The 55,063-nt window shown below is 45.4% G+C and overlaps 1 protein-coding gene across 7 annotated transcripts; it reads left to right on the top strand.

The window, feature by feature from the left end:
- The first annotated feature begins 11,241 nt into the window (after nt 1-11,241).
- TJAP1 (tight junction associated protein 1) lies at nt 11,242-54,816 on the top strand. 7 transcript variants are annotated; one of them, XM_081905372.1, is made up of 13 exons: nt 15,076-15,482; nt 16,624-16,792; nt 16,851-16,889; nt 31,956-32,050; nt 35,000-35,051; nt 38,081-38,238; nt 41,263-41,291; nt 43,800-43,961; nt 45,245-45,311; nt 45,765-45,794; nt 48,398-48,505; nt 49,663-49,746; nt 50,815-54,816. In XM_081905372.1, exons 6-13 carry the CDS (start codon nt 38,113-38,115, stop codon nt 52,132-52,134), a joined length of 1,926 nt encoding a protein of 641 aa, XP_081761498.1. In that variant the 5' UTR covers nt 15,076-15,482; nt 16,624-16,792; nt 16,851-16,889; nt 31,956-32,050; nt 35,000-35,051; nt 38,081-38,112; the 3' UTR covers nt 52,135-54,816. The 7 variants fall into 7 exon arrangements, with proteins under 7 accessions (XP_081761497.1, XP_081761496.1, XP_081761494.1 ...); XM_081905369.1 differs by having other exon boundaries at nt 15,425-15,482; nt 31,956-32,046; XM_081905371.1 differs by lacking the exons at nt 15,076-15,482; nt 16,624-16,792; nt 16,851-16,889 and adding exons at nt 11,242-11,420; nt 11,849-11,964 and having other exon boundaries at nt 31,956-32,046.
- Nucleotides 54,817-55,063: the final 247 nt, after the last annotated feature.

The following is a 55,063-nucleotide window of genomic DNA, read 5'->3' as shown; positions in this document are numbered from 1 at the left end:
GATTTAAAAATAATAATTCTCACATTTGTATATTACACTTTCTCCCAGGGCCCAGAGTGGTGTATGTGATTTCTCCCATTTTATCTACAGAAGAATCCCATGAGGTAGGCTAAGGTGATAGATAATGGCTGACCCATGGTCCCCTAGGAACCATAAATGAAAATTAATTTGAAAGCAGATCTCCACATAGTTTGATACTATCCACTACGCAATACTGGCCCTCAGTGTTGTTGTTGTTGTTGTTTTGAAAATCAGTCTTATTGTTTAATTTATCCTTTTGCTTTGTGTTATTCTGAAACTCTGGCCAGATAATGAGTCATGCAGCAGTAGTATGAGTCATACTACTACTTGATTCTGAGTTACTGAATAAATATTCCTTAGGGGAATGGAGAGGCTGATGTTATTCAGACTACCAGCTTGGATATAAATATGTAGTAATAAAGCTGGTGGCAGCTATTCTGGATGAACATGAAACCACGTTAGCTTAAGTGTTGAGAGCCAGCTCACAAATTCGTCTGATGTGGACTCACATTGACTCAATCAGACCAAGTGAAATCATGCCCCTGCAATCTGCCCATTAAATCAACTCTGTTGATAATAATAAACCTTGATTGCAGCCAATAGCCAAGCCTTTGCATTCTTCTCAGTTGTAGAAACAAGACTGCAGAACAAGGTTAAATTGCCATGATCCCTTCCGGGACCTAATAAGCATAAAAGTGGCATAAGATTGAAGCCTTTTGTACAGCAGAAAATGTAACAGGATATGTGTATGTCACATATCAACCTCATTCCCACCCTACACACATCTGAGGTCCCCTTGACATAGGAACCCATGCATACAGGAGACTCCGGTTCTACAGTCTATACTTTGCCAAAAAAAAATGTCAGCAAAATGGTAGTGTTGCATGCCATGAAGTTTCCTGACAGGGTAGTATACCATTTCTCCCACACATGTAGGATAAGCCTCATGATCCATTACAAGGTTCCTGTGACCCACAGACAGGTCCTGAACTACTATCTGAGAATGCCTTACAAGAGGCAAGGATAAACAACTTATACACCCTGATAAGTTGTTTTTCCTTGCATTTGGTAGGGCATTCTCAGGTAATAGACCAGGACTTGTCTGTGTGTATGGCTGGATGACCCCTTAGGAGACAGGGGAAATGAAAGAATGTGCAATTAAGTTGCATATTAATTCATTCATTCATTCATCCATCCTCATCCTAACTTGATCCTTCCTGAATGAATAAAGTGGACTGTAAACTGGAAAATAAAAAAGGATGCTATTTAGTGATATCCAGACTGAAGATGGGCATTTTGCAAATCCAGTGGGTGTTCATGAGTTTGTGATAGGGGGCAGATTCTGCAAAAGTATAATATATAGTGTGGGTCTAACCCCTGAGAAGGACCCATCACCTATGCCCATCACCCATCACCAGATAGCTTCTGACTTGTGAACAGTCTTGGTTGTCTAAAAAATGACTTTTATAATGTGACCTTTAGTGTTTTGTCCTGTCACTTTAAAATGGATTCAGTGTGCTATAGAGACACTAATGTACTGAGAAGGCAAAAGGTTTTCTGTTTTTTGGGGGTGTTGTATGTATGTCAGAATCTCCAATTTTTGTAACAAGATGACCCAAAACAGTACATTCTACTTATTGTCTTTTAATTCCCCCCATCACCCTGCCCAGCCCTGCCAGTGGACCATAAGGCAACAGTGTGGGCTACTTTAATATTTGCGCTTCTAGCAGGCTAGGTACTAAAAAGATCGATGAACTACTGACTCTTTTGCTACAACCTGAATCATAATGGGTTACACCAAAATGTCAGGATTCCTGGCCCAGACTGCATCTTCCTTTTAGCAGCAGAACTCAGAACAATAATGTCTGAATATAATCTCCCCCAGCCAGAGGTTCATTTCAGACTACATGACTCCTTGGCCACAGAGTTTTCTTGTGAGCAGGCAGTAATGAAGTCAGCTAAGCGCCAGCCATGTCCTAGGGTAAGGTAATTCTTCCTTCACCTGCCTGGACCTGTCCCTATAAACAACAGGCTCCACAGGGGAAAGCAGTGTTATGGATTTCACAAGACTTCTCCTTGATGCTGCAGGGATATGTTCAGCAGAAACAGCAACATTCCAACGGTCCTGTCACCCCATGCTGCATAGCTGTGCATCAGACCAGGCAGGGACTCAGCGTGATCAGGAGTGTGGGGTCAAATACAGTCACAGTCTGCGGTGAATTACCAACATAAAAGTGTTGCTGAAACACACAGGATGAGAATTCCCCTCCCCCCTTCATGTGTGGAAGAAGCTCCTCTTGCGATGCCACACACATCCAGAGAGAGAGAGAGAGAGCACTGTGAAACTGCACACACAACTTGCCTCATGCTCACCCCAAAGCCCACAGGCAGGGGTGAAACTAAGCTTCATTTCACCTGGGTCAAAGACCCAGATTGGCAAACAACAACAGCAACCACAACAACAACAACAACATGCATTTGCACACACACACACACACACACACACACACACACACACACACAGGCTGGGAGCCTCAATGGCACCCCTCAGGAGGCTTCACCTGGTGTAGAAAACCAGGTTAGCCCCCACATAGCTACAGCACTGCTCACAGGTGGCAATCTATGCAACTGCATACCCATATTGCAAGCCTTATAACTCTTCACCCATTCCATCTTAAAATCTGACACCCCTATCCACTAAGCATTTTAGTCAGCTTCTTGAGGAGAGGGGAAATGAGTATACTTTGTTTTCGCACAAGAACCAATATCCATCATCCACATATACCCCTGAATCCATTTCATACTTTTCTAATTTTCCTTAGTTCCCACATTCTTGGCCATGGAGATCATAAGTCCTTAACAGGTTGGACAGGTTGCATGGCAGGTGTTGCCACAGGGACCCTGAGGATCATCTAGTCCAACCCCCTGCAATGCAGGAATATGCAGCTATCCCATACGGGGATCAAACCTGTAACCTTGCTGCTGTTAGCACCATGCTGTAACCAACCCAGCTATCCAGGCTCTACATGTATTGAGATTTACAGCATTGCATCTCTCCCTGAAATGCAAGGCATGGTTCAATCCTCATGTGATCCTCACGGTCCAATCAATCATGTACATTTGACTGTAACAACAACAACAACATAATAATAATAATTGTCAGTTTCCTGCATTTTAATTGTACCTCTGTTGCTTCTGCCTCTGGAACAGGTTGCCTTGTTCTGTCCTGCACTGCTGAATGGGATGGATATCCCAGTTTCTTGGTGGGAACATGCAGAACCTGGTCAGTTCCCCATGAAGAATCTGCACAGTCCCCCATTATGACATGGCATGACTATGAAGCTAAGAAGACAGAGGTTCTGTTAAATCTCTTTGTAGATGATGCATTATGCTCCAAGTTCCAGGCATCCGCTCTGTCAATTCTCAGACTTGTGCTTTACTAAACAGAGAGATTCATCTTTCTGCAGAGGGACACATGACCCTCCAATGGTCTCTTCTGTGGACTTATGCCAGTCTATATAAAGTGCTGACTCTTGGAAAGTATGTTGAAGAGATTACTTTCTGCTTTTCACCAAGGGCCATAAATTCAGCTGGTATTTAATAGAATCTAAAATGTATTTCCAAGGCTCTTTGGTGGTAACTTCAGCATCAGCCGGAGCCCCCTTGAAATAAAGGGATTATTGGGAGCCAAGCGTTAAATTACCTGATGCTTGTTAATTGAACTTCAGAGGATTTACTGAGCAACTGGTTCCAGCAAGGAACAGCACTGTGGTATTAATGGTGTTTATAATAGTAAATATAATATTGCATAGTCAAGTTCCTCTCGTAGCATCCATTGCGCAAAGAGCTTTCTGGTCTGCTTAATGAAACCCGAGGAAAGGGAAAATGATGGACACTCAACAGTGAGTCTTGGGTTTGGCATTTAAATTGGGAGGGGGGGAATAGGGTTTTCTGTTGTGATTAGAGTTAGAGGCTGAGAACTGGAATTTTTTAATTCTGCTGCCAACACTTTCCTGCATATTTATCATGAAATTATTTGAAGGAACATAAAAATCCAACTAGTTGATCTATACCTAACCTGGTGTCATCCTGATGTTTTATGCTGCAACTCCTACGAACCCTGACCATTGGTCACTGGCTGGGGTTGATGTAGTCCAAAACATGTGGAAGGCACCAGATTGCAGATGGTTGATGTAACCTAAACCTGCAAACATGGCCCTCTACAGTCAAACCACCTTGAAAGTACTAGTCCATTCTATAGCCTAGAAGTTGCCTATGCTCCAACAGTTTATAATAACCATCCATCTTGTAGAATGTTGCAGAAAAGAACCAAAGTGTGCAAGATTCTTTACCACTCTTCACCAAAGACAGGGCTGTTTACCAAAATACAAATTGCCTTGAAGGAACAGGAGTTTCTGCTTGATTTTGAGCACATTAGTTAGGATGTATTTATTTTATGTATTTATTTAGAGATTTCTGTCCTCCCTCCCTTCTAGTGTCCATCCATGCACCACTTGGAGCGGTTTATAAACATTTAAAACAGTAATAAAAAATACATTCAATAAATTAATATAATATAAAGACAGAGTCAAACGTGAAGGAAGAGAATACAGATAAAACCTAGCGTTCAATAAAAGTTCAGCATTTGGTAGACAAAAGCTGGCTATAATAAGAATGTCTTGACCAGCCAAGGAATGGACAATGCAAAAAGGATCTACCATGGGGCAAAGTGTTCTGCAATATTGGGATAGTCACTGAGAAGGTCCTGTCTTTTGTCACTACCAGTCTACTCTTAACAGGGACACAGAGAAGGGCCTCTACTGATCTTAGGAAGCAGACAGGTTGGTAAGGGAGGAGGCAATCCTTCAGTATCCTGAACTCAAGCCATTTAAGGCTTTAATCACCAACACTTTTAATTGTTCCCAGAAGCATAGAGGCAGCCAATGCAGACATTGCAGGGTAGGCATCATGTGTTCCCAAGGACATGTGCCTGCTAACATTCTTCCTGCTGCATTTTGGACCAACTGCAGCTTCCAAAGGCTCTTCAACCATAGTCACATGTGAAGTGCATTGCTGCGATCCAGTCCTGATAGATCTTAGTCCTGTGCATTAGCTTAGTCAGGACTAACTTCCTCAGGTTCAGCCGCAGGTGGCACATCAGGATAATCTACGCAAAAGCACTCCTGGCCACCACCTGGTCATCCAGATGCAGGGCTGAATCCAAGAGCATACCAAAATTGTATACCTGTTTTTTGAAGGGGAATACCATCCAAAATGGATCACTTGCATCTTGTCTGGATTGAGCTTGACCTCCAGTTTTGAACTCCAACAAATTTCATGGCATTAGGTACAGAAAGGGAAAGAAGAGTTGGGTGTCCTTCACATACTGATGACAATGTATTCCAAAGCCTCAGACAACCTCTTCTAGTAGTTCCATGTGGACATTGAATAATATGGAGGATAACATGTATTCCTACGAAGGGCACCAAATTGTCAAAAATTGATCCTTACAACATCACCTTCTTGAACTTTAAGGGAGGACTGGAGACACCACTGAAGGGCACTTTCCAAACCCTCCCCTGCTAGGCAATGTAGAAAAATATTATGCTCAATGGTATTGAATTCCATGGTGAGGTCCTTTTCAGGTCCTGGAAAAGGTCATCTACTCAGCTGACCAAAGTTGCTTCCATCCTTAAACCAGGCCTGAAGCCATTTCGAAATGGGCCAAAAATTTATGCCGAGAATTTCTGGATCTGAGATGCCACTACATGCTCAAGCATTAATTGCCCCTACCTGGAGCAGAATTCAAAAAGCCTGTAAAACAACCTCTTACAATATTTTAATGTGTTACTTTCTTTTAAATCCCCTGCTTTTAAGAGCACTGTAAAAGAGCAAATGGCTCTTATAATTGTCACCTACAGCAGACACCCTCAGAAACCTGAACAGGGCACAACTGTGAAGGCTTCAAGACAGAAGGGCCCATCGGAAATGGGAAACCTCATTGTGGCTATGAAAATTTCATCAGCTGGCGCTAGGGAGGCAAGAATCTGGAAGTGTAGAGCAGATGGGCAGCCTGGATTCTTGGAGTCATTGTCTTTCTGCCTGTTATCTGACTCCAGTGCCGAGAGAGGATTTGGAGAATTTATGGAGGGCCAAGTACTAAGCGCTTTCTTGAAATATCCCTGACTGATGTATGAACTGATGTACTGCTAACTCCCCAGAAGTCATACAAATGAAGTAATCTCTTCCTTTGCACAATATGTTCCCAAGGTCATGCAAGGGGGACTCTGCCAAGTGCCTCTTCTTCCCACTGTACATGCTTCCCATGTACGATTAACTGTACAGTGGTACCTCGGGTTACAGACGCTTCAGGTTACAGACGCTTCATGTTACAGACTCCGCTAACCCAGAAATAGTACCTCGGGTTAAGAAATTTGCTTCAGGATGAGAACAGAAATCATGCTCCGGCGGTGCAGTGGCGGGAGGCCCCATTAGCTAAAGTGCTACCTCAGGTTAAGAAGGGTTTCAGGTTAAGAACAGACATCCAGAACGAATCAAGTTTTTAACTAGAGATACCACTGTATCAGTATTTGTTACTGGGCTGTGAGCCTTGTGGGGGGAGGGGGACCATGATTTTAAGGCAAATGTACGGTATTTTAGATACTATCCAGATAGTTCCATTTCTATAAATAAAGGAGTTTTAAGCATCATTAAATAAGCAGCCAGTTATCTTCATAGACACCTACCGTACCTCCATTTTGTACAATTAATTTAATAAAGAAGTTGTACACTGATTATAGGAATGCAGAAGAGTCCAGCAGGGTCCGAATATGATCTCATCCTGGTCTTTTGTCTCGCAATTGGCCAAGCAGAGATCTATCTATTTGAAGTCCAAAAGCAAAACCTGTGTTTAACATTACTCTCCTGCTTCTTGAACCCTAGCAACTGGCATTCAGAAGCATAGTGCTTCTGATGCTGGAGACTCTAATTCACAGAGAGTCAGCTGGATACAGTAGCTAAGGCTGGGATTGGACTGTAGGGAGCTGGGTTCAAATCCCTGATGACCATCAAGCCAGTTGACTTTAAGCCAGTGAAATCTCAGCCTGACCTGCTTCATGCAAGAGTTTTAAGGGTGTGGAAATGGGAGAAAATAACCCTTTGTATTTTGTCCAGAGGATTTTGGAAGAAAGATGGAACACAAATATAATGAGTAATAATAAACAGCAAACAGGATACGGTCCGCATTGTGGTATAGGACTCAAATAATCATGAGTACTGTACTGTATTGAGAACAATCCACAGAGTTGCTCAGAGATACCTTCAATAGACCTTGATACCAAAGGTATACTAGCCACCATCCTATCTTATTTTTCAGAAACACCCATCCTCTTGTCTTTTTCTAATATGGTTTATTCCATTCTCCACCCACACCTTTTCCTTTCTGCCTAGTCCCACAGCCAGTTTAGAAGAATCCTTTGTTTGTGGTGCTGTACCTGTTACCATAGTAACTAGTTATGCTTTGTCCTCAGATATTGCCCGCAGAGCCCCATCCTATGTAAAGTCAGGAGTGCCTTTGAAATTAATGGGCTTGGATGTACTTAGGACTAGGCTGGTACAGAGTCAGAAGAGGGTTATTGGAAACTAGTTACATAACAAGGGAGAAGAGGTCCAGTTCCATTCTTACAATAACTACCTTGTATTCTCCTGTCTGTACAAGTCCCCATCCACATAACTCTCTCCTTTCAGTACATTTGTACAGCTAAATGTTTGCCTGATCATTTTAGTGAGACAAATGGACAGGCAGCAAACCACTATGGGGTTGGAGAAAATTCATTTTTTTCTCTTGCATTCTCTTGCAGCTTAGTGAAATTTTCAAAGATTCATTCCTAGAGTCACTGGGCCATCTTCCTTTCTTCCTCTCCCAACTCTGTTAAAGAAGTCTGGGGTTTATAGCAGCCAGCCAACAATGTATACATACCCATAGCCAACAATGTATACATACAAGTACACATGAACACTGGAGGAGCTGAAACCAGCTGCTAGATTCACAAGCATCCTCATTATAGAATATACTTTCCCCCTTTTGTTTTCCCTTTCTTAATGATTTATTACCTTCCACCATTGCTTGCAAGGTCCTGCCATATACTGTACTTCAATTTGTCTCCACCTCCCACCTCTCAATGCTAATAATAGACATATATATATATATAAATTCTCATAACATCTATTCAATATTATTACTTAACATTCATTTTCCAGTTTTCCCCCTCCCTGTTGACTTCCCCCAACTTCCATTTCTGGTTTATTACAGCAAATGTTACATTCTGCTGTTTGTACATTATATTATGTTGTCACCTGCTATATTTCTTGTTCTCTGTAAATAAAGTTGTAAATGTTTATTTAAATCCTGCCAATGAGTCCATTTTTTTGTTGTTTCTGCAAATAAGTTGTAAAAGGTTCCCATTCCTTTTCAAAGTCACTATTGTCCTTTTCACACAGTTTATCTGTTAACTTTGCTAACTTTGCATAGTTCATCAGCTTTTCTTGCCACTGTTCTTTTGATGGTACTTCTCTAGTCTTCCAGTTTTGTGCTATTAAAATTCTTGCTGCTGTTGTAGCATACATAAATAATGTCTGATTTTCCTTCGGCAATTCTTGTCCTAAAAAACCTAACAGAAAAGCTTCCGATTTTTAAACAAAAGTTGTTTTAAACCTCTTTTTCAATTCATTGTATATCATTTCCCATTTTTTAAAATGATCTTGCAATCCCACCACATGTGGTAAAATGTACAATTCTTTGTCCAATGCAGACACCCTTCACAGTAAGAACAGTTGAACAGTAAGATGAGTATTAGCAAAATGTATGCTTAGAGGTCACTTCAGGATTTTTTGGAGAAAGCAGGGAGGTTCCAGGAGTTTATGGCAGAAGCCCTAGAAAATTAATATTCTGATGAGGAGCCTCTGCTTGGAATTTCAGATTTTGTTGCAAGAGGTTCATAGACCTCAAGAGGCTAATTTGCTGAATGGGTGTTGTACTTGCATGACTCTGTTGGCAATCTTATACATACTTACCTATGAGTCTGTCCTATTGAACTCAATTATACTTATGTCTGAAGTATATGCATAGGACTGAATAGGCACACATAATTTCCAAGTCAGATTACAGTATCGCTCAGTTTGTTATTGCAGGTGATTTTAGTGTCATTTGAAACAACCCCCTGAACTACTTTATTCTGTCAGAATTACATTCATGTGGGTTCTCCTGAAGGATGCTGTCAGGGGTTCAGGAGCAGAGGCACAGGAGAGGGAGGAAATGGAGAGCGAGGGGGAGGAATCCGAAGGGAGCGTAAGCGATGACAGTGGTCCGAGGTCCCTGAGTCTTTCCAGCGAATCGGAAGATTCACAGAAGGGGGCGCCCATGGTCAGAGCAAGGGGGGTGCCTAGGGGGACACCCCAGGAAGAAGGGGCCAGAGGGGACTCAGAGAGCAGCAGTTGGAAATCAGGACCAGCTTCCCCGCCAGAGCGCAGTGGGGGGAGGAGTCCCAGGTATCGGGATCAGGCTGCTCACCACCAGCGGGAGGAGATGAGTCAGGATTGACCACGCCTCCATCGGAGAGCACGGAAACGGTCAAGAGGAAAGTTGGAGGCTGGGCGCGCGCGCCAAGTTCAAATGTACAGGCGAGTGGCACAGCAGGGAGCCCGGATAGGGAGCCAGGTCCTAAAGCCCGCCGAAAGGAGGGACAAGAGTCAGGGGGGTCAGCGTCAGAAGAGTCCAGAAAGGAGGAGACCCTGGGGGGGGGCAGAAGGACCCAGAGGAGGAAAGAGCAACGGAAGAGGTGGAGTAAGGCTAGAGTCTTAAACTGGTGTACAGGGGGTGGAGACTCAGACGGAGCTTCGCCGATCTAGGTTCTAAGACGTAGAGCTGCACGCTGCGGCTTGGAAATGGAAACTGAACTTCAATAAAGACTTTTATACATTATTACTGACTAGCGTTGGTCCTCTGTGAGCTGGGACCTAGAGGCAGCTCTGACAGATGCCCTGACATGTGATTATGAAATATCAGGCCTGGTTTGGCAATCTTCCCCCAGGGCAATTGGCAGTGCTCTGTAGATCCTTTTGGTTACGTTGTTCAGAGACCCTTCTTCAGAAAACTTTTCAGGCTGTAGACAAAAATTACCTGATGGGAAACAATGCAGGCAGAAGTTTATTATTGCATTTCAAAAGACTAACCTGTGTATTGTGGCAGGATATATTGTGGACTACAGTCTTCTTGATCAATAGCATGAAATGTTATCCCCAGTTTGCAGGAAAGGAAGAAATAGGCTAGCTAGCCAGTATTGATACTTCATTGGTTTACTCTGGTCTTTTGACATTCCCTGATATTTTAATACCAGATGTTATTGATCCTTAGATTGAGTAGTTATCAAATATTTATATTATTGTTGGGTTTAGTGTGTTTAAAATTATAATTATAATTATATTAAATTATAATTATATAATTATAAATTATACTTAAATTACAGTTATAATGTTGTATACTGCCTTGACCATGTTTTGTTTAAGGGCAGCATATAACTGTTTAAATAAATGAAGGACTAAATTAAAGCACGCTGCAAATTCAACAAAGTGATCCAGCTGTCACTTCCAAGTAAGCACACTTCAGTATTATTCCCAAGCGTGCAGAGAATTGCAGCCTGACGCTGTAGCCTTACAATGCAATCCTACGCCTCCTAATACGAAGCAAGCACCATTGATTTCAATAGGACTTAACACGAGGTAAGCAGGCTTGCGCCCTTAAGCACTCTCACCGAAGGAGCACCGAATTCATTTAGACTTAACTAGCTTATTAAATATTGCGCTGCAGAAGTAATGCGTGACATGTAGAGCCGCCATAAATAAAAAAAGCATTTATTATTGACTATATCACCACCTCAACTAAAACACAAAACAATCATTTAAATGTGTTGACAAACCTATAGTTTGCCTCAAGCCCCCCCCTGCCCGATTCCACCCATAGCAAAACTTGTTTTTCTTCTTCTTCTTCGTGTTTTATTTCCTAAGGTCGCCGCCTACCTTTCCCCATCCTCCACTTTCCCCGCTGTCATGGTAACCCTCCCGACGCCCGGCGCGCTCTCTCTCTCCCTCTCAATATCATCCCACCCGCTCCTTCGCTCTCGGTTTGGTGATGATGCAAGCGCGCCGGTACGTGGGGATTCCGCCGGATTACCCGGCATGCCCCGCGGCAAAATGGCGGCCTGAGCCGAGCGCGCGGGTCCCGGCTGAGAGGGGCGGGGGGCAAAGTTTTGCGGCGGGCAAAGGGCGCTTTCCAACCGGCTCGGAACCGGCCTCAAAGTTACGGGGGTTCCCCCGGGGAGGCCGGAGCGCGGGGTTGGGCCCCGGTAGGTGGAGGCGCGGATCTGAAGCGGGGAGCCTGTTGCTGAGATCCGGAGCCCCTCGGCGGGACCACGGGGCGCCCGTGGTTGGGGCCGGGTCGCCAGCCGCCTCTTGGCCCTGGGCTGATGCGGGGTCGTCCGTAGGCAACAGCAGCAGGTAGCGGCGGGCGGGGCTGACCTGCGTCCTCCGTCGGGATCGCGGCTGAGTTGCAGGGAGTAGGCAAGCCGGCTAGGTCTGGGGGTGAAGCGGAGCGGTGGGCTCTCTTGGGGCTGAAAGTTTGATATAAGTGAGCCACGGGGGAGCTGGCTTTTGGGGGACAATTGGAGCAGGAGTTGGGGGGATTGAGAATGGATATTAATAGGTGCGGATTTAAGAATTGATTTAGATCTATTCTTGGGGCAGTGATTTCTTACCCGCACTGTGTGCACAACAGAGGGGGAAATAAGTAAGACTGAAACTTACTGCTGGAGGAGAAATCGCCTGCCTGAGGGACAAAGGATGGAAACAGTGGAGATTAGTACATAGTACTAAAAGGAGCTGCTGGAGCAGGTGAGAGTGAAATTCACGTAGTGTGATTTAACTTCATCTTTATTCCCATTATTTGTGATGATAAAACTTGTTTCTGCCGTACTTCTAGGAACTGGAAATCTTCAGTGAATACAGCTCCAGACTGAGAGTTATTCTAGGTTATTTATTGTTATTTATGGTTATTTGTTTTGAAGATTTATATCCAGCCTTTAAATCTAATGAGTCTCAAGACGGGTTACAAGAAACAGCTGACAGTGTGTAGTCTCATGGATGCTGGCATAAGTGATTGATTGTGAACAAGAAGTCTAGCTAAGGAAGGTAGTAAGATACAGTATGTGAAATAAAAGGGAAAGATGGTATTATTTGACATTTCAGTGATAGGCAAGAGTTAATGGACAAAGTATTGAATGGCCATGACCTGAGAGAAGCTGGAGCAAGTGAGAGGATTCTCCATAGTTGTTTGTGACTCTCAGCACTGCACATCTGTCTTGCAGAATTGCATTTGTTGTGGATACAGATTTAAGTGAAGTAACGAAAGAGGAAATTTGTGGCTTTAGACTGTGTCATCTGCGCTGACACATCTTTGTCTGCCAGTTGGACCAGCAGGGCTCATAAATAACAGTTTGTGGTTTTTCTTGGCATATAAACAGGATTAAATTAAATATGCACAATTTGTGGATACAGTAGAAATGGATTTGGTTTCTGAAATGGATTAGTGTTGTCCACGTACACACAAATTTAGCTGAAATCTCTTTGTTTTCCAAAAAATAAATTGATTGCAGTATAACAGAACCACAAGGCTGTCAAGCAAAATGAACACAGTCTACCAAGATCTGCAAGAGGAGTTAAAATGATCACTTGTATAAGTAATGTAATTTGCTTGTTTTCACCAAAAGGATGGGAAACTACTCAACTAATCTGTATCAAGAAGCTGTTATAACCCTGGTATCCAGGTAACGTTGGTGAGCACCAATGGCTCACATAATCCTTGGTCATTGTAGCTGTGTCTAATGGGAGATGGAGGCCAACAAAATCTAGAGGACCATAGGTTAGTATATACTGTTCTAAATGCTAGAATGGAAAGATCTCTGCCAACTACTTCATTTTGAAGAGGAAAAAAGTTACACTTCCGCTTACAATTCAGCTATGAGAAAATATCCCAAACAAACCAAATTCAAGAATAATGTGAGGGAAAGTATGTTAGAGGGGATTAGTATTAGTATCCATTCCTTATCACTATACAGGAGATACAGGTAAACTAGGATGGAGTTGTACCAGAGAAGGCTTGACCTAGAAGCCTTCCTTGCCTTGAGAAGAATAGGAAGTTGAATGTAAGCACTGAATTGCCTTTCCTTGAGGAAAGGAGACATTCTAGCACTGGGATATAAAAGGCAGTACACTCCAAGGTTAGCGTTCTTCCTCTTTCTCCCTCCCCTGCCAGCAACCCTGCTAATTTCAGAACCTCTATAATCCATCACCCAAATACACCCTCAGTGGAGACAAACAAGTCTGTCTTACAATGCCTCATGAAAGTATACCCAGAGACCTAAGTGACCATGGTGTGGAAGTCACAGGTCCCTTTTACCGAATGATACAGAAAGTCACTCAGCACTTGGAGGACACTGGATTTCTAGGTCAAAGAAATGATTTCCCTAAGCCAGGGATACTATGAAGACCACCTTGCTTGGAACAGATTTCTTGAATGAAACAAAAGGGGTTATGTGTTGCATTAGGGGCTGCCTATGCATTTCTTGAGTGTCCTACATAAGCCTAACATGTGCTTCTCTTCCAGGGAGTAGAAGATGTGGGATGAAAGGAATATGGGAGGCTGCTTTATGCAGAGTCCGATAATTGGTCTGCCTAGCTCATTATTGACTACAGTGAGTGGCATTGCCTCTCCAGGGTTACACAGGGTGTTTTCCAGCCATACCTTTAAATGTCAGGGATTGAACTCAAGACTGCCTGCCTGCAATTTGCAAAGCATGTTCTCTATCAATGATCAGCCTTAAAAAAATCATAAAACGTAGCAAAATCTGTTATATTTGTCCCACTTAGGGGAGAGTATAAAGTGATCGAGATGGATAATGTGGCAGTCAAAGGCTATGCAAATAGGCAAGGAAGAGAGAAACTGGTCCCTCTCCTGCAAATAGCCCTCTTGATTTTCTCTGGCAAGAACGTCTGAAAGGTATATTTGTGGCCATGATGTCTAACTTATTAGCTTGCAGAGCACCTGGCTAGTTACTATAGATTGCTAGATTAGGCTGATGTTGGTTTGCTTCAGCAAGGAAATTCTTATGAAAGAAGTCTAAGGTAATCCATATGGATAATTCCTAGATAGCTTCAGCCAGTGCTTTTCTTCTGGGGGTACGCATACCCCTAAACATTTTGTGAATCTAAGTATGGCCTCATTGAGGGACAGTATTTCAATATGAGTAGGAAAGTGAGAGTACCCCTAAACATTTTTTAGGGGGGGGGGGAGCACTGGCTTCAGCTGATACTTTGCAAATCAGGAGTGGGGAACCTCCAGCCCCTGGACCAAACTTAGTCTGACGGGTTCAAATTTGGTCTGCAAGACTATTTTCCCCCAAATCTTGTCCAACTAACATAATATGTGCCATCAGGTGTGGGGCAGGTAGTGATGTGGCAGCCTGTGCACAATTGAGAGCCTTAAAGTATGCTCCTAATTGTGCACTGGCAAGGGAAAGCAGCCATTGGCTCAGCAGTACAGTTGAAACTTGATGGATTGACTGTATATGATTCTTTGATGTCTGACTTTGGGACTTCAAAGCACCCAGTCACCTGATAGTGTGGTTGACAGGCGGGGAGCCCTCCCAAATTTGGCCTGGTAGGCTTGATCCAGGATCTGGCCACAGAGCTCATTCCTGCTTTAAGTAATCACTGTAAGGAAGACTTTCTCAAAATACCTTATTAAAAATAGTTCTTGAGAGCTATGAGGAAGTGACAAAGTTGAATACATAGCAACCTTTATTTTCAAGTCCATTCTTTTATTTAAATTTTTTGTATGCCATATCCATTTTATGTGAATTTTGGCTAATTGCCTATTTAGTGCTCAAAGTAAACTGCATTTAAACACAATGGCAATCAATGTGTCACAAATCTGGATATTTTAGAGGCGCAAGTTGCACAACTAAGGGTATACCTGTTGCCTAGCCCTAAGTGTTGTATTTGCACTAAAGACTCCTGCCAGGCTTGGATATAGTTGCATCTGATCTTCAAGAACACTGAACACACTTTTTCTTAGTCACGGTTCGGAGGATAAAAGTATGTGGAATTTGGTCCCTCCACGTCGCAGGCCCATAGTGAACTTTAGTCAGAATGATACGGGAAACTGCTGCCTTGTGGGAAGGAGATTGTAAGACTATTCTAGCTTGATCTCATGCCTCCTTCATCTTATTCATACTGATGTCTTTGACCTATTATGCACCGAAGACCTGCTCATAATTCAGGATTGGCTCTTGTGCTATCCCTGGTTGGAAGAGCTGCTGATTGATTAAGAAGCTAATAAAGGAGGAATTCCGGTAAGCAGGACTGTCTGACGTTCTTAATATGGGTTCTCTAAAGCCTGCTGGAGAAAGCATATTAAGTGTTGAACCTTCTGATTTCCATTTAATGTGAGAAAGATCAGCCCCATCTCAGTTCAAAGGGTCTCTTGGAGGGATTCATAGTGGGCTCCTTTCTTCCCCACTCTAGCCATTTCTCTGCTTTACCTCTGTACAAGACTTGTTGGAAAAACATCACATTGTTTCCTGCCTGTTCAGGAAAGCCATTGGTGTCTTTCTCAGGGAAGGGGTTGGCCTGCATCCACTACAGTTCCTTGAACTATGAAGTAGGCAAGTGAAGTCCACGTGAGAGAGCCAGTGTGGTGTAGTGGTTAAGAGCGGTAGACTCGTAATCTGGTGAACCGGGTTCACTTCCCCGCTCCTCCACATGCAGCTGCTGGGTGACCTTGGGCTACCTTTAAAGCCCTATACGGCCTAGGACCCTCGTACCTACGGGACCGCCTCTCCTGGTATGCCCCACAGAGAGACCTACGGTCTGCAAATAATAACATCCTCAAGGTCCCAGGCCTCAGAGAGGTTAGGCTGGCCTCAACTAGAGCCAGGGCCTTCTCGGCTGCGGCTCCAATCTGGTGGAACGCTCTATCACAAGAGACTAGGGCCCTGCGGGACCTGACATCTTTCCGCAGGGCCTGCAAGACAGAGTTCCACCAGGCCTTTGGTCAGGGCGCAGCCTGACTCCCTCCTCTGGCAACCTGCACAGAATTTTGCTTAATCGGTTGCCATCAATTTGATTTTAATTAATTTTTATAATGAAATATTTTTAGAATGTGTGATTATTTGATTGTTTGATTATTTGATTGCTGTTAGCCGCCCTGAGCCCGGCTTCGGCTGGGGAGGGCGGGATATAAATAAAATTTATTATTATTATTATTATTATTATTATTATTATTATTATTATTAGTCACACTTCTCTGAAGCCTCTCAGCCTCACAGAGTGTTTGTTGTGGGGGAGGAAGGGAAACCTCACAGAGTGTTTGTTGTGGGGGAGGAAGGGAAAGGAGAATGTTAGCCGCTTTGAGACTCCTTTGGGTAGTGATCAAATCCAAACTACTCCTCCTCCTCCTCCTCCTCCTCCTCCTCCTTCTTCTTCTTGAGACAGGCATCCTTTCCCTCCCACATGTAGACTTCTGGTCAAAGGTGGAACTGGTCTGTTGGCTGATTCTCTTCAATTGAAGCCACCTGGTAACTGAGGGCCCTCCATTGCCAGGTCTCCATTGTCGTACGAGGGAAGCATGTGTTAAACAGTCAGCCTTTGGTCTTCAGGAAGTGTTAGCAACAACAACAACAATAATATTTTTTATTTATACCCTGCCCTCCCCAGCCAAGGCCAGGCTCAGTTTGCCTTTGTATCCCAAGTTTCCCCAGGTATGGAGTAATCACCTACCCTTACCTAAGTCCTGTTGGGGCACCCTCCCAATTCTCACACAGTATACCTACTTGAATATTATATGGAATGATACGCTAGACTGTGCATCTCACTTTGCACACTGTTTCCGGCAAGTTCCCTGAAGTCTGTAGTGTGTGCCTGCCTTGCTTCCTGTACTGCCTTTTCAAATTGTTTGCTTAAAATGGTTCTTGCATGGAAGTAGAGTCATGAACATATCCCGAAATGCAGGGAAAATGAAATCTTTGGTAAAATTGGCCAGAAAGAGTAAACAAAGTGATTATGCTTATGATACTGTTGCAAATTTTAAGTATTGGGGAGAGTCTATAATTGTATACTGTGTATGTTGTTGCCACAATTCATTTTCAGTGGCTTGAGTTTGGGGGTATATAGCTCTTGTAAAATAGAGTTTACCTCAGATCCCCTTTTCCCACACTGCTTTTAATTTAGGCCTGGGAAATAGTGGATAAATATTAGTAATTTTTTTTCAGGGTTGAGGACTTAGTGGTTCAAGTTAAATCAGAACTGCGGTATAGCCAAAAGAAGAGGGATTTTGGAGCTGGAAAAGGATTTTAGATTATTTGAAGCTTCCATGCATAGTTCTTGCGAAACTTCGTTAGGAATTATGTGCATGCAAGAGCAGAGTTAAGCCTTTAGTCTATATAGTATATAAATCTGTCTGGGGATCAAAAAATAAACATCTCGGTTTAGCTAGTTTGAAGAGGTTGAAGAGAGAAGCAGCCATTTTCCTTGGGACATGACCTGTGACTGGTTCACTTCAGCACCAGGTTGGATCTTTGATTTGACTAACTGGGATGGTAACTTAATGCAGTGTTAATGATCATTTCAATGCCCTGGGATCAACAGAATCAGACTTTTGCTTCCAGCAAGGTCAACATCTTATGCCTGAGGCTGCTTTATCATAGCCAAGCTATAAAGTTGGATTCACAGACACCTGCTGCAGGAATTGCCATTGGGAGTTCTGTCTTGCATGTTTTAATGTTTCAGTTCTAAGCGTTCTTTAATGTGCTTTTGTTTCTCAAAAGGATTAGATCAAACATACATTTTCACTGGGCTTCTTTTAAATGTTCAAGTGAGCACAGCCCTGTAGAAGAAACTACTCCCCCCACCCCATGTCCTTTAATTTAACCAATACAGTGGTACCTCAGGTTACATACACTTCAGGTTACATACGCTTCAGGTTACAGACTCTGCTAACCCAGAAATAGTGCTTCAGGTTAAGAACTTTGCTTCAGGATTAGAACAGAAATCGTGCTCCGGCGACGTGGCGGCAGCAGGAGGCCCCATTAGCTAAAGTGGTGCTTCAGGTTAAGAACAGTTTCAGGTTAAGTACAGACCTCCGGAACGAATGAAGTACTTAACCCAAGATACCACTGTATATATGTTTGATATCCCTAGTTCACACAGTAGTTGTGCCTTAATTTTGTCTGTTCCTGAACCTGAATTATGTTTTTTTTTAATTATTATTATTTTGTGATATAGTTCCTTCCCCTGAATCTTAATTTTCACTGTTCTTTATAAATAAATGCTATCAACTTGAAATCAAATTATTTCACGGAAAAGGCAGGGAGTACTTGGTGGCACTTGGTAATTTGAGAGGGCTTCTTTTGAGCACTGGTTTAAAATTGCATTCATATCACACTATTGTTTTTGTCTCTATTTCCTTCTTTTCACCTTTAAGTAGACATGGTTAGGCTTGCAGCCTTCATCCTTCTAATGATAGCATGTAATACTTGTTCATTAATATGCCTTCAAACGTGGTGATCGCAGTGATTTCCAGGACATGGATTTTTAAGTTGTTGCAACTTAAAGGGCACATAATTTTAAACCGGTCTGTTCATGATTATTCAAAATAGCAGCCTGTTTCTTAAAAGGTCAAAAGAGTTTGCACACACATTTACATATTTACCTGCTGCTTTGCAGGACACCTTGGGGAGGAAAAAAGGCTAAGGAGTAAACCCTATACAAATTCAGAGTGGAGTTCCTAAGTGTTGCATGGCACATTGTTCTCCTCCTTTTGGCAACTCCTGCAGCCAAACTGGTGCTAAACGTATTGCTCTGCTTTCCTTTGGATCACGTCAGTGAGGCTGTGAGGGGGTTCTTTTCATCTGGGCAACCCAGGACCTCTATACACTCTGCCAAGGCTTGTGCCTCAAAGAGAGGTCACTTTGGTGCTGCTAATTCAATAAAACCAACATGGGAGGCAGCGGTTACAAGTTACCAGTCTCTGTAACCACAGCAGCTGCTGTGATTCTACAGTGATTTGACTTTACCTCTGCAGGCATAGTCCATCGTCTCAAGACAGATGGATGCCAACAACAACAAAATTTGGATTTATTTGTAATTATATATTTGTTTGTAAAGAGTTGGTAACTATAATCTTTAGAAATAGTAAGTTGTTGAAATACTCAAGTACCTTGATCCGGAAACGCATCATTTAAAAATACCCACTATAAAACCAGAACACACTTTGTACTGTTAAGACATTTAGCATTTGCTTTAAAATAGGTATACAGTATTTTTACTTTTGGCTAGTTTATGGTGGCAGCTGTAGAATTTCTACACACCTTGTATTGATATTGAACAATTTTCAGTCTTGTGTTGGAATGCATATCTATTGCTATATAAATTCCAGCCCTGAGAAATTTAGACTCTTCTGCTTAGATGTGTCTCTGGGGTGGGAGAAGGTTGATTTAAAGTTGTGGGATCTTACCATCATTTCCTTGTTATGGTCAGATCCCCGTTCTAAGAGACCCTTCACCTCTGTGGAGGGGCCTAATTCACTGAGAATCCTAACAGGAAAGGATCCAATACCCCTTGCCTTTCACTGTAGAAGAAGACTATATTCTTCGAGAAGAGTGTATTTTTGGTGGCAAATGGGGGTCATTTCCCAGTTACCTATATATAAAGTATATGAAGAGGGAATTTAGTAAACTCCTCTCCTTTCTGCTCTTTTGTGGGAAGCTGAAAGGAAACTCCCTTTTCTCTCGCCTGAGGAGAGGAGGATTGTGTACCAATGTAAAATCCTGCATTATTCTCCATTCCAAACCCAGCATTTCCCACCCTGTGTGGAAGGCTGGGAATAAGCACTACAAGCAACATTACACATCATTGCTTAGTTCTTCAGAGCCTAAATAAGTAAATAAATGTAGTCTGATCATCTTTGTTGTTGAGACAAAGTCTGTCTGGGTCCTTAGGAAATTTTAATCTGAAAATCATCCACAACAGCAGTAACTGGTGGAACTACAGCCTTTTTTTTTAGCTTTGCTATGCTCACTTAATACTTGAAGTGTAGAGAAACCATTGTGTTTGAGGCCTTTAGGAAATAGTATTAAACTTACTGATAAATTTTAATTGAGAAACTCCCCATTGGAATTTTCATTTCATTGAAGAGTAGTGATTTTAAGGAGAGCAGCATGGTGTCCTCAGATACTGAAACACAGTTCCAAAGAAACAAAAGGTGTTTTTCTGTGTTTGTAGAAAGTCTTCAAGGGAAGAGTTACGTACTTCTGTGTTCTCTCTTGATCAGCTGAATAATTTGACTATTAAGATTGGGGTGGGCATTTAATGATGTGTGTGCATCATGAGGCTACCTATGAATAAGCAATGGTCTCATGCCAACTGGGAATCCTTGAAAGTACAGTGATGCTGCAGAAAGTAAGCCAAGTTCTTTGTAAGATTCTAAAACTTCTAAAGGGTATATTTACAAGGATCAAACCTCCCAGCTCCCAACTTGTAGCTTCAGAAATAACTCTGATAGGATTTAGCGTAGTCAGCGCCCTGGCTGGGTGTGGAGAACGTATTGCCATGTAGTATTTAGTATTGGATTGACAGCCTGTAATATAAACATTAGTCCAAACACGATCTTATACCAAAACTCCGCCCATGCAAGGAGCCAGCCGTCTTCCTGCCACGCGCCATAAATCGTTTACGGTTTGCTCGTGCCAGTGCATTTGAGAAACAGCTGCACACTGGGATTAGCAGTTTGTAGAGGGCCTCTGCTGAGCTAAATTAGGGCCTACTGCCCTGGTTGTCAATGCTGGTAATGGGGGGGGGAGTGAAATAGCAGAAGTGTTTCTCTGCACCAAAAGGCTATTAGTTCAGGGAATGAGGGTGGGGATTTGCGTGGTAGAGGGCAGTGAGTAATGGTGTTCTGGGCTGTTAGAGTAGCTATGTGCTGACATACTTCTTGCTTATGAACAGAGCTGGAATGCCTGATCGATGGTTGCCCCGCACCATGGGGAGATTAGTCACTAAATGTAACCAGTATGCCATCAAGCTTTTTTCTGTAGCATAGCAAATGTGCAGGTAAATGTTAACATGCTGGGGAAGAGAGTAGCTTGGCAGTAGGGATGTTTCGTTGGGATTGCTTTGTGCTCATACAGAATGGCCACCCTTTCCTGTTATTGGGAAGAGACTTTGTGCCTAATATCCTAAAGATATTTCTGTGTAACTCTTAGGTCTTCCTTCTGTCCAGTTCTCTTTTCTCATGACCTGTGCAGTTTTTATTTTTTAATTGCTCTTCTAAACTGCCCTTTACTCAAATGAATCCCCTAAAATCCCCTAAAATGAATCCCCTAAAATATAAATGATAGACTTCAGGACAAAGAGTAGCAGCAAATACAGATAAAAATTCAGCAGCAAACATACCTAATACTCCTCAAATTCCCAAACCTTGGAGAGTCTAATCAGTGCCAACAAAAGCCTGGGTAAACAAGTGTGTTTTACTTGGCACCAGAAACCCATCAGTGTAGAGGCTAACTGCACCTCTGTGTCAGGGAATTCCTTAGTTAGGGTCTTCTCTGTAGTGGCACCCCGTCCCCTGTCACTATACAGTGTTTTATCCCCACTGAAACACGGAATAACGCCTCTTCTGCTGATCTCAGGTCAACTTGGAGCCAGAAATTTATCGGGAGCCAGTGCAGGCCACACCACTAGCATAATCCTGCATAGATGCTCCAGGCAACAGCCTAGCAACAGTGTTCTGCACTAGCTGGTGTTTTCAGACCGTCTTAGAAGGCATTTCTGCGTAGGAAAAGCATCATGTTTGGAACAGCTTTGACTTGCACTATGGATGCCGGTCTGATATTAGAAAAGCTCCATAATTTCTGTGGGATAAAATGTTGGGTGAGATCACATGGAACCTCTTTAATATTCTGTCTTTTTTCATTCTGCAGTTGTGTAAGTGGGCAAGAGGCCACTATATTGTTGGTTACAGAAACAGAATAAAAATGATCCATAAATACACACATGCACAAACAAAAAACTAGCCATTTTTTGGAAACCATGTTGCAGAGTTTGGGGTACTTTGCGGAATGTATTATTTGTTTATTAAAAACACCCTCAATTCAAATGATTATTTGGAGGATCAGAAATTAGTTGTGCCTTAGTGACTTCCTTTTCCATTCCCTGTTTGAACATGAACCATAGTTTGCTTTGTTGCCTGCATCAGCAAATTGTGCTTTGTGCTTTCTCTCTAAATCAGAATTAGAAACTTACTTCAAAATATGGTTTCAGATTCCAGTTTGGAGGGCAAGTTCTAACCAGAGATTGCCAATTCAGACATCACAATACATGATTGTTAGTGCTAAATGGGAAGCAGAGATAGACACTGCATGCAAGAGGCAAGGAGAGGATGTACAAGTCTGTGGCTTGTACATGGTCTTCTAAAGCACCATTTTGCAGAGCTATCTGATTTTTTATTCATTCTCTTTTCACTTACGCTGGTTGTAAATCCACAATTTTGCTACTTGTGCCCAAGTATTAACCTTAGGACACATTAATAATTCAGCCTGTCACAGATGGACTTCCCATGCTGTTTGGTAAGTAAAACAGTATTTTATTTACCTGTATGTAGTGAGCTATGCTTGGGTATGACCATATTAAAATATTGTAGTTTTATCTGTTGCCATGTCTCTTCGGTTAGCTCAGTTGAGTAATGAACATATTGATGTTCGTATTATATTTATTTTCTGAACCAAAAGGACATTGATAGGGAGGAAAGAAGAAGCCCAATTATGGCAAGGTTCCCATGTTATGCTAAGCCATGGTTGACTTAACCCAAAGTTTATAAACCATGGTTTGTGAGATGGTTTGTTCATGATTAGTAAACCATGGTTAAGCTACTGGGCCAGGTTCATAAAATGTGGTTTATAAACTGTAGTTAGCATTGCATGCAAACACAGCCATAAAAATATTGAGGTGGAAGTACTTAGACAGAGGCCTTGTTCCCATCTCACTGGAAACCAAACTATGGCTTACTAGAACTGCACAAACATACTGCTTCCTGCACAAGAGCTTATATCCACTTTGCTGCTCCCTGGTCCTTTTAGCATAGCACTCTGCTGCAGCTAAGCCAGGGTTTGACTTAGTGTGTTGTCTGAACTAGGCTAGAGTCTCTTTTTGCCCCTGTTCTGAGACCCAAAATAGTACGAACAAAAGGCCATGGAAGGCTGAGGAGCACAGCTCTAGGTTTACAGGGCTTGATTGTGTTCAGTGATGGCAAATATATGCTCTTTGCAAAAACCTAAATTTCTCAGACTGATGACATTGCTATGACAGGGTTATCGACAAAGGGTTGGCTAACTGTATGTACCTGAGAACTTGGTGAATACCTGTGTCCAGAACCTTTTCACCTAGGCACAGTCCCACCACAGAAGTTAAAGGAGCCCACTGATGGCACCCTCTCCAGCCCTGTGGAGGTACTGAAGTGGGGTCTACAGCCACCATAAGAGTACTTTGAGCAACACCTCCTGAATTCTAGCAGAGGTAGAAAAGTCCAAATCGAGTCCCCACAGTTCTCCTCAGTGCTTATGTCCAGATCACCTTCCCATATAGTTCCCACCAGTGATAATTGGTATATCTGGGAGGCCCCCCTTGAGCTTTCCATCTGGCTGGATGTGGAAGTACTCATAAACTAACTGTGAGTAGATACCATCTCAACAGCTTCCACACAATGACCTCACCTGGGCAATGCATATTTCTACTTTTGCTCAGAGTGAAGCCTTGCTGCAATTTGCGGCTAGACACTGTTTTGTTCTTAATAAACAACTGGAGAGCGGTATGCAAATATAACAAAATGATTGATAGGCATAAATTCAAAGTCCCACCTCCCCAGCCTATTAGTGTTCCTAAGCAACCATGAGGGCTAGTAACTTTAGTAAAGCAATATGTACTGAAATATAACAGGATCTCACGAGCTGTGTCTTGCAGTTGTTGTTTAGTCGTTTAGTCGTGTCCGACTCTTCGTGACCCCATGGACCAGAGCACGCCAGGCACTTCTGTCTTCCACTGCCTCCCACAGTTTGGTCAAACTCATGCTGGTAGCTTCGAGAACACTATTAGCATGTTGGACGCCTGGACGCCTTCCGACCTGAGGGGCTCATCTTCCAGCGTCATAACTTTTATATGCTTGTTGTCTTTGTCCATGGAGTTTTCTTGGCAGGGATACTGGAGTGGCTTGCCAGTTCCTCCTCCAGGTGGATCACGTTGGGTCAAAACTCTCCACTATGACCTGTTCATCTTGGGTGCCCTGCTCGGCATAGTTCATAGCTTCTCTGAGTTATTCAAGCCCCTTCACCATGGCAAGGCAGTGATCCATGAAGGGGGTGTCTTGCAGTGCCTTTCCCCAAATAAGTAAATTGAGCTCCTTACTTTGTTTGTGTAGAATTCAACCTACATATAAAGCATGGAATGTTTTTGTGTGTGTTTTCCCTCCACTGTGTGTGTGAGAGAGATATTTCTAACCCTCTCTCTCCTCCTGCTGGGTGTTTGTTGCTGCTGCTGGAAGTGATTTACTTTCCACCCCTCACCCCCACCCCATTAAAAAATCCAGTTGCAGAGTGTTAGCTTTCTGCCTGAAAGCAGTTAACCTTATGATGACTGATGAACCTTGGATATGCTTATTTCAAGGGATTGCATGTTGTCCACAGCACCTGTGTGCATCTACACTCACTGAGTTTTAAACTGAGGATAATTCATTGTCGGTCATGATAGTTCTCAGTTTGTTGCTGGCTACTCTTCACATGGAAATATTTTGGAGGTACTGTGAATAATTTGGGGGGGGGTGTTGAGGGGAGGGATTGGACAAGGGAGAGCTGATGGACATGCAAATAAGACTTTAATTCTCCTTGTCGTATTCTCTTTGCCCAGCTGTATATAGTAACTTCACAGTACGTGTCTCTTCCTATTCCTATGAAAGTAGACTTTGTTCTCTGAAGACTGCTAATCATGCCCCATGGGGGTGTAATCAGTTATAAGGTATTTAATATATGCAGGCAGGAACAGGCTGCCTGGCCAGGCTGGCAGATTGCAACACTACAATTATAAAGGGCCCCTTTCCCCTGCTCTGCCCGCCCACCAGTGGCAGGATGAGGGCTTTGCCCTGAGATGCTGTAAAACATACAAAGGATAAACGTGGGCGGGAGCTGGGTAAGCGCAGAGACACCTCCTTTGCCTGCCTGCTGTTTTCCTGCTTATCTGAATGCTGGGAGAGACAGCACTGCTGAGACTTGTGGAAGCTGGGAGCAGTTGGAGGGGGTGGCTGGTAAAAGGGCTCCCTCCCCCTTTCTTTTGGTGGAGCCTAAAGGGGCTTTTCTTCATGGGCATGTGCTTGGAAACGAGGAAACGTATTTCAGTATCTTAGAAGAGAATGGGATTTTTGTTGCGTTTCTCTAGCTTGCAGTGAGAGGGTGGCACACCCTGCTGCCTCATTGGTCTTACTTCGCATTGCCTCTCTATGTTTTTGGCGCTTTCCCTGCCCATTTTCATTTTTGTAGGCCGTGTCTCCCCCCCCCTTTTAATTAAAAGCATGGTAGCAAACCTTCCACAACTTTCCAGGTGCTCCCTGTATTCCTTGATCGTTCACATGAAGCCAAACCACCCCTGGATCGTTGAAGAGCATTTGCTAAAAAGCAAAACCAAACCGATTGTGCTATAAAATGGAACAAACAAGGCGTGAGCTGTTTGTCTTTGCCTTGCAATAACACTTGGTCTGGGTGTTCTAACAAGCTTCTACCTGTAAGGGGAGTGGGGCAGAAATTGTCTTGGACAATCTCAAGGCAGACCTGGATTTAAGTTCAGTGTTTTTGGAGAGAGAATGTGATTCACACTTTTAGTTTCCAAAAGCAAACTTGAAAGCAGAACATTTGTGTGAGACAATTAAGAGGGAAGGCAGTGCCCTTCAGCTTGATCTAGGCTTGTCTGGGAAGCTGGCAACAGCTCTTTTTGAGGTAAACCGTCTCCTATTTCAGTAATGTCCTTTAATTGTATATTATTAGCACAATCCATTCATATTAGTCCTACATAGTGCACACCACGGACAGCTGCTTGTACTTGACAAAAACTGGCAACCGTTTAATTTTGATGGAGACATAAGGTTACCTGTTCATATTGTCCACTGTTACTGTACGACGTCACTCATGTCAGCGCATAAGTGGAGTGGAATTGGCTTTGCTTGTCTTCACAACAGCACTGTAGGGAGGTGAAAGTTGTAGTACTGTATTCTGCTTTGCACGTGGGCAATTGACACTAAGCCATAACATAGCCAAGGTGGTCCTATAGCTGAAAGAGAACCAGAGCTTCTCAGTCTGGAGAAGTTTAATAGGTTGGATTCTCATAATTCAATGTTGCCTTTGCAAAGGAGAAGCAGGATTAGAGAACACTTCTGCCTCTGAAGACTTTGTGGGTGCATAGCGTGTATGTAGCTCCACCCTGTGTGGGCGGCTTTAAGAGCAGGGTCCCCTTCATGTTTACCAGGCATCTGAGACCTTTGCCTTGATTCCTTGATTTCTGAGGCTTCCTGTTGTGGCAGGTGGCTCTGAGAGGAAGAGTTCAGTAGAGCAGAAATCATATCAGCCTTTGCTGACTTTTGGTAGTGTATTTGTGTGAAAGGGTGTTGAGGTGGAGAAGAGAGAGAAATACCCTGCCCGGGGGGGCGGGGGCGGGAATGGTAACCGGCTTTGAAAAAAGGGAGTTGTGTTAAACCAAACATTAAAGGGTAGTATAGCAGTTTCTTTCAGCTTCCTTCTGCTAAACCGAGATTTTTCGATGGTTGAATACTGGCTGTTTTGAGCAAAAGCTGGGTTGGCAGGGAGGAAGGGAGAAGCTTCTTACATATTTCTTAAAACCATTCTTGGCTAGAAGGATCCAGCTGCTTCCCAGTTAGCCCAGTCTACAGAAACAAATGCGCATGCGTGTGCACACACACACACACACACACGAAAGTTATCCTTATGAATTCCCCTTCTCATCCTATTTTGTTTGCTTCAGTGCACTTGGTAGTGTCTCCAGTACTCCTCTGTCCGGGTTCACGGCTGAGGCAGTGGTGGAGGTCTGTAGCTGGCATAGTTGGAGGGACTGCGGAGGCCACGTGGGCTTGGCTGCTTGTTTTTGTTCTCTGCTTTGCGTGGAATGCAGTGTGTTTGTCTTTCTTGGCCTGTGGTTTCAGCCTGCATTCCTGAGCATAGAGTCAGCCTGGCGGCAGGCGGCGTGCTGTTCATGCCCTGCGGCTACATGCTTTCAGCTCCACATCAAAGGTGTGTTTAGTGCGTAGCTTGTGCCGTTCTTGGCCACACCTGGTGGCCTGCAGGCACGCAGGTAGGAGGGGCCTGGGTTGTGTTTGCAGACAGTGTTTTAAGGTTTAGACTTCTTCTCCATACTTATGAAAGCAGAAGAGTTGAGTTTATGTTAAACAGTGGGGGGGGGGGGAATCCACATCCATGGTAACTGAGGAACTCAGCAAGCAGAGACGGTGGCTTTAGGGGCGGGTGGCGCTGTGGTGTAAACCACTGAGCCCACAATGGGGTGAGCTCCCGTTGCTCAGTCTCAGCTCCTGCCAACCTAGCAGCTCGAAAGCAAGTAGATAAATAGGTACCACTCTGGCGGGAAGGTAAACAGCGTTTCCATGTGCTGCTCTGGTTTTGCCAGAAGCGGCTCAGGCATGCTGGCCACATGACCTGGAAAAACTGTCTGCGGACAAACATCGGCTCCCTCGGCCAGTAAAGCGAGATGAGCGCCGCAACCCCAGAGTCATTTGCGACTGGACTTAACTGTCAGGGTCCTTTACCTTTACCTTAACCAGCAGCAGCACCTAAAAGCCTACAATAACTGTGCCTGTTCCCTGCAAATGGACTAGCTTGTGCTCAATTCAACTCCTGTTGAGGTGGGTCCACTCCTGCATGTTACTGGTTGGATCCCTGATGACTGGATTAGTTGTTTGAGCTATCAGACTGTACCTTCTGAACTGAAGGGGAAATTGGGACTCATCCTACTTCTGCTCTCAGGAGAGCAGCCATGGATACCTTTGGCCCAAATGTGTGGCGTGCTTGGCATCTGCCTGTTCCTGCCAGTCTACACAACAGAGGTAGTTCACATCAGTATGGTTGTGGGGCTGTTCTGGAAGGAAAGGTTGACTAGGATGCTTTCTTCCTTGTTGAGTGTGCTCTCTCCAAGTACAGATGATTTAATACCTTTATAATTGAAGATCTTGCCTGTGATTGAAAGCCCATATTTTGGGGTGTTGTTCTTTGAACTGTGGGGAAAAGAGTTTTATGGAAACTGCTTTTCAGTGGGTGCTTCCCATATTCCTAGCTGCGAGCTACAATACTTTGCCTGGTGTGTGAAAAACTGCTGCTTAGAAAAGTCCTTGTGGTCAGAAGTTTCCTTGATCTGCAAAAGCACTACCAATTATTTTCTTCCTTTATTCTCCCAATCTCTTTGACCTCCCTGGACACATCCCATATACCCAAAGGATATACATATTTTAAAAGTGCACATAATGGCATGTTAATAGCATACAGTCAGAAGAGCTCACCTCTTCCCATTGGCAGGAGCTTATGGTGGTGGATCTCAACAGAGACCGCAAGTAATACTTTCTTTTAGAGTGGGTGGCTCTGTGGTCTAAACCACAGAGCCTAGGGCTTGCCGATCATAAGGTCGGCGGTTCAAATCCCCATGACGGGGTGAGCTCCTGTTGCTCGGTCCCTGTTCCCGCCAACCTAGCAGTTCAAAAGCACGTCAGAGTGCAAGTAGATAAATAGGTATCACTCCGACAGGAAGGTAAACAGTATTTCTGTGCGCTGCTCTGGTTCGCCAGAAGTGGCTTATTCATGCTGGCCACATGACCCGGAAGCTGTATGCTGGCTCCCTCGGCCAGTAAAGTGAGATGAGTGCCTCAACCCCAGAGTCGTCTGTGACTGAACCTAACAGTCGGGGTTCCCTTTACCTTTACCTTTACTGTTCACATTGCATTTTATGAGCTTTTGAGCTTTAATGGTAGGGTTATGTGAGGATACAGAGACTTGCTACACAGCAGTTACTCAACATAGTGCAAGGTGCACTTACAGATTTTTATTCTGAAGCTCTGTCATGTTCTTTGTCCAGAGCTGTGTGCGGGATGCTCCTAGGATAACACCTGATGGAGTGGTCTGGAATTGTAAGGGTTGTAGACAAGACTTTTAGGGTTGAAAAGCCAGGTTTGTCTTCTGCAGTGCAACCTCGACTCGTTCTGGCTTGTCCCGTGTAAGAACATAATAAGTCTTTCTGGATCAAGGCCCATCTAGTCCGGCATCCTGTTCTCGCAGTGGCCAGCCATCGCCTGTGGGAAGCCTGCAAGCAGGACTGCATGCGGCAGCACTCTCGCCATTTGTGAGTCCCAGAAAACGGCGTTCAGAGTCATATGATCTTGTTCAGTGGAGGCAGAACGTATCCATTGCGGCTAGTAGCCACTCATAAGTAGAATGTGGTACTTGTGTGTTCTCTAGCCTCCTCCCCACTCTACTTGTTTGTAGTGATTGACAGTGGACGGAGCCAATGGAGCAGCACACTATTTTAAGCAGGCTTATAAATAAAAGAGAGACGAAGGATTCATCTAATAAAAAAATATATAAGTTTGTGAGAATCCCCGTGACAACACTACCGTTCTCTGGCTAGAGCTAAAGCTCCCTCTCCTGGACATACTTGCTTCACTGCAGTTATTTAACAAGGCACAAACTATTGATGTAGTGCCGGACTACATATTAAATTCAGTTGTGTGTTTCATTCCCCTGACTTTTTGTCTCTTCTCCATGGAAAAGTAACTGTGGAAACCATCATCAGGACCATGCAACTTCCTCCGCAGCCCCCTGCCCCCCGTAGGAAAGCAACATTTTCCCTGCCATTTGTCTACCCCGGGAAGAGTTAAAAGCTTGTATTCCACTCCCAACAACAGAAATAGAAAAGCCAGGGGAAAGTAGCATGCAATTGCAAGGCATTTCTTGACTGTCCCAACATTTACTTAGCTTGTCAAAGTTTTTGATAGAGTCCCTCTTCACTGGTTCTAGGAAACAAAATAATGTACAAAATAATGAAGGTTCGGTTTCTTTAGATTTGTAGAAATAACTTTGCTGCAGTACAGAATACTGACTGCTGAAGGCAGGAATGACAACCGTGTACCAAAATAATGCTTAGGGGTTGAATCTCTAACCTCAGTCCTTTAAGGACTCAGGAATCAGTTAAGTTGATTCATCTCATTTTCCAGTGGTGTGAAAATTGTTAGGCATGCTCAGCCGTAACATTTGTATTATGAAATTAGTATTGGAAAGGTGAGGAAATTGAGCTTCTGCTCTCTGAACTGGCCATAATCAAAGCTCTCAGAAAAACAACAGCAAAAACTGCTCCCTGCTTCTTTGGAAACCTGGTTATCTAAATCTTCAGCTTCCTGTTGTAACCTGTTTTTTTCTCCGCAGCTGTGCAGCAACATAATGAATCTGCTTGTGTTTTGGTGGCAGCTGAGTGGTATTGGGAACAGTGATTGTGTGTTGTTGATAAATTTTAAAAAAAAGGCTTAGGATAGAAGGTGGTGAACAAATGGAAGACAATAATCCGCAGTTCATGGAATCATTGATGAGTTTGTTTAAGAATGGAAGTGCATGTATGTGTGTTTTGAACAGAAGAGGAAAAGTGGGCAGTTTGGGGAATGTGGTTTGTTTTTTATAGTTTCTTCCTCCATTCTTTTGAATGCCAAGTTTTCTTAGCTAAATCTTCCAAAAGCTGCATTCATTTTCTCAAAACAATGTTATCAAACATTGATGCGCGAACAAGGCCTGTGAGTTTGACTCTGAACTAAATCCAATTTGTAGTTAAATTCCATTGGTGTTTTGGCATAAATATGAGAACTAATTTTGTGGAATTGATGTTGCTTTTTAAGCCTTAACATGGGTAAGCTGTGACTGTGCTAGTGAACTAGAAGGGGGAAAGCTGTGGGAGATTGGCTACTTCACGTGATCCCTGATAGCATGACTTAGAAGCATCTTACGATACGACTAATCCAGAAAATAACGTAACTTAAAAGTGTTGAGGTTTCTTAGATTCTCATGAATGTGGCTTCCTTATAAGTTATAGAGACTGAGCTTTTTAAAACCAAGCTACTTTTTCTTTTTACCATTATAAAGCTAACTGTAAACTATCCATTGCTGTCACTTGACTTTGGCTTTAAACTTTTAAAAAACCTGTTTCTCTCAGGGAGCTGCTATTCTCCAGTTACTCTAGTTGTCCTTAGATAAGATTACTTCTCAAAACCAGATGGAATACCGAATTGCAGATTGTATTGACTTGCTTCTCACTGAGCTCTTAACAGCATCCAAGCCTCTGTGGCCAAGTGATGGGCACCCCACACAGAAGATCGCTCCTCTGTTTCACAGCAAATTAGGTTGGGCTGTTGTGACTGAGGTGGAATAATGAACGTTTCTGCATAATTCATGGCAATCTTCTACTCCAGAATAAATGCCTGTTCAATAAGTACATCAAGCAGTTGAATATTCCTGTCTTTTTTTCTTTTTTTAAAAAGGGGAATCATTTTAAAGGCCTTTCCAGTATGCTGTGGAATTGTGGCCTGATGCTTGGGTTCTGTGATACTCATTGAAAACCTAGTTAGAATACTCTGCGTCCAGTGCTGAGCGTGTTCTTGCCTGTACTGTGGTTTTCTTTGTGTGCTCCTGCGTGTCAAGCCGATTGGTAACTCTCACAAAGTTCCCTTTCTCCGGTTTCAGAAGCCGTTGCCCAGATGCTGTTGGATGCGGTGCGGATACCGCAGACTCAGAGCCGGGAGGACGAACATGTTTGGACAAAACATCACTTTGGGTCTGTAAGTCCCTTGCTTTATGAGAGGCCTATGTGGGGAATGTCTGCAAGGGGTTGTGCAGTGGTACCCTGGGTATTTTGTCATGTGCGATGGGCGAGAGGAAGGGAGCTGAGCAGGGGACGTGTAAGTTGTACTCTAGAACCCAGCAGGACACAGGAGAAGCGCGTGGGAATCAGTGCATGTTCCACTGTAGAGGACAATGTCTCTTGTAGATGAGGCAAGGATGACAAAATGCCGTTCACATGGACCGGGCTCTTGGTTGGATAATATCCTAGGTTTTAAAAATGCACAGGAAATAAAAAGGCTTTTGCCTGATATCAAAACAACACAAGGACCACACGAGTCTCTCTAGGGGAAAAGGTTTCAAAACCAGGCTGCTATAACCAAAATGGCTCTCTCTGTGGTAGTCACCCACCTAATTTCAGAAGATAGGAGCATCCAGTGAAGGACCTCTGACAAAGATTTTAACACATGAACATATGGAGGGGGGGTGTGGAACTATCCTTGAGGTGGCTGGACCCTAAGGCATCAAAGGCTTGAAAGATAGGTGCTCACAATGTAAAATTGTGTTCAGAAATGGGCCTATAGTGAGTAAAACCTTTTTTCATGTGACTCCTTGATAGTTGTTGCAATCCTTGGGGTCTAGGGAAGGCTTCTTTAAGCCTTACAACCACCTGATTCAATATTCAAGATAACCTCTGAACTTGTAGGTGAACTCTTCTCTGCTAGCTTTTATAAGCCATAAGGGGCAAGATTGAGTACACAGTTGATTGTCAACACCCCAGCAGGTGCCTTACTCTCATTCACAGGCCCCAGCTATTGAAAAATCTTAACGAAAAAGAATCAGACCGCATGCTGAGCATGTTCATTGATTGAACTGCAACACTCGTGATGTTTAAGTGGGAGGCATGCAAGCAACCTTCTTGCCAAGGTGCATAGCAACTTAGTCCATGTTTGGAATACTATTTGGAGAAGCTGCACTGCCCTCACTCCACCACAGAGTAGACTTGTGAGCTCCTGATGTATTTTATGATCATTGCAAGTTTTTCAACACTGTGTTTAAGCCATCTCCCTAGCCACTTCACTGTCCCAACTGCCTGGTAAATCCAGGTACTGAGTGGGACCTGTTTAGCTTGCCACATGCTTAGGAGTAATTGTGTCAATTATCTGAGCCACATCTGCATTCCACAGAGCAAGGAAGGTTTCAACAGGTGCCCCAGTCGTGCCACTAGGAAGCTCCCAAAGGATTCTCTTAGTCTCCATGGGCAGACCATCCCACTAGGCCCACCATCCTTGTGGAGGGAAGAGCCTGAACCCAACAGGATGTTACCTGACCACGACAATTGTTCTTGTGCTTGCCTTCCCTGACAACAGAACATTTCTTTTCTGCTGCTTTACATTGTTTGTAACTTGCTTTACTGTGTAAACTTTTGGGTTGCATGTTGTACTTTTTATTAAGCAACAAACCACCATGTTTATTTAGTTATATGACCTCTATATAGTTGTGCATGTGTGTATAGATACATGTATAATATATTTTATGCATTTGAAAAACTAGGATCTTGCAGCTTTTAAAATAAATAAAAAAGGGAGATTCTCAGGCTGCTGAATTTTGCACCTGATGAAAACAATTGTCCTGTTTCTGTGTTTGCATGGAGTTGGAGAGTACGCTGGGAAGCCTCTCCCCACCCCCACAAGTCTACTAACAGGCACCGTGCTGCGTTCCTGTATTGTTGGACTTGGAAAAGTGTAGATCTAGTTATTGCTCTGTGGCCTTGGAACAGAATAGCTATGCTATTGTGAGATTGTTTGTTCTGTGCTAGTTGAGGCCCGAAGAAAACACTGTAGTAAGGAAAGGGGCCAACAAGCTTGTTGGGGCAGGGCCAATCCTAGGGCATCTCAAAGACTTGTTTCAGCAGCTCTCTTGCCCAGCACAGGCCCTCCTGGCTTCCTGTTACACTAACTTTGTTTATGGCTCTGACTTAGGGTGTGGAGTTTTTGTACACATAATGTAACCCCAACTCCAAGGTTGGGTGTCATTGATAGAGGAAAGTAGCTGGGAGGGCCAGGGAAAACTTCAGCAATGCAACCCCACCAGATTGTGTGAGAGCTTGAGTGGAAATAGCAGGCCAGAATCCTATTCGCCGACCTGTTGTTCTACCCCTCTGTTCATAGTTCCCTGACCTTGTGGGCATCCGGTTGTATATATGCCATACTTGTACATTTTAGGCTCATTTTGCTCTAAGAGCTAGGCATGGGAGAGATGATCTGTGGTAAAGAAGGTCAGGGACATTTTCTTAAGAGGTCCAGCAAATAGTTGGTACAGATTTCAAAAGCATTCCCCCCCAATACATCTTACAATTCCTTTCAGAAATAGAGGACAGTGTAGTCTGTTTCATGGGAATCTGCTGTCCACCTTCATTTTGACTCCTGAGCCTTTTATGAATCAGTACCTGAACTCTTGTTTTCTCATGGATCAGTGCAGCAGCAAATAGTTGTAAAATCAAAATACAGTCGTACCTTGGTTCTCGAACAGAATCCGTTTTGGAAATCCGTTCAACTTCCAAAACGTTTGGAAACCAAGGCGTGGCTTCCAATTGGCTGCAGGAAGCTCCAAAAATAGTTCACAAACTGGAACACTCACTTCCGGGTTTGTGGCATTCAGGAGCCAAAGCGTTCGAGAACTAAGCTGTTTGAAAAGTAAGGTACAACTATACTCAGTATTACCCTTTGGTGTACATGGGAAAATGTGCTCTACCAGAATGTTTTGTTGACAGTTTTGAGCTTTATTTAGGTATTTGCAGCTATTCCCCCCACCCCCATCTGACCTGTGATCCTACAGATTGGGCATATTTCAGGTGGGGACTGACATAAGTGTTTATTCCTTGAGCTGGAAAAGAGAGGAGGAGCTGAGCTCCATAGTAAACCGTCTTTGTTTTCCTCACTTTTTAGGTTGTTGGGTTGAGTGCCTTCTTCATGAGGCTTCAAATCTGAATCCAGGCTGGTAAGTTCTTCAGCGTATCTGTTATAGGCTTAGCTGTGGGGATTGCCTCATACTTAGGTGTTGCACTGCTCCACATTTGACCTTCCTTCAGTGAGAGTCGGCCAAAGAGGCCTTACCCAATCCCCTTTATGAACGAGATGTACATAAGAAGTCGTCATATATCTGGTCACTACTTACCCATCTAGTCCAGATTAGCCTATTTGTTGAGGCTCCCCAGGGAGTCTCACTCGTGTCATCTGCTCTCTGGTCCTTTTACCTGGAGATGATTCAGCCTGGGGCCTTCTGCATTCAAAACCATAGCTACTACTGAGCTATGATTCTTCCTACAATGAGAAATGTAGAGCGCTGAGGAAGCCCTTCTCAAGACTGACCCCAGATTATAGAACGTTACTTCCAGGAGGTCTCTTAAATGGCCAGCCTTGTTGTTGTTGTTTTTAGAAAACCGTATGTCATTTCTGTTTAAACTGGTTTTCAAGAATATACTAGGACATGTTTAATTTGCAACCAGTTATCTTTGCTCATTCTTGCGCTTGCTGTTATGATTTACCGTATTTTTCGCACCATAGGACGCACTTTTTCCCCTCCAAAAATGATGGGGAAATGTTTGTGCGTCCTATGGTGCGAATGCAGGCTTTCGCTGAAGCCTGGAGAGTGAGAAGGGTCGGTGCGCACCGACCCCTCACGCTCTCCAAGCTTCGCACACCTCTCCGCAAGCAGCGGGAGCCCAGCGCTGGGCTCCCGCTGCTTGCGGAGAGTTGCCTGCATGCTGAAGCCTGCGCGCGCTGAGCTCAGCGCGTCCAGGCTTCGCGGACCTCTCCGCAAGCAGCGGGAGTGCTCCCACGGCTTGCAGAGAGCTGCCTGTTTGGGGGCTGGGGTCGGGGGAAGCTTGAGCTTTCCCCGACCCAGCCCCATGCCTGGGGGTGAAAATAATTCCCCCCTTTATTTCCCCCCCAAAAAAACTGGGTGCGCCCTATGGTCCGGTGCGCCCTATGGTGCGAAAAATACGGTAATTAATGGATAGTTTTTACAGTCTTTTTTGATTAGCAGGGTAGCATGTTTTAATTCAGTGGGTTCAATACTGGGGAGGAGGTAGCAAAAGGCACGCACTTTCACCCATGAGTCATCAGGTTACGAGGGGCCTTACAGAAGCTTTGACTGCTGCAGTCTGGAAGACGTGGTGCCTGCAAAACATTGTCATTGGTATTGTAGCTGCCCTGCGTTTACCTCCAGCTGTACAGATATGTTTTGACTTGTGTGTAATGGAATGCTGGAGGGAACCATGGGAGTAATGGGACAGTTCCAGGCAGTTTAAGCACAAAGGTACTGTGCCTTCTTTACCCAAATTGTTATTGACTTGATAAGAACCCAGTGGCTCTACAAAGCAAAATGCCTGTGTTTGTTTCTTTGTCTTCGTTTACCTCTTGCTCTGCTCTAAGCAGGCATTACAGTAGGCTGACTCTTGAGGGCTGCAAAACCTATGATGTTGGGGTTTTTTTATTGCACATTGGCTGAAGGAAATGCATTCCTTGTGGAGGAGGAAATGGACAAGAAACTGCTTGCTTGAAATGAAGGTGCCTTCAGCAAAGCATTCCCTGAAGCGTCATACTCTGGCCATGTCTGTGCTTCCTGCTCCTTTAGCAGGCCTGACCTTTTCTGCCCTGACTGACCTTTGTTGTGAGCATGTGCTTATTGTCACTTTCCTGCAGTGCCAAGCCTGCTGTTTGCCCTTGATGTATGTCAGTAGTAGAAGTACTTGATGCTGTTACATCATTCTAGCGTAGTACTTAGAAACGGAAGCAAGCCAAGAGCTGTGCCGAATCCAGCACAGGCAAGTTCTGCGTGCAGTCCTTGTCTGTAGAGGAGTATCATCTGTTAAGGGCGTTCTAGTTGATGAGATTTCACAGAGCAACATTTCCTGTATCCTTTTAGCTACCTCAGGAAATGCTGTTTTGGGGCCACATGGTTTGTGAACTTTGCAGGGGTTGTGAGGACTGAAAGGCCCGAGGAAGGCAGATTCCAGCTCCCTTGTATATCATAGAAGGATTTCATGGCTGAGCTTCCGTCAAACTGGCTGCCTGATTTCTGGAAGGCTTTTGGACACTTGACTTGCATTTGTTGACAAGTTTATAGTCTTGGCCGGCAGCAGCAGGATCACTGCCCTTGGCTAATTTTTTAGCTACACAGCAGAAGGCAGAGGCCTCTTGTCTGTGCTTTCAGGAACATTTGCATCAGTCCTGATTCTCCCCCCCCCCCCCCGCCCATCCCCATTATAAATTGCCTGCTGCCTCTGGCGAATGCTGTCCTGGAACCTGACACAGGTAGGTGCTGTTCATGGCTCATAGCTTTTACAGAATGTAGGCCTGCGTTGTTTAAGCCCTGATGCAGCAGCATAGCTCAGCAGCTTTCAGCAGGGTTCCTTCTGTCCTAGAAGTGCCTCCAAGCTTTGCCCTTAGAGTGGCAGCGAAAGTGCCTCTCTCTGCCGTTTTATCCCTGACACACTTGGGAGTAATTTGGCTTTAACTAATACAAGCACATAATTCCTCCAGCCTGTCGGCATGCTTAATGCCTGCCGTTCTCTCCCATGTAGTCCCTCTTGGCAGCGACAGCACAAGATCAATAGCTCCTGCCTGGCCTGTCATTCCCGCCTGCAAGGTTTTCAGTTTCCATATCGGAAACGGCCTTTCCTAAAGAGCCCAATCAATATGCTGCTCTGAGGCCTGTTCTCGTTTGCTATATATAATCTGGACACACACTGTATGTTAGTGTGTGTATGTGCATAACACACAGAGAGAGAGGATGAGCCAATCCTCTACTCTTGCTAGCTGGGAGGACACAGCTGTGCTTTTTCTTCTTCCCTCCTTTTTTACTACAGCTGCTTTCCAAGGCTCTGGCCTGCCTCTTTCCTCGGTTCTCTGGATGTTTGGCTGCTGTGGGACACAGGGTATCTGACTGCCTTGTGGGAACGTATCTGGGCTGAATGGGGCATAAGTGACTCTCTCTCTCTCCTCTGCAATTTCTGCTCTCGGCAGGTGACCTATTGTGCAAGTCAGGCGAGGGGACAATGACGAGCACTGCACCTTCCAAGAAGCCTTACCGCAAGGCTCCTCCGCAGCACCGCGAGATCCGGCACGAGCTGCCCATCCTGCGCGACGACCAAGATGGTGTGATTTTGGCCGAGCAGAGTCAGGTAACTGAAAGCCGGGCAGCTAAGGGCCTGGTCCCGCTTCGTCAGCCGAAGGGGTTTAGTTACCCCAAGGCAGGCCAGCCCAAACAGCAGGTGGATGGGTATGAGGTTTGCAACGTTAACTTTTCTTCCTGGTCTCTGGAGTCGAGCAGCGACAAGGAGCTAGCAGGGTGCCGAGCAGAGCTGAACCTGAAGAGCCGGACTCTGTCGCCTGTGCTGCTTCACAGCGGGAAAACGGGAAGGCGGAGTGTGAGGCACTGTCGGCACCCTAGCCGCGGGCGGCTCAGTAAGTTCATGAGTCGAAGCGTAGAGACGGTAGTGGTTTCTGGGGACGAAGGCCGGAGGCCGACTTGCTCCTTCAAGAGTAGAAGCCTGGAGCGCTCCCTCATGTTCAAAGAGCCCGCTGAGATCTTGGCACCTAGGAAGTTCCATGTCCCATCGACCCACCTGCCCCTCAAGGGCATCTTGAAGCAGACAGACATGCTGGAAGTGCGGCCTGAGAGCCTGCGCAAATCTCGCTCGGTGGAGACCCTGGCCCGTGGCCGCCACTCACGGAAGTACAGCGACCCTCAGCTGTGCCTGAGCAGGCAGGACAAGCGCAGCTCCGAGCACAACAGCGGGAGCTGCTCCGACTCTGTCAGGCGGAAGGAGAAGATCACGGAGGAGAAGCTCCAGTTCTCCAAGTTCCTGGACGAGATCACCCACCGGGTGCTGAGCCCTGTCCACTTGCACTCCTTGGGGGAGGGCAGAGCAGGAGAAGGGAGCCAGGACTCCCCCACTTCTCCCAGGTGCTCCACACCAGAAGGGCAGAAGGAGAGCCAGCCTGAAGGCACCAGGCGGACGGCTGAGAAAAGCCCTCGGCTCACTAGGAGGAAAGCAGAGCGGAGGCGCGAGGGTCTCGATGTGGTACCTTGCCGTAAGAAGCTGCCAGAGGAGATGGAGAGGGCTTCCAGGCTAAGGAGGAAGCCCGTCTTGGTGAGGACGGACAGCAAGGAGAAGTTCCTCTCCATGGAGAAGCGGGTGGTGGATCTGTGTCAGTATCAGCTGCAGCACCTGGCAGAGCTGGGCTTGGCAAGGGTGTCTTCTGAGCAACAGCATCTGCCTCCGTGGAAGACGCTGGGTCAGGAGGGAGGGAGGGATGAAGGGCAAGACCAGAGTGAATACCCACCGCGGCTCGTGTGGCTACAGCCCCTGAGTTGCAGAACTATCCCGAGGCCAGTGCTGGAGCCGAGCTACTCGGGAAAAGGGTCCTTCTCCCCTCCCTCACGTTGGAGCCAGGAGGAGGGCAGTGCCTCACCCAGAGCCTCCCCTTCCTTCAGCTTAGCGCTAAACAAGGTAGGTGCTTAGTGAAGAGGGAGTGAGGGACAGATGTTTGTCTGCCAAGTTTTGTCTGTCGTAACTTAGAGCAGATCTCCTTAAGTCTCCATGAGGTTTGACCAAAGGGGTTTTATCCCCAAATATTATCCATCCAACATGTTTCTTATCAGCTCATTCCCTGCTTGTGTTGATCCTTAAAATCGGAAACTGAGCCCACATGCTTGAATACTGAATACGTCATGCTTTCTGAGTAGCCCATTGATTTTCTTCCTTCCTTTTGGCATCCAGGTTGCCCTGGGTACGCTTCTTTGGAGATGCTTACCTGTCGAGTGCCAGTATATGTGTTTATGGCAGCTTACCTGTTTTGCTAAACTGCCCGGTAAATTCCTCAGGCACCTTTCTTGGCACAGTTCTTGAGAAAAACTGCCACTCACTCCCATCCATCATGGAAAGAGGTTCTTAAGCTGAGTGTACCCTAATGAAAAGGCGTTTTGTCTTTGCCCAGATCTCTTTCCTGCCCTCTTATATCAGGCATTGCATGCTGGGAGATTGCCAGTTGCCCCATACTGTATAATCTGATAGGGCAAATCTTGCTACAGTCTGTACGTTCAGGACCACAGTCTTAGGCTGGCATGATTGGGCACCTGCCAAGGCCCTTTGCCCTAGCAAGGGGCCCATCATTGAAAGCCCCTTGGACCTAGAGATGCAGTGAGCAAGCAAAAAGTAGCAGAGACCAGGACAAACTGTTAGATAAGCAGGTGGTAGCAACAAAAATAAAAAGAATGGAAGCAGGCAGTTGCAGTTTGCTGAGGGTGTTTTGCTCAAGGGTCCTCCCCAAAATCTGAACTCAGCAGTATATATCAGTATTGTTTAGGGATATTAAGTCCGTATGGTGTAGTGTTTGATTAGGTCTGGGAAGACCAGAGTTCAAATTCCTACAGAGGCACGAAGCTCACAGAACGACCTTCGACTGTTAACACTCTCTAGGCCTAACCTACCTCAAAGTCCTTTTTCTGAGGATAAATTGGGGGGTGGGGAGAGGCCCTGCATGTTCCCCTGAGCTCCTTGGAGGAATAGCTGGTTGGGAGGGGGCCAGGAAATGTAAGAAATAATTAAAAACAAAACAATGGCATGTAACTTGAAGTGTCTTCCTATACAATGGGGATTGTTTTAAGATTGTTGGTAGCGGTCTCATTTGTGTGGTGCTTTACCTACGTGTATGGTGGCCTGAGCAATATAGAGTACAGGACAGTATACAGTATTTGCTGGCCAGTGGGTATCCTAAATGCAGTGTGGATGCTCATGGGCAGTAAAAGAGAACAAAAAAAGTGGCTGGGAGTATCTCCCTCGGTCTGTTCATTAACGAAGGATCGTATTCACCACAGAGCAGGTCTTCGGTTTTCATAGTGAACACTGTAATGCTGTCAATTTAAAGCTGTCTAGTGACTGAGATAATTTAGGCTGGTATAGTGCAGGATTGAATCTTAACCGCCCTGAGACCTCTGGGTATAGGGTGGTATATAAATTCAATAAATAAATAAATAAAAAATTAATCCCATCTGGGTGTGGTTGGACCAGAGCTCTTTGTATGAGAATTAGAGGGTGCTGTGGGTTATATCCATCTGACACTTGTATGCTTCAGTTTGCCACTCTGAAAACTTGCCCATATTTTTCAGTGAGATTCTTGCTTCTGTTTCCTTTTTTGCACAGGAGCCCTTGACGGATGCAGAAAGGATGAGGTAAGTATCTTCGTCGCTTTCGTTATGCAAATCTTTATTTTCCAGGCTACTACATTTATGCTCATTCTCTGAACTTGTGTGATGGCTTTCCCTTCCTTTAAGGCTCTACACCAGGGCTGGGGCCTTTTGGGTTTGATGAGCCAGATCTTCATCTTCCCCCACCCTGATGGGCCAAGCTTGGTAGGTGGTTGGGACCACCTACCTGCCAATCATCTGGTGTCATAGTGACACCAGGTGATTGATAGGGGTGGTCCCGCCCACCTATCAAAGTTGGACCTTGGGGTGGGGGAGATACTGCCCAAGTGGGATTAAACACATATCAGCTAAAATTTAAACCTGCATTCTGCAGCCATGTTTCTACCTGCCATCACACATTATGTCAAGCGTGGAGAAGGTGGGTTTGGTTTCAGGACCAGAAGTTGTCACCTGGCAGGTCAGGTTTATCCTGGCCTTTGGCACCTGAGATACCCAGGACCCACCCTATTATTGTGACTGAAATTTGTTTTAATGGTTTTTAATACTGAATTTCAAATTTTTGTAACCCACCCTGGTAATAAATTTGATGATGATGATAATTTGCAGGCCAGAGGTTCTCTGCTCTGTGCCCATCAGGAAGCTTGATGGTGCAGTGGCTGGAACGACGATCCCGGAACTGATATAGCTGCCTCAGGCATAGATGCCAAAGCTAGTGGAGATGGAGACCCAGCTGACAAGCACAAACAAAGGGTCCAAACTTTACATTAGGTTTTCAACTTGCTGTTCCAGCAGGAAGAGTGGATAGGCAATCATTCATTCCAACAGCAGGCATCTATTTTAATTTCTTGAAAACATGTTTTAAGCGCTATTATTTGAATGTGATCTGCTGTGTTTGGGATATGTCCTTTGTGCAGTCTCTCTCACTATGAAAGTCAGATGTGTAAAAATATCTGCAAGGAGGCAGCAATATTTTGGACTGCTCTTAAATCAGTGAAGAACAAATGCAACAGTAGCAGAACTGTTGGGAGACTTTGTGCATGCAAGCAGATGTATGGCTGGGGCAGCAGAAGACTTCTGTGCCAGTGAGCCGTTATGCAAACATAGGCTGTATCTTCCTCCATAGACTGATTCCACTCACTTGCTTGGAAACTGGGTCACTTTTCCTCTGTGAGGGTGGAGATGGGCCGATGTCGACTGACCCGCCTCCCTGCATCCTTGCTAGATGTTTCATGGCAGCACGTAAATTATTGAGTGAGTCTCATCTTCCAGTGGAGGACACCTAAACTGCACAGCCCCATCTGGCTACTGTGTTTAGTACAGATACTGTAAACTGAGACGCTGCAGGCATGGATGAGTGGCGGGCTACTGAGAATAAGGCGCTCTGTCTCTGCTCTGGTGGCAATATGATCAACTGACATGACCTTTTCTTATCTACAGCAGATTCCCGTATGGGCTCAGGCCTACTCAAAGCGGCTTGCTACTCATAAACAGAATTTAGTGGCGCAAGATCCAGAAAAGGCTTCACTAGAACACCCTTGCTATTCCTGACCACCAGAATGCACCTTATTACCCATCTTTCCCAATCTCTGTTGATCCTCTTCTTCTTCCTGATGTGCAGATATGCCTCCAGAATCCTCCTCCTGGAACTCGAAGGCACTGGCAGGAATCCAGTAGAGCTTAGGGCAGGCATAGGCAACCTTCGTCCCTCCAGATGTTTTGGACTACAATTCCAATCATCCTTGACCACTGGTCCTGTTAGCTAGGGATCATGGGAGTTGTAGGCCAAAACATCTGGAGGGCCGAAGGTTGCCTATGTCTGGCTTAGGGGGATACCTGAAAACCTCTGTAGTAAAATGTACTGCAATTCCTTGTTGGACATGAAAACTGAAGAGTGAATAAACTGTTTTTTTGCTCATTCATGCATTTGAAGTTGCACTGGTTCTAGTGCTGAGCATGCCTCAGCACTATGAAATGGAGGTTTGCAAATGGGGTTTTAAAATTATTATTATGTTGGAAACCTGGGCTTTATTTCCTCTCTTGTGGTGAATGGTTGCTGGGGGCAGGGAAGATCTGTAAACTCATCCCGAGATTTTTTCACAACACAGTCATTTTCTCCAGATGTCTTTTCATATCCTGTCTGCTGCTTTCACCTGAAAAGAGAAGGGAAGGGGTTGGCAGAATTGTCTGGATGCGCCTCACTGCAGCCCTCTTTCAAAAGTGAGGCTGTAAGTGTTGTACAGTCGTGCCATGGAATGGAATCTGTTCCGGAAGTCCATTCAACTTCCAAAACCAAAGTGCAGCTTCTGATTGGTTGCAGGAAGCTCCTGTAGCCAATCAGAAGTCGCGGAAGCCCCGTCAGACGTTCAGGTTCCAAAAGAACATTTGAAAACCGGAACACTCACTTCAGGGTTTTGATTGTTTGGGAGCCGATTTGTTCGGGAGCCAAGGTGTTTGACTTTCTAGGTACGACTGTATGGAAGACTGCAGCACTTGTAGTTTTTATTCAGGATGTTGTTGCTTTGTTTGCCTTAGGTTGTTGCAGCATGAGAATGAGGAGCTGCGTCGGCGTCTGGCTTATGTCACCAACAAAATGGAGACAATGGAAAGGGAGTTGGAGTCTGGGCAAGACTATCTGGAGATGGAGCTGGGCCAGAATCGTGAGGAGCTAGAAAAATTCAAGGATAAGTTCCGTAGGTATGTCAGCTTTAAGTAGCTCTGGGGTGCTGTAAGAGAAGGGAACCAGCTGGATAGAAGGACACATTGCTTCCTAACATTCTGAGATGTATGTCCTATACTTGGGATTGCTATTTTCAGATTTTGGGGGGAAGCTATAAATGTGTCATTGCACAATATATTTTGTCCCCTCCCTCCCCGCTGACAGTCGTATGAATCATTCTGTGCACGGGAAATGGTTTAGTGTTAAGTGGGTCCTTGGGATGGGGGCCATGAGTGGGGTGGAAACCTTATTTTAAAAGCCAAAATTCGTCCGTCAGCATTTTTCATGCTATGACTTGCTGGCTTAGTGTTCCCTGGGACTGATATGTTAATATCTTTATGACTACCACATGGCACAATCTGAGAGGTGAAACAGGTATGATGAAGAAGATTAGGCCTTGCCTCATCTTTGCTAAAAACTAAAAGCAGCTGAGTATGGCAAAGGGATTTTGCTTCACCCTGCCTCAAGGGAAGGGTGCTGCATTTAATCCTGGTAGGGTATAGGGAAGGCAGGCACAATTGTCAGAAGATGCATTCATTAATCCTCCCCCATGGTATCTGTTTTAGCTGCATCATTTTGTTCCAGTGAGCAAAACTACTAGCATTTGTTGAGTCATTGAGGTGATGACCTATAGATAGAAGTTTGGAGGATTTCCCCCCTGTCCCACAACCTTGGAGGTTAACTAGATGGAACTGGACCTGAGATTTAGGTTCATCCCATGTTCAGCTCCTGATTTCTTGAGTGCAGAGAGCATAGACAAGTTGACTGTCCTCAGCTTAGAAATAAGGATAATGGGGGCAAGTTCATTATGAAGATGGATGCAGTAATTATTGTAAAGGTCTTCATAGATAGAAAAGAAGATGGGAAATGCAGAAAGGGCGATGGGATTGACACTTGTTGGCAAAGCTTTCCCTCCCATTAGATAAAACTAGGTTTAAGAGTCTTCTTTGAATCTTCGGATTCCTTTAGCATCCTTTCTCCAAGGCTGAGACCAAGACCAGTTTTGGTCCTCTGCAAGTTGGTCAGGCTTGTTTTTTCTTCCATCTCTTCTATCCATGAACATAACATTCCTCCCTCAACTTAAACTTCTTGGGCTTGCTACAAGGAAAGGTCAACTGCTCATCTGTGGACTGGAAGGTGTGAAACTATGACTTGGAGCCATGGCACACGGCTTCTTGAAATATCTCCACTTCACCTAACATCTGAATTGCAGGGTGTCTTGTGTCACTTCAGTAACCTGAATGATCTTGTCTGTCTATAGGTTGCAGAACAGTTACACAGCCTCACAGAGAACCAATCAGGATTTGGAGGAGAAGCTGCACACCCTGGTAATTGACCTGCCGAGTCTATAAGAGGGAAGAGTGGGTGGGCCACACACTTGTCTAATGGCTTGACTCCGATTGCAGTGTAGTAACACCAGGATGTAAATCAGGATTTGAGGCAGAATCTCAGCATGAAGTTGCCCAGAGGGAGCTTTTCTAGATCGTCTATGTTGCCTGCACCAGAGTTTGGGTTCTTCTGCAATGTAGCTACTTGTAGTTTTTGTCTCACATCAGCTTTTTAAAAACCCAGGGTGCTGGAAATTTGATGTGCTGCTTTTTGTAGGATCCGGGTGGGGAAAACTCATCATGGGGTTGTGGGAGTGGAGCCAACATTTGTGTATTGTGTGCATTCATAACACTCATGGCTGTTTCTTTTCTTTCCTTTTTCTCTCTCTGTCTCTCTCCTTTTCTTTCCAATGCTGCTGCTGCTGGCAAATGCTGGGTGCACTCACCTCTCAGGCCTCGCTCAGTCAAAGCTGGATTTTTGCAGTTGCGTCTTTTCGTTTGTGTGTTGTTGTTTTTCTATCTCCTCTGCACATGCCTCAGCCTGTCCAGTTTCATTGTTGGTCGCACATTATCCAGCCCTACTTCTGTCCTAGATGGGGTCCCAGCAGCTTGGGTTTTGCAGGGGAAAGGCTATCCTTGGAAATCCGACCAGTTCTGGCCCGCATGTTCTAGCATGGGCTGTTCCTTCTTACTTTCAGTTATGGTCTAGCTTGGGAAAGAAATGTCCTCTGCTTAGAGAAACCTGGAATTCATGGGACCCTCTCTAGAGTAGTGCTCTTCTCTAGTCATCTGGATGCAGCTCCAATGATTAGTATGTTGGCCACCAGCTTGTATTATAAGGCACTTCTTGTCACTTGGGATCTCTGTGGATTGTAAACGGATTCCTGCAGAACTTCAAAGATTTTTTAAAAAGACGTGCCCTATTAACATTTAAACCACTGAAATTGGACGTTGGTAGTTCAGCCATCTCTGCCCTGTGGCATTCCTCTATTCATTTCTGTTGAATTTCAGAGGAAGCAGAAAAACTCTTCCCTGGCATCTTGAATATGTCTCTTTAATTATAGCTCTTAGAGACCAAGTTAACAAGCCCCACAGAGGTGTGCACACTCAGGGCTATTCATTTCAGTACAAATTCAATCTGCATCCCAGATCATTTTTATAGGCTACCTGCATCCTGCTGAGCTTATTCGTGCCCTCCATTTTTCTTGTAGAAAGGCAAGTGTGGAGGAAGTTCAGCTGTTATCTGAGCCTAGTGAAATTTGCTGCTGAGGCAGGTGCTTGGTGGGATGGCCTTAGGACTCTTCTGTGTTGGTGCCCGAGCCATCGCCTGAAGGATCTGGGGGAAGGCAGAGGGCTGGGACCTTGATTCTTGGAGCTAGGGGTCTCCAGTTCCATTCATTTTAAATCCAGTTACTGTAACTGGAGGGAGGGGGGCTTGGATCCAGACAAAGTTAGTTGGACTTCGTGCCCATTGAAATCAATGGGACAGGTTAGTCACGACTTAAATTCCATTGATTTCAGGGGAGACGCAAGTTCAACAAACTTTGTCTAGATCCTGCCTTTTTTGCAGTGTATTCTACAACTCTCTGATTGCACCACACTGAATGCAAAATAAGCACCTGGAGAATCTCAGCTTTCTTGTTAATACTTAAGGCTGCAGTTTTATGCACACTTCATTTGATGTAAGCCCCATTGGAGACAGCAATAACTTACTTCTGAGCAAACATGCATGGTATTTGACTGCATGTCTGCGAAGAAGATAGGTTTCAAAATGAGTAAGAAAATGCTTATTGAATTTCCAGAGCTGGATTTCCCCTTCGCAGAGCTCTTCCCTTCCCTGTGACTGGAAGTAACAGAATAATTTTTGCAAAATAAGAATCCCCCCCCCCATTTGCTTCTCTTTCATAACATACACAATTTACAGCATTCTAACTTTCTTGCTTCTGAAGTTTTATTCTTTTTTTTAGGAGGAAAAAAACACACCTTGCATGTACAGAGCTCTGTATCTGTATGCTCTGCTTAAAATTCTCATGTCTTGATCAAGTTTCCAAATTTGGCAATTCTGCAGAATCTCTCACACTCTTTTTTTGGTGGAGAGGCTAGGAATTGCAAGGAGTGGGGAAAAAATAAAAGCCTGGTGACATTAGGGGAGCAGGAATTGAAGCTTATGATGCAAACACTGAGTGAATGTGTGCTGCTCTTGTATATGCTAGAAAACCTGCCACGATTCTTTGTTTTTTTAAAAGTGTGTAACTCTGGCCACATGCCTCCAAGGTGCCCCCCCCCCTTCTCCAGCTGTGTGGGCTAGAAGCATGTTCTTTGGTAAAATGAAAACTGAGATTTTATTGGAATTTGCAGGAGGTGCATAGTTTGTTTTACAGTCATATTTTACTATCAATGAGGTGCAAGCAGATTGCTGGATCCCTACCTATAGTGTCAGAAGTGTCATTATGTATTGCCATTATCCTTTGTAGGATAAAGTGTTAGTAATTGCTGTGCTGAGGGAGAGAAGGTTTGCTTAGGAGACCACATTACTCAATGGGAGCTGGGCTGTGTACTCTTCCAGTTGTTACGGTTGCCATCCATTCCTTGGATAAAGAGGTCCTACACTAGCGGTTGTTGTTGTTTTTAACTGACTACCCAAGTGACGGATGCGCTACAGGTATGCTAAGGATATCTCTCAACAGGCTTCACACAACTAGGGAGCATCTTCAAAGCCCTATGTCACAATATTCCCTGTTGGCATGTCCAAACCCTGACTACTTAAGGGACAGTGTTCACCCTCTGCATGAACTGCTTGCCAAATAGCTATGAAGAGCAGCTGCACCAGTGAAGGCTCCAAGTGCAGATTGCTTTCATAACTAGTAAATGTGTCTTAAGTCCTCCAAGCAAACGGATGCAGAATGACTGATTCCATGTGCTGTTTGAGCCCCATCTTCCTCCCTTGCTTAAGGGCAAAAAGGGAGCTCTGAATTTATTGGCGTTGCGTGGGGTTGGGTTTTTTTCTTTGAAGGGAATTGGGCAGGGAGGAAGTCCAGCTGCTGCTGACAAATGGGACTCACCCCCTATATATCCCTGTACTCCAGATTAAAAAAGCCGAAATGGATCGCAAGACTCTTGATTGGGAGATTGTGGAGCTCACTAATAAACTACTGGATGCCAAAACAACCATCAATAAACTGGAAGAGCTTAATGTAAGTACTCCTTTCCCCCAGATTATGAATTCACTGCAAGGAAAGGGAATGAACTAAGAGGTTTCATTTTCCCTGAACAAAGGACCTGTATAATCACAGTTGGTGTTGGAACTTTTGCCGACTATGTAGGTCAGAGCTTTCCAAACTTTTCATGTTGGTGACGCACTTTTTAGACATGCATCATTTTGCGACACACTAATTCAGTTTTGCATCATTTTGCGACACAGTAATTCAGTTTCATTAGCAAATCAGGGGTTAAACTAACCCCTTTCCAGCCCCGGGAGGAGCGCGGGGAGAGTTTGTGTGACACACCTACACACTGCAGCCGTCACTAACACGTCGCGACACACAGTTTGGAAAGCTCGATGTAGGTTATCTTACGCTGGATGGGAAGAACTGTTTCCTCAGCAGACCTACTGTCTAGGAATGTTATCCTTAACAATAAATGGGCATCTCCTTCATGCATTTTGGTGCAATGGTAGTGAGATTATCCCACATTTTTTGGGCATCTCAATACTGAAAAGCCTGTGTTTTATTTTAAGACATTCAAGGGATGAACAGCACAGAGGCATCTTCAGTAGAATTAAATGCTCAGGCTGCTTGACTTAAGAAAGCAAGATCTGTGTGTTCCTACTCTTACTGACCAGTTCATGAGCCATTTTAATCCAGAACATTTGGATTGGAATAATACTAGATTTCGTTGACTCAGATGGGCTTAAATCTAAAATACTCTGGTTGTGGATGGAGGTGAAATATAGCATAAAAAGGGGGGTTGTTGAAATTCAGTAAGTCTGTAAAACTTAACAGAAATACAGGATAGATTTGGGAGGGTGCTCTGCTTCAAATCTTACAACATTTTCTTCTGTCCAGATGAATGTGAGTTAGAACCTAGCTCATTTTACAGGGAGGGAGGATTATTATTGCTGCTATTATTATTATTATTATTATTATTATTTATTTTATATGATGTAATCAGAACCATTCCTACTGCTAGCCTAAGTGAGCTGGCTTTCTTTAAAGTGGCAGATTGTGAGGTGCCATTAAAGCTCTCCTGGAACAACTTTTTTGGGGTCTTTTTCATTTTTTGCCTCATGCCCCGAAATGTCTTGGGGCATCTCTGAATGTGATTTGCCAATCCCTGCATGTTGTCTTGACAGGAGCGATATCGGCAGGACTGTAACCTGGCAGTGCAGCTCCTGAAGTGCAACAAATCTCACTTTCGGAATCACAAGTTTGCTGATGTGAGTGGAAATCTTGAGTTGGTTGGGGGAACCTTGTTCCAGGCTTCTCTCTCATCTGATACATAGAAAGCATAGGAGGAACTGCTTTTCCTCATTCTGCAGGGACTCCCATGGGGGAACAACAAAAGAGAATGAATGCCTTGTCATCTTGTCTTCTCATTGTTCCTCAGCTGCATTTCTGTAGGTGGGAAGGAGGGAGGTTGTTGTCATTGCTACACCAGCCTTGAGCTTGATAGAGAATTGCAGGTCTCCTGCTGAATCCTCTCTTTTTCCTCCGTTGTGACAAAGGAGTTAGTGATTGAATGGAGAAGCCTGTTAACTCCAGCTGCTCTTAACTCATCATGATGGAGGAAGTTTTGTGTAGTGTCAGGAGAGAAAATAAAAGAGACTAGGTGGGCTGGGATGACTGGCAACCCTTGGGTGGTTTCTAACCTTCAGGAAGATAGAAGGTCTCTTAAGACTGTTGTGATGTGGGGCCCACATCCATGTTCCTTGATGCAACGGGCTTGAGGTGGTTTCGGGAGCAGTGGGAGTGTCAGGCTGCTTCTGTCTCCGGAGCTAGCAAGTGCCAGGATGGCAATTGATTCTTAGTCTGGGGAAGGCTGCCAAGGCAGTGCCCTATAATTACTACATGCTTCCTGGGAGCCTCAGATTCTAGTAGTGGGGGCTGGTCACTCGATTCAGCGCAGCCACCAGCTAATTTTTTCCACTAATCAATAGCATTATGCTGGCCTAACATGCACCAGCAAGGCTCTCTTGTTTAATGTTCAAGTTTGAGCGTATGCTTCTCCCTGTTTCTTCTGAAGGGGCCTTGTTTGTCAGGCCCAGGGCCAAGGCAGGGGGGCAGAACCACATTTTTTCCTCAGTTACTGGGACACAAATGGATCTTTTGAATTTATAGGTGGCTGGTGGTTTGAAAGATGCTTTTAATGACATGGTATGTCAGGGCAAGAAGTTAGAGCTGGGCAAGCAGCGCCTTCCACATAACTGCTTCATCCATCTGTCCTACCCTATTAGCTCAGTGGTTCTCTTACTTCCGAGATAACGTCCTTTTTCCTGTCTCCGTAGCTTCCCTACGAGCTGCAAGACATGGTCAACAAGCACCTGCATAGCACTCAGGAGACCTCTGGCCCCGGCCAGGAGGCCCCTCACACCTTGGCTCCATCGGACGTGGTGCCCACCTCAGTGATCGCCAGAGTCCTGGAGAAGCCGGAGTCCCTGGTGCTCAACTCGGCCAAATCCAGCAGCGGCAGCTGCTCCATCGCCGAGGACGTCTTTGTGCACGTCGACATGAGCGGAGCTCCGTCCGACGCTTGCCCAAGCCCCGGCCAGCCCGGGAGCGAGGGGGCAGAGGGAGCAAGGCAGCAGAACGGGGGCTGCAAACCTCCAAGCGGCTTGGAGGGCATCCCTGGCGAGGTGCCCACATTTGAGAAGCTGAGCCCGTACCCCACTCCGCCTCCGCCCCACCCCATGTACCCAGGGCGCAAGGTGATCGAGTTCTCGGAGGACAAGGTGCGGATCCCGAAGAACAGCCCCCTGCCCAACTGCACCTATGCCACGCGCCAAGCCATCTCCTTGAGCCTGGTCCAGGGGGAGGAGGAGAACGGCGACAGGCAGCGCACCCTTCCCAGCAGCCCCGCCTCGGAGGGCCAGCGCTCGGCTTCCAGCTGCTCTTACCAACCGTCCCCCAAGGCGAGCCGAGCTCACGGCTCCTCACAGAGCAGCCCCTTCAGCAGCCCCCCGCAGGTGCCCAGCACCTTTGCCAGCTCGGCCAGCTCCGAGGAGGACCTGCTGGCCAACTGGCAGCGGATGTTTGTGGAGAAGGCTCCCCCAACCACGGAGCGGGTGCTGGTGAACCGCACCTCCTTCAGCCGCGACACGGCCCAGGAGCTCCAGAAACGTTTCAGCCGCTCCATGCAGGAGCTAGGCCGTGCCGCCTCCACCTACTCGGACGGCGAGGAGTCGGTGCAGAGCTGCAGCTGGACGGTGAGCAGGGACTCCAGCACCGACACCGACAGCACCGAGTCCCGCGCTCGCCGGGGCCACCTCTCCTCCGACTATGGCACGGACTTCTCCCAGGACGAAGCCCACAAGCTGCTGCAAGGGGGTGGCGGAGAGGGGGCGGCAGAGCCCGCCAGCTCTTCCCCAGAGAAGCACAAAGACTACGTAGACCTCGACTCGTCCGGGAGCCCGGCCGAAGAGCAGGAGACGCTGCTGCAGGGAAGCCAGGAAAACAGCCAAGAGGGCAGCTCCGAGCAGAGCAGGGAGTGCAAGAGCAAGCCTCCTCCGGGCCGCCCCCACCGCAGCCCCAAGAGGATGGGGGTTCACCACCTCCATCGGAAAGACAGCCTGACGCAGGCCCAGGAGCAAGGCAACTTGCTCAACTGAGGGTAGGAAGGAAGCTGTCCAGGTGCAGCGTTGCCCCCAGCTCCCAAGGGCTGTTACTCTACTCCTGAGGTTGAAAGGAGGACCGTCATGGGACTCCTTCCCAGGAATTCCAGGCCATTTTTATATATTTATTGTCTTTTTTAATGCACACTAAGAACGGAGGCAGCTCTCCTGCTACAGCACCAGGGCAAAACACTCGGGTTCCCACCAGCACAGGTGCTTTGTGTCCACAGCTCAGTTTGCACTCATGCCCTTCCTTCCACAGCTCAGTTCTGCCTTCACACTCCCAATTCCTTCCTGCTAACATCCCATCCCATTGTTGGTTCTGAGTTACGCCCCTGTGGCACCTCAAGCCCTCTATTCCTACGTGCCAAGAAGTAGGAACATGCTGTCCCTATTTTCCTCGTGTGAATCTTCCCCCAGGTGAAGGCTGCGGGTGGGGTGCAGTGGCTTCTGTTAGGTGGGCGTCCCCAGATGTGTGAGCTTCGCTGCTTTCTTTTCCTGCATTCTGCTACGTGGATGTGCGCTGGTGTGAATAGGTGGGACGATGCTCAGAGGCCACCTCCAGAGTTCCCTTGCTTCCTGAACCCAGCATGGTTACTCGTTGGGAGGAGCGCCACTCGGGAGCCTGCCAGAATGGGCCTTGGAGCTTCCCTGCTCCAGCCAGCCAGCAAAATGGAGGCTGGTCCATTTGCCATAATGGGTTCGGCTGTGTGTGACTGTCATGTTGGCTCTTTCTTGGGTGGTCTGTGTCTCATTTGAATGACATGAAGCTATGTGTTCTTTTACTTGCTTTCTTATAGGTCTTTGTCTTTTGAAATGTGCTTACCTCTTCCTTTTGTGAATGAGCAAAGAATGTGCAGGGATGGGGTGGGGGGGATTGGTCAGAAAGCATCTGCCCTGCAAGAAGCAGCTCATCTCATTGTCGCTGTTGCCCTATGGCCACCACCCGCTGAGCAGTCGCTAAAGCCTAAGCAATGCGGCCATCTTGCCTCTGTAGGACCATCCTGTTTGCCCCTTGGAGAGATGGTGAGTGAGGATGAGCATCCTATCGGGGCTGTGATCCAAATCGACACTAGTGCCTTCCCAAGGCCTTAGGCAAGGTCTGATATTCCCCCTCCCCTACTTGCTTTGTTTTTTTGTATGTATTCAGTGTTGTATTTTTTTCTCTCCCTTTGCAATATGTTTCTGTGTTTTGCGTATATCTGTGCACGCACCTGGGGAGGAAAAGGTTGCCAGTGTTAGGAATTTTTCCCTGACTGATCATGTTCCATAGACGCCGTTTCCTAGCCTGCCCTTGGTGCAACCAGTGCAATCTTCAAGAAAACAGTGAGAAGACTAGGCTGCTGAGCTTGGTTGCACTGCCAGCTGCTTATGTCTGAATGGAGTCTGTGATCTTCTGCTGGAGAGTACCCTAAAGCCTTTCTTCTCAGCACAGGGAGCCTTCTCCCTTGCAAACACCAGCAAAGCAGCTGCAAGCTGCTCAGAAAACCCACTCATAGCCCTGCAGGACCAAGAACTTCCCCTGAAACCTCCCAGTATCCATTGGATGGCTGCCATGGCCTATCTTGTGTTGATCTGCTTGCCTTTTGTGCTGTCCCCTGCTGCCTCCCTTCAGACCTAACCAGGGTCTGCTGTGTGTTAATTGTGGAGCAGTCTGGCCATAGCTAACTTTTTGATGTGGCCTTCTTCACTGGCCACTTCTCTTGCTGATAAGCTGCTGGCGGTTGCATCCCAGCATTGGGGTGTGACTCAGTATTTTCAGTTTAGCTATGCTAATAAATTGGTGCTAAATATGGACACCCTACATTTTGCCAATGCGGCACTTAACCCGTAATGATCTGACTTTTACAGCTGGCAGCTGCTTGCTTTGCTCAGCCACTCTCCTCCTTCAACCCTTGATTTCTTGGAATTTCCTTTGCTCTTCAAAAGGTAGAACCCAAGTTGCCACATGTTCCTGCTCCGGCACTGCAGTGCTCTCTTTCTCGCTGCAAAGGCTGCTGGAGATGGGAAGGCTCTGGGGCTTCCTGGTGACCTCTCGTTTGTGGTCAGTATTGGACAGACATGGTGCTGGGTGAAGCCTATCCCATAGAATCTGGGCCCTTCTCATGAGCTTGGCGGAAATGGAACTGATTTTAGCACATCCCACCGAGACAGTTTTTTAGTGACTCTTTTCTGTGACTGGGCTGCACAACTGCACATAAGGCGATCTGAAACTGTCACAATTGCAGCCACCAAACGGACAATTCCAAGCAGTTACTACGATGTTGATTGAGACCAATGTCCACTTCCTTTAATTCTACTGTACTAAAGGTTGGGAGGAGGGAAGAGAAAGGAGATCATTCTCGAGTGCAACCTAACCGTGCCATTTATTTCACATGGGTCTGGGTGGCAGTGAAAACCTGCAGGAGAATTGAGGATCAGGTCTGTGTTAGTCCTGCTGCTGCAGCCTTCCTCCCAGAGCTCCTTTTGTGCAGTCCTGCATCTCAGCCCTTTGCATCCTTCTCCTCTCTGGCAGTATTATGAATTCTCTCTCGGGGAGCTTGAGTTGCCTTCTTTGGCTGCCCCGTATTTTACAATGTCCCAACTCAAGACTGTTAATCTGCGACTAATGTGTTTTTTCTGAGATTTTCAAACTGATGATGTATATTTTAAAGCCAGAAATAAACTATTTTAAAAGTACGTCTGAAGCTGACTGTTGTGCTGCTAGGAGCTGAAAGGGGGAGCACAGGAAACCACAGAAACTGAAAGATTTTTAGGGTATTCAGTTTTTTGACCTGCAGCTCTGCATGGCTGCAAGCAAAGGGTCTTCCCTTTCATTCTTTTAACTCAGGGTTGGTGAGCCTGTGGTCCGGACACTGTAGGATGAAAATTCCCATCAGCCCTTACTATTGGCCATGTTTCCTGGGGCTAATGAGAACTGGAATTT

This window comes from Podarcis melisellensis, assembly GCF_964234715.1.
Source record: "Podarcis melisellensis genome assembly, chromosome: 3".
NCBI lineage: Eukaryota > Metazoa > Chordata > Lepidosauria > Squamata > Lacertidae > Podarcis > Podarcis melisellensis.
Note: the sequence above shows the minus strand (reverse complement) of the source record. Positions and strands in the feature narration are given on the sequence as shown.

Coding starts and splice junctions, on each gene's coding strand:
- TJAP1 (XM_081905371.1), top strand. CDS start 38,113: ATGACGAGCACTGCACCTTCCAAGAAGCCTTACCGCAAGGCTCCTCCG. Junction 45,312..45,764: donor AGGAGAAGCTGCACACCCTG/GTAATTGACCTG, acceptor CTCACCTCTCAG/GCCTCGCTCAGTCAAAGCTG. Junction 45,795..48,397: donor GTCAAAGCTGGATTTTTGCA/GTTGCGTCTTTT, acceptor CCTGTACTCCAG/ATTAAAAAAGCCGAAATGGA.